The 72,089-nt window shown below is 41.8% G+C and overlaps 2 long non-coding RNA genes across 3 annotated transcripts; one reads left to right on the plus strand and one right to left on the minus strand.

Moving 5' to 3' along the window:
* Positions 1–11,190: 11,190 nt before the first annotated feature.
* LOC307042761 lies at positions 11,191–60,128 on the minus strand. 2 transcript variants are annotated; one of them, XR_013809233.1, is made up of 3 exons: positions 59,033–60,128; positions 13,514–13,637; positions 11,191–13,425 (listed from the first exon to the last, which is right to left on the minus strand). It is a non-coding gene; the product is annotated as an uncharacterized lncRNA (long non-coding RNA). The 2 variants fall into 2 exon arrangements; XR_013809234.1 differs by having other exon boundaries at positions 11,191–11,814; positions 13,149–13,637.
* On the plus strand, positions 29,043–37,480 carry LOC307042582. The gene is made up of 2 exons (XR_013809171.1): positions 29,043–30,562; positions 30,765–37,480. It is a non-coding gene; the product is annotated as an uncharacterized lncRNA (long non-coding RNA).
* Positions 60,129–72,089: the final 11,961 nt, after the last annotated feature.

Raw genomic sequence — 72,089 nt, forward strand, 5'->3', positions numbered from 1 at the left:
GTGGGAAAGCGTACAGTAACACCTTGGGCCAAGGTCTGTGTGCGAACGCGTCCACCCCCAGAGGGGGGTGATCCTGCCTTCTCAGGGAGAACCAGAGAGCACATTGCGCGTTCCCGCGTGCAGCGAACAGATCTACCTCCGCTCTTCCGAACCTGCTCCATACCTGGGAGACCAGCTCGGGGTGGAGGCTCCAGTCCCCTTGTCGAGGACCTCCTCTGGACATGAGGTCTGCCCCTCTGTTCAGCTCGCCGGGAATATATACTGCTCTGACAGAGAGTACGTGTGTGCGCGCCCAGCACAACAGCCTCCTGGCTGTGTCCAGCAGCTGCGCTGATCGTACACCTCCCTGACGATTTATATATGCTGCTGCTGCCTTGTTGTCCGTTCGAATCAACACATGATGATTCCACAGCAACGGGGCGAAGTGCCGGATTACTTTCCATATGGCGAGTAATTCCAGCGCGTTTATATGAAGGGACATGTGAGGCGGCCACTGTCCCCCCACTGCCTGCGACATGCATGTTCCTCCCCACCCTGAGAGCGATGCGTCTGTGAACACCGAGGTGTGTGACGTCACTCTGCCGAGGGGAACCCCCACTGACAGGACGTGGGGATTTTTCCAGTAGGTCAGATCTAAACCTACGGACAGAGGAATGTACACCATGCGTCTCTTCTGACGCACGGGGTCGATGCGCAGGCGAATAAACCATCTCTGAAGTCTCCTCATGTAAAGGAGACCCAGGGGGATCACCACGTGACCAGCTGACATCATGCCCAAGAGCTGCATCACGGAGAGGGCTGTCACCACCCTGCCGGGTGTGACGCGCCCGAGGAGAGCTGTCAGATCCTCCACTCTCCGCTGTGAGAGTCGTGCTCTCATGCGGGCTGAGTTGAATTCCACCCCCAGATATATGATAACCTGGGAGGGAAGAGGACAGCTCTTCTCCCAATTGATTATGAAACCCAGGCTTGACAGGTGAGATACAAGTTGTACCGTCTGTAAAGCAGCTTCCTCTCTGGAGCGGGCCAGCAATAGCAGGTCGTCCAGATAAAATAACACTCTCATCCCTCTTCTGCGTAGCGGCTCCAGCGCCGTCTCTACACACTTTGAAAAAGTGCGTGGAGCCAGAGAATATCCGAACGGCAGTCGATTGAACTGGTACGCTATTCCCTGGAATGAAAAACGCAGGAATTTCCTGTGTTTTGGGATGATGGTTATGTGGAAGTAAGCATCCTTCAGGTCTATGGAGGTGCACCAATCTCCCTGGTGAACACACTCCATTACCTGTTTGATTGTCAGCATATGAAACGGTCTTTTCATTATCACCCTGTTGAATGCTGACAGATCTAGGATGGGTCTCATCCCCCCGGTCTTTTTCGGGATAAGAAAATAACGGGAGAAAGACCCCCGATTTTATTTCCCCTGAGGAACCCTGGAAATTGCTTTCTTTAACAGGAGTTTCCGCAGCTCTGACTGGAGCGCAAGACACTGTTCTTGGGATGACAGGAGCGTTTCCTGAATCCCCTCGAACTGCGGGGGGGGTAAGGCAAATTGCAGAGAGTACCCTCTGCTGATCAGCCTGCTCCTCCATCCGTCCATTAAACATAGCCGCCTCCACTCTGAGCACCGCTCTGAGAGCGGGCGTACCTGTTTTTGTTGTGTTGTAGTCATGGTGACAAGCCATGCCAGAGCCCTTGCCGCCGTTGCCCGTGAAGCAACCCAAGGGGGGCCCCGCCCTAAAGGGCTTTGAAGGGGTCTCCACACGCTGCATCACATACCGGCTCTCAACCTGTCTATGTTTAGGAGAAGACTCATCAACAGGACCCTGAGGCGGGTTTATGCTCCAACTCGTGGAGGTGTGTGCAGTGCTATTCACCTCGTGCGTAATAGCCGCGCTAGGCTTAATACGACTGTGTGTAGGCACAACTGGAACAGAGAAAAAACTGCGCTGCTTGTTACCCGAAAGGATAGAAGTAGCCGGTTTAAATGTCAAGCCCTGTTGTCTTTTAACCGACTGGTTAAATACCGCAGGCTTATACAGTGAGCCTTGCTGTTTTCTAACCGACAGATTAGAAACAGCTGGCTCAAACGGCGAGTCCTTCTGTCTTTTACCCGAAAAGGAAAAAACAGATGGAATATGCAACAAGTCCCGCTGCCTTTTAACCAATAGATTAATGGCAGCCGGCCTGACTAGTGTGGGGGACATGTGAGACACAGTTGCTACAGACACACTGTTGAGATTTGAATCGTTTTTATTCAAAATTCTCTCTTCCCACATAACCCCCCCAAAGAGTCATCTTCGGTTCTGTTTCCTCGGAGGTTCCCTCGGAGGAGCAGACCAGGAGCGGGGGTTCCTTTTTCCCCTCCGACTCGACGCCTGCAGATCCTGTCTCTGTGGCGGAGGAGCGGAGACCTGGGACGGAGCCCCTGCAGCTGCCGAAGGGCGATTCTGACGCCGTTGCTGTTCTCGCCGTTGCCCGCGCTGCCCTCGCTGAGACTGTTGCGGGGGCTGCGGGTGCTGTCGTTGCTGTCGCTGCTGTTGCTGAGGACGTTTGTCCTGAAGCCAGCTAGCGTGACGCCTTATGTCTTCTGCCTGCTCCGCGGCAGATTTCATAGACTCCACCATGGTGTGGAACTGTGGCCCAAACAGTCCGTCCGGACTGACTGGCGCCTCCAGCAGCTCCTTTCCTGCACCCTCCGGTATATTCCCCTGCTGTAGCCAGAGGTACCGTTGAACCTGTGTCGCCCATGTCGCAATCCGCGCCTGCGAGACTGCGACTGCTGCGCACAGGGTAAGTGCAGTACTAGCCGCCTTACCTATCTCCTCAGCCTCCACTGAGGACATGGTTTTAGACTGCTCTGACATTTCCACCATGGAATTTGACAGCAACGCTATATTGTTTGCCGCCGCCGACGCCTGGAACGCACACTGATGCATGCGGTCAGTCTGTCGGGCGACAAACCGATCTTTGGCGGCAGCCAACATGGGTTGCCGTCCGGAAACCGTGTTGGCCTGCCTAGCCCCAAAGAATGCCGTGAGGTTCGGCTCTAGAGGAGGCACGGTCGGGAAATTCACGTCCGTGAATCCCTCCACTCTCGTGAGGGGCACGTATGTCCCTATCGGAGCTTTCATTGCTCCAGGGTCCCTCGCTGCCCCCTCCTGGTACTTCCTTATGGCCGGGAAGCGTGGCCAGATCGGGTCAGTCCTAACCCTGTGCACCCGGGAGAACACCCCGGACATATCATCCGGCGGTGAGCTCTCCTGAGCTAGGGGAACAGGGAGATTTCTCCAGGCGGCCGCCTTAGATATAATCTCCGGAAGTTCTAGGAGGATCCCACCGATCGATGGCAACGCCGTGGCGCCGGAGATAGGGATCACTGGGACGTACACCGGCCCTACACCGGGCCCCATACCTGTCTCCTCCGTCCGGAGGGGAGAGATGATGGGGGAATCACCCGGTGATCCCTGAATGGAGGGGACGTAGTCGTCCGACTCGTGCCCTCCACTCGGATCCAGGAAATCAAGGGCTTTGTCCCCGGAGTACTCCTCCTGGACGTGCCAATCGTCCTCGGCGGCCGCAGCAGCGAGAGCGTCCGCTCTCTGCTGTCTGAGGGCCAGCGGGAGACGGGCACAATGCGAGCAAGACACCCCGGGATTGAGAGCAGCGTTCGCATGCTCTAATCCCAGGCAGGACTCACACTGTGAGTGCCTGTCAAAACTCATAATGTAGCCCGTTCCGCATACGAGGCAATCCCTGACACAGCCTTGACTTTCCGGTCCAGTCTCCATTTTACCGGAAAACAGAAGCTTTTTAGGAGGAATGCTTGTGTTACGGTAAGTAGCTCTTAACAGAACTGTTTTTGCCTGACAATGCTTCTGCAACGGAGTGCTGAAGAAAAGTGGGAGTAGATAGTAGGGCCTACTTCCTATTTATACGGAAGTGAGCCCGGAGGTGGGGCCCACGTCATAGGTGGGCGTGGATTAAATCTGTCAGTGCTGCACACGTGCAGGAGGGATTACCCAATAGCGATAGCCTTAGAGGGCGAAGCCTTATACGATATAGAACCCGCCTCCGACTCCCATCTCTTGGCACCACACTATGCCACAATTTTAGATGCGGATTTTGTTAAACTAATACGTTTGCGCTGTGGACCAACACAATACATTGACGGGGTAGCAATAAAGATAACACAATTGTACACAACATAACAGAAATAATATCGATAGCAGCGTCCCTAGCAACCACCATGGTAGCAATGAAAACGTTGTATAGACACCATTTCCTGAAGTAATCTTCGTAATAACTAGCAAACAAAAGATCATGTACATCCACTGCACACATAATCTGAAATAACAACTCATATTTCTCGCATCAAATGACATCAAAACGGATTTTAATGGCCAAACTAACTTTAAAATAGGCATTTTACACCGAGAATAAAACGAAGTTCGGCCATGTTTTTTTTTCCTGCGGGGAGAAATGTGAAGATCACGTGACATAGACGCCAGCTATTGGAATGAATGGTGAAAAAAACGTAGGGATCTTACAATTTCAGAGGCGTTTTTGTAGAAATACTACGTCCTACGTTGTGGACCAACGTAGTTATTACACGTTTTTTTGTGAGACAGGGTGGAGAGCTATCATTAAGCAATGTCATTGGAATATTCAGATGACTGTTTTAATTGAAGAGAACAAGTGTTCACACATGGTGGGTCTGGCGGTGTTGTGGAACGCCTGAGGCCGGGTCCCCAAGCGGCCCAGACCCATCTGATCCCGGCTCAGTGGAGACCGCGAGCCCACCAACACTACAGCAAAACCCTGGCTGCTTTTAATGCCCTCAGGCTTTACTGCATCACACACACACACACACACACACACACACACACACACACACACACACACACACACACACACACACACACACACACACACACACACACACACACACACACACACACACACACACACATACATACACACACACACACACACACACACACACAGTGAAGAGGAAGAGGAAGGAAGGACAGCAGGAGAGAATGGAGAGATAGCATCATTTCAAACAGCGAGTATGTTTACATGCACAAGAGTTACGGATTACATGTGATGAGATTACGTAATCAGAATATTGAAAAAAGCTATCTGTATTGGATTACAATTACATAAAAAAACGAAGTAATCAGTTAATTTGAACATTTAAAAATATAGAGATTACTAGCAGGATTAAAATGTTCCAATACATTTTGAAATAAAGATCGATATATTATAGGTAGACGAACTGAATGAATTTTCTTAATGGTTTATATTTAGCTATACTTTAATTATTCTTTATTTTAAATACATTTCTTATTTAATGCAGTAGGTGGACGCCTGATTTATTAAACAAAAATACAGTCTATTCTTCTGATTAATGTATTACTGAAATTAACTACTGTTTCTACATTTGTTTATATGAAATATCTTGGTTTATTCTCTTCTAAAGTTGGATTGTTACATACACTTAAGTTAAAAAAATATCTTATTGTTATGTATTTTCTCTTGTTTATATTTGCTTTGCACTTGATATTGAGGTAATCCAAAAGTAATGGAAAGTAATCAGATTTCATTTATATTTTGATATTAAGAAATACTGATAATTTTGTTGGCATTTAACTAGTTATTGTAACAGATTACATTTGGAGATGAACCAATCCCTGGTAACCACATTACACTCTCATCTGACGGGCAACATGAGTCAGGAAATGAGCTCAGGCTCAATGTGAATCTTACATTTCATTTTCAAAATACAGATTTTTCAGTACTTCTTTATTGACTTTATAATTAAATTACAAAAGGAAAAAGTACTATTTATTTATGTTAGAAGTTAGCCACCTGATATTATGATGAAATGTGGTCAATGTGACGTCCATAAACTGACAAGAAGAATTAGAAATGCTTTCTACATTTCTGAGATGCACATCATTCATGACTATTTATGATATTAGACTTGGCCTTTATTTATATCATTAACCAGAAATGACACACAGCAAACAAAAGATGAAATTAAATAAATAATTTAAAATGTGAAGACTTACTGATAGTTACCACAATTGTTTTCTTTTTACAAAATGTACATTATATGTATATTGCTCTGAGCGTAACATAGCAATATTACAATTATACAGTAAAAATGTTTGCAATTTAAAGCATCTTCCATCTTTATGAACTCAGCTTATTTGGATCATGATAACTGGACATAAAGTGGACACTGTATGAAAGATGTAACCCTGAAGGAACAAAACCCTTATGTTGCCCCTCTTATGCAGGTTGAAATTATGCTGCAGCAGATTTATAAAATGCAACTTTACAAAATCAAATGAAAACATTAGATTGAAAAACTATGTCATATACAATTCAGTCAGAAAATAAGTAAACCGATTAAGTACAATGTTCATGTTCCAACATCTTCAGACAGGTGGATTAAGATCTGAGTCACCACATATTGCAATGTAGCTTTACATTTGTATTTGGGTTGTAAGAGAATGAGTGTATTGGGATGCATTATGTATGTCTCTATCTCCTGTAGGCATGTGACTATAATTTGCTGATACCTAATGATTTGTAAAAATAGCAGATACTGTAAATGGAGTCAATAGTTGTGTCATATTATATATTTACACTTCTATTGGCCCAATATATATCTGCTGGTCAATGGAAGTTGCTAGAAGAGGGTTTGACTCTTTTCTTTCAATATGTAATAATTACATGCCTTTATTTTTTTCTGTTTCTCTGATAGCTTATGATATTGCTTTAATTATTACAATAGCAATGATATTTTAATGAGAATCATTCCTTTGAAGACTTTCATGCAAATGATTTCCAATGATTGCATTGTCATATGCGTGTTAATACAGATACAGAGGGAAACCTGTATCCAGAGTGAGACTCCACACAGAGAGATATTACCTCCCTGCTATCTTGAAGTTTTCACTGAAAGACAACTCTAATGTTAAATTGACAAATGTAGCATGAAAGATGTTGGCAGCGCTGCACTCTGCTTTATCTGAGCGCTGTCTCATCGTCTCCTAGAAGGATTAGGAGAATAAATATTTGAGCCTGTGCAGGGAATTATTGTACACTGGTTGCCAGGAACACTACGGAGAATGAAATGGTTGAGTGATGCTGGGGTCCGCTAGCCCTTCACCCCCTCACGCCTGGTCCTCTTACCGTGCTCAGGCACCTCCTGTCCTGCCCAGATCACCCACTCCTCATCCGCATTAATTGGCTGTCAAAAATGTGCTGAATTAACGGATTAATGAGCATGGATTTGAATCCTAAATTTGGCAAAGGGGGGATGTTTCCCTGCCGTGGCGCAGCTCCCCCTGCCTCCCCTCTCGTGTGCGCAGGCCTGTTACAGATATGCATCCAGGACATTTGAGTGGATTGCATTTCATTAGTTTGATTTGAGCGGACAGCACTAAGCTGCTGAGGGCTCTGCGCTGACAGCTAATTACAGGAATCAGCCTTGTCCACTGATAGAGAACAATGGGCTGGGATGAGCCCGCCTTGCCAGGGGGACCGGCCCTGCATACAGGCCCAGCATTGGCTCCATACAGTCCCCAGTATGGAGAACCATTACTTGTGTTGAAGGATATGGAAAGCCTAATTGAGTGCTACCTTCTTCCCTTGCTCCCAACTCTATTTTGAGAAAGAAACTGAAAGAATGATAGAGAGATAGGAAAAATGGCCTTCCTAGCAAGCTGAAGTATCCCCCCCAACCACCACACACACCTCCCCACCAACTGCCCCCCCTCCCCGCCAATCCCTGCTTCCCTCTGACCCACAGGCTCCTCCATCCCCTGGCCGGCTGACCGGCTGCGTGCATGGGTCTGTCCATAACTCTGTCCATCTTTAAATCGTCAACATTAAAACATGCCGCTCACTCATGTGAACACTTTCCCCCTTAAAAGAGAATTAAATGGATTAGCGCAAACGTCAGTAAATGTAGCGGTGCATTACCCTTGCAACATTCCAAATGGCAGATCACAGTCAGACAACAGGATTAGCTGAGTTCCTGCTCCCTGTCTGCTTTTGTCGGGAATCATGTTGTCTCTCTCCCTCTATTCTTCCGCCGACCATGCACAGAATAAGTTTTCTTTTATTCCACCTCTAATTATCAACTTTGTTAGTAAAGCTGAGCAAAACTACTTTGGATCTTCTGCGTTCCTTACAGCCACAGTACTGAGGGTAGAGGCACTTTTAGACAGGATCTCTGTCCGTCCTCTGCCTCGTTTGGGAGGCATTGATATGGCCAGTGGCTAGTGGCCAGGTGCGCTGACACAGACTATTATTTTGGGAGCATCATCTCAGCTTTTTGTGCCATTTTCAGGTCAGGCCTTTAGGTCATTTTACGCTACAGATTCTACCAGTCTATTTTCTGGTCGGCTGATGGAAGGTAATGACTGAGAGGCTGATGGTGTTGCTGGCTGTGCTGCATGTGACCATGTCATCTCAGCTCAGTGACAGGCCAGCGTCTGCCAGGGGAGCACCGAGGAGGAGGCAAGAGCCTAACGCGTGGTCCGGGGGGTCAATGTGAGGTGGCCCCTGCTCTGACAGACAGGAAACCGGGGTTTGTTAGCGAGATTTTTCCCTGCCGTGGATCTCCTGTCGGCCCGGTTGTGGCACTCGTGTCAATTTGCACCCCACGCATGTCGCCAGTCTCGCTGACAGGTGAGCGGTGGTATGGCGTCCTGTCCGCCTAATTGTACCCCGCAGTCCTGCATGTGTGTGGGTGCGCCGAGGATGGCTGGGGCCCGGGCCTGTTAGCGCCCTGCCCGCCCTGGCGGCCAGGCCCAGAGCAGCCTCCTCAGCATGGGAGTAATCCAAGGTGAGGGCCTGTCGTTGTGTCAGCTGGTTGTCTACCATCTGCAGAGAATGATGGACAAACCACCCTTGTACAAGGTATGGGGGACCAATGATGGACAAACCCCCAACACCCAGATATGTATTCTGAGACTAACCCTGCACATGGGGGTGTGCACAGCAAGCATGCTCATGCAAACATACACAAACACCCGCACACAACACATGCAAACAATAAATCAAACCACATTTACATGAAATCCAGGGAGAGGAAAATAGATACACATGCATTTATGTCATGCATGCATGCTGTATTCTTTAGGGAATCTAAGGCTTTCAGTGGTGGGGGGAAGGGGAGGGGTAAGTTGTAATTGTCAAATTGTCCATCTTTGAATTCCCCAAAGAACTTTGTATGTAAATATGTTGAACCAAATTCTTAATCAATTGTTTCCCAGCTACGATACTTGATAAATGGGAAACATATAATTTCAGATGACTCAAACTGCAGCCATCGCTCACAGAACATCATGTAAGCTGTCTCCCTAAATATTAAAAAAGAATGCGACAGACAAAATGAAATCTCTTTGTAATAGAGCATTTTATTAAATTTTTCCTAAAGGCATCAATGATTTTAGCTTGTTTGATGAACAGTGTGCAGAGGGTGTGTGAGGCGTGTGTCTGATTGAGGGGGTGGGGGAGTGTGGGGGATAATCGGGGAGGTGTGCCATTTCCTGGCTCATGAAGGCCTCAGTGCCAGCTGCGCGGGGCTGGTGCTGCTTCCTGGGGGCAGATGCCTGCAGTGCTGCCTCCATGATCCCAGCTCTGTTCCTGTACCAGCCCCTGCAGTCTGCTTCAGCCCCCAGGGGTAAGGGGGGGGGGGGGGTAACACACACGCATAAACAGATACACCCCTCTAAAGCTTGTGCGTGCACAGTCACACAGTGACATACGACTGGAAGTGCAAATATACACAATTTCTCACTCTACCACACACACACACACACACACACACACACACACACACACACACACACACACACACACACACACACACACACACACACACACACACACACACACACACACACACACACACACACACACACACACACACACACACACACACACACACACACACACACACACACACACACACACACACACACACACACACACCCCCCTCCTAGGCTCTGGACCATTAATTAGGCAGCCTACAAGTCTGCCACACCATGGTATACCTCCATCACACACTGGAAAACAGGCTGGACCTGGACAACAGAGAGAGGAAGAAAAGAAAAGATTCCAGTCGCTTTTACGCCTCTGAACATCAGTTCCTCCTCGCCTTCAGCCAGCTCAGTCGCTTTCATCACCAACCCCCCTCCTCTCCAGGCACACAGTTACTGACACCACACTGGCATCTAGAGGCCCCGCCTGGTACTGCAGACCCCCCCACCACACCACCACAAGGCTATAAATAGGCTCTAATTAACCACAGCAATATAACTTTGGAGATGTTGTTTGGAGCGGGGGAATGTTTATTGTCTTTTATCTACAGAATTGGATCCTCCCTGGGACTGAAAGAGGGTTGCAGGTCTTTTTCCATTTTTAACATGATATGCACACACAGGCCAGGGTGTGAAAACGAGACTCTGATCAAACCAGACCAGACTCTGCAATAATATGATGAAAGTGAACATGACACAAAACATCGGCAATCAGCCAATTTTAAAATGCCAGTATTTCCTATGCCAGGTCTATTTTGGTCACATGATATTAATAGTGATATTAATGCTTGATTGTCACTGGCCTCCCACTGGTCCGATGTTAATAAGAAGCGAACAAGACTGTTAAAGGACATGACCCATGTTTACATCCTTTTTTGTGAATCCAACATGTTAGTCTAAAGTCCCTCCCTACATAAAATCATCAACTGAATAACAGCAAATCAGACTGAATAGAATCATGGGCTCACCCCCTTGTATTGTACTACTGTATGTGCAATGATTAAAAAGTGGAATCTAATCTTTTAGTTTTTCTTCTTAAAATTGATTCATTGAGAGGTTGAGATTGTAAAACAACATAAGATTAAGTCTGCACCGCAATATTGAACTCTTTAAACTACAATAAAATCACATATGATGTTTTATTCAATCATATATCTTCGGATTTAAGCTTGTTTTTCCTGTCTGCTTGTTAATTATCATCGCTTCAAAAATGTATCATCAGTTCAACGACTAATAATAATACAGAGCATTTATATACGGCTTTTCCCAGTGCTCGGACTTGCAGAAAGGGAAAGAAATGAAATGGTATTATGATCTTAGATTTGAATACAGTCAGTCCTGCACAACCCTCCGAATTGTTATACATTGTACACAAAAGCTACCTCTTATATCTTCACGGCTTTCCACTTGTCATTACAATACTGCATATATTTGATTTTATTATATTTAACACATACAAAGACACAGAAACGAGAATACGTAGCAACATTTATTTGACTAGTACTATTATAAAAGCTATACTGTATTAGAAACGATTTTAAGGCTATTGCACAAAGACAAAATTAAGACAATATTTACACAAAATATAATTATGTGAGGAACTGAGTACAGTCAAATATAATAAAATAGGACAAAATAATATATATTCAAAGTGTAGAGCTGTGCAGGTTTAAAAAGAGAAAGTGTGGAGCAGAAACATGCAACATGTTGAGCAGGATTTACAATATGAAATAGAACAAGATACCGTTGGCATGATGTCCAATGTAATGCACCAAGGCAAATTCCTTGTGTGTGTTAACCTTCTTGGCAATAAACCTGCTTCTGATTTGGTGTGAGGAATGGTCTGCAGCCATGTAAAGGTGTCAGCTGGGTCTGCGTCTTATTGATGGCTTAGGACAGGGGTTGGCAACCCGCGGCCCACGGGCCGCATGCGGCCCTTTAAGCCCTCTGCTCTGGCTCCCTTGAGCTTAGACAAAAATAGGAAGGAAATAAAATAAAAGTATTTGTAGGACTATTTATATTTTGTTGCATGGTTGAAAATGTTTCGTATCTTGTATTTTGAGGTGATACTGTGACACATAAATAAAAAACAAAACGGTTTTAATGAGGTCAACTAAAATATGCGTCACATCCTGCTATAGGTCCCGCACGAGCGCCTTTTCCTGCGGGTGAATAACCTTACCCCCGGCTCGATGAGCGAATGGATAAATCAAAGAACAGTACAGGAGAAACACAGGATTTAATTCTGTGTGGACAGAGTTATATGCTTTCACAGCAAACGATGCTGGTTTACCGGTATGTTTGATATGTAGAGAGAAGTTTTCAAAGGTGCTGCACTGCAGCCTTTACGTATCGAGGAACAACGGGAACAACACGGAGAGGAAGACAGCTGACGATCTTCAGTCATAATCATAGGTCATAATTCAATGGGGTATGTAATTTATTTGAGAAAACACTTTTTGTTATATTCCATGGAATGCTCTTAACATCCCGATAGCAATGAATATATCAAATGCTTTGACAATAAATACATACAAAAATGTATCTCTGGAAGCCGTAGCGCTGTAAAAAGCACGACCAATCATCTGAGCCGGCCCGGCTAAAATAACTGGATGGCCTACCTGCCTGTCAGCCTTCCATCTGTGCACAAATTTATCTCGTGGCCTCATTGGTCATGCGCGCGTTCGTGTGTTGGAGGAGGGGCTCTGTGAGGAAGTCTGAAGGAAGAGGCATATTTTTTCCGGTTGTGTATTTTCAAATTCTAGCGCACTCGAGCTGGTTTCTCCATTCTTACCTAACCTACCTTTAACTATTTTTAGGGTGCAGCTATATGTTTTATTTTTTTCAAAGTGGGCCCATTTTAATAATATTTTTTTTCCTTCAAATGTGCAGAGGACTCCCCAAGTGCTGTGTTTAATTTATTTTAAAGTAGGCCTGTGTATTAATTTTAATTCTCCTTATAGGAGTTCTTTGTCTCTTATTAGAGGTTAACAGTTTTATATAATTTAATAAATAGCCTAATAAATGCAAAAAAAAATGTAGTTTTTGTCTGATATAACAATAAATACAACTTTATAAGCTATCAAGCTATGAAATATGTTTTGCGGCTCCAGACACATTTTTTTTTGGGAAAAAGCAGCAAAATGGCTCTTTTGGTCAAAAAGGTTGCAGACCCCTGGCTTAGGAGAAGGCAGAGTGAGTCTGACAGTGTGGAGCTCACTGTGGCTGCTGTCTGAGCGTGTGTTTCGCCCATGTGGGGCAGAAATGCTCACGGTGCACTGATTTCCAATAGGTCTTCACCTCCTCTGCTGCTCATGGCCTGCGGCTCCTTCCTCCTTCTCCTCCTCCTCCTCTGTGCTCAATCAATTGACTGACGCCGCTGACCAGCTCCCACAGCACACTGCCGTGGGGGGGAGTTATTAGAGACGTGTGTGTGTGGGGTGTGTGTCTGCATCCTCCAGATACCTCCAGTGGAGTTGTACATGCCGTAATGTTTGAATCATCTACGAATAATCTGCAAAATACAAAGACTTCCAGGATAATAACCTGTACAGCGGACTCTCGGCAGCAGAGTTACCTGTGTTGAACAAAAATGTATTTCTTAATATTTTGCTGACATTTATTGTTTAAATTAAAACTCCTCTGATTATTCTAAGAGTACCAACCTGGTTACCAGCACAGAGACAGAATGTGCTGTACATGAGAGGCACCTTCTGTGTGAGGCTTCTCAACGTTGAGAGAGTCCACAAGCTTACATGTTTGCCCTGTAGACGAGAAGATTTGAAGTCCCTGGGGAATACATTTGGTTAAGGTTAAGTCACTAGAAGGGATAATAATGACAGTTGGTTCATCCACAACACAGTGCATACATCGATTAAATCATTGATGTTTAAGTGTGTCATACCATTTCATTGTGCACAGAAGAGAGGGGTCTTAATGTATACTACACAGTGATTTCAAGGAATAAGGATGTTGCAATATCGTGAAAACATCATACATGGTTCCCAATTGTCGCAGAATGAACACATTGCATGAAAAATGTGATGTAAAAAAAAGGTAAATACATAATTACAAGCAAAACGTATATAAATTGACATGAAATCAATTAGATAATAGAAATAACATGTAATAACCAGTACCATTTAAACTGTAAATACATTGAAAATAAAATAGACATTTAAGGGATAATATTTATTAAAATGTAAAATATAAGGCTAACATAATCATAATATTAGTTAAGTTATAAATACTACAATTTCAACACACCACATTAAAGGATACATACAGGAACAAACTAGCATGCTCATATCCAACATTTTTTTAATTCAAGAATTTCATTATATGGAAAATTCGATGTAAGTTGATAACAATACATCATATTTTGTCCGCTCATCATTGGATATTATTATTTAAGTATGCACACTGTGGATAAAAGATAAATGAAGAGAAGAAGCAGGATTCTCTCTGAAATGTAGAGATTTGAATAGTAACAGACAACAACCTCACAGATTGACCTGAGTACAGCACCGCCTGCAGGACATGGATTCAATTACTCTCCACAGCTGGATACTGTCCTCAATACAACAGAGCCTTAAAGAAGTGCACAGGTTTTTTAGAGCATTATATAGTGTGCACAGCATTTAGCAGGCCATATTCCAGCAGAGGTTGCTTACGAACACACACATACACAACTACAGGTGGGTACAGATTGTTAACTACTCCACTATTGAGTGAAAAAACACACAAAATTGACACATTTCTGAGGATAAGTGCAAAGATTAATGTCAAATATGTCCAGATCAATTTGGTGATCTATTTTCCCACACTCACAGCTGTGATTCCAAAACCTTCTGAGGAACAAAACACACGGCGGGTTTGTTCAACTGCTTTTCTGTAGAGAGGCTTCACCTCTGAGACAGGGAGGTGTATGTACCAGGTGTGTGAGGGAGAGGACCTCCTCTGGGACCGAAGGTGCCTGCTGTCATGGCCACAGCACAGGTGTGTGTGTGTGTGTGTGTGTGTGTGTGTGTGTGTGAGTGTGTGTGTGTGTGTGTGTGTGTGGCCCCAACCCAGGGGAGCTGGTCAGCTGTTATTTCATGCAGGAGATTACACAGCTTAATCAGGCAGCCGTATAAGGTGCAGCTGATGCTGTAGAGGCTCAATACACACGTACACACACACACACACACACACACACACACACACACACACACACACACACACACACACACACACACACACACACACACACACACACACATCCCTTTACACCCAATTAGCCCTGTTACTAGGCCCTCTATGCCTAGGGACCACAGAAATATACAGGTAAGCACAGCCGGTAGCATACAGGTAGCATAATTGTCACACAAACACACACACACACAAACATTTTTTAAGCAATAAAAACAGATTCCATCCAGTTTGGTAAATTCCAGATGTCATGCAGGCTATATATATATATATATATATATATTAATGCTGTCAAAATTATCGCGTTAACGGCGGTATTTAATTTTTTTGAATTAATTGCGTTAAAATATTCAACGCATTTAACGCATGTGCAGAATGGCTCACCCCATACATCCCACCAGTGGCAACGCCAGGGTATGGCTGGGGTAGGCTACACCCATACCAAGAAATGGCTTAGCCCCACCATGAAAAATGATGTTAAAGTAAGCAAAATAAAGTCCGCCAACTCGCGCCGAGAATTGCACAGACAGCAGTTAGTAAGATTGATTTCAGTTGCCACTTGTCTCGAAATACCGAAGACCAGAAACGGTTTTGAAAACTTTTGTCACGTAGTGATCGTCTTCTCAATAGAACATCTTTGATAATGACTTCTGGCCAATCAGAATCAAGATAACGGCGTGGTGTTGTTGCAGGAAGTCCCGACGGAGAGTACTTTTGCTGTAGTGCAGGTTAACTAGTAAGTCGTTGTGTTGAACTAGTGAGAAGAAAACCACAACTAGTGGGCTCAAAATATTCACTAGTTTTGGAAAAAGCCATACATGTTAAATCAATAGCTAACTAGTTGCATACAGTTGCTCACTAGTGCGAAAAAAGCCAAACTAGTTGAAGGAAAGGCCTTACATGTAAGAAAAATGTGTAACATGAAAGGTCAAAGTCTAACATGTTTATAACAGAACCTGACAAGTGAGAAAAAATACCCTCCACTAGTTAACTAGTAAGAAAAACATCTGTGTCACTAGTTTACTAGTGACTCCTCTAAGGCTTCACTAGTTAACTAGTGAAATAAAGTGTGTGTAACTAGTTAACTAGTAAGGTAAAAACAATTATACTAGTGCATCTAGTGGACAATTTGGCCCTCACTAGTTAACTAGTGCACATTGTGAGCCTCACTCACTAGTCAGCTTGTAAGACCAAAACAGGCTTCAACTAGTTGACTAGTGAACATCTTGCCTTCACTAGTTAACGTGTAAGCTGCAATATGTATCCACAGGGACGGACTGGGACTACAAATCAGCCCGGGACTCTCGACCGGCCCACTTCGGTACCGCCGGCCCACCGCGGTACCGCAAGTAAATACCGCTAGTAAATTGTCGACGGGGCCGGTGGAATTGTATTTTCACTGGCCCCACCATTGTAACCACTGGCCCGGAGTATTCGTCCAAAAAAAAAAATCGACTAATAATGAATAAAATGAACACATTTGTTGCAATAGTAATTTATGCACTAACTACATTACTACTTGTAGCCTACTACAACATTTGAATCATCAGTTCTTCCTAATTTTCCTCAATTGTTCATATTTGGTTTATTAAAATAATGATATTGTGGTCATTGTTTAAAAATGTCTGCTATTATTATGAGTATTATTTGTATAATGCACTTTCTGCCTTCCTGTCATTAGGAGTTAGACATGTAATGGCTATGTAATTGATTTGATTAGAACCTTCATTATCCTAAACTGCTGGCACATTTCACCAATACCTTTATATTGTCTACTCTTCACTTACTTGTCAGCATAGATCGGCATTGATGTACAGAGCCGACAGAAGACCTTGTTTATATTGGCATCAGAGAGGTGCAGCCAGTGACGCGTCCTAAAACCAGGAAGTAAGCTGCTGGTTCCCTCGACAAAAAGCAATGGGATTTCTCCTCACGGTTTTGGAAAATAGCTGGAAATAAGGTCTGTTGAAAACAAACCTGTTTGATAAATGCACGTTTTGTTCAGCCAGCCGGATAATCTCCACATGACATGTCTACCCTACTTTTATAATTTTCTAATCATAAATCTAATCGATAGATTATAAAAGGGTTTTAGGACGCGTCACTGCACCACTAGAAGCCAACTCCCTCGATCAAGCTGGCTGAAACTTTCTCTCCCTCTTCTTCTCATGCTCCCTGTCACTGTCCTTTAACTCCTCCGGTGACTTTTTTTTTATTTGAAGATTTTTGGGCCGGTTACCGCTGGTATTAAAAAAATGTTGGCGAATGGTAAGGTGGCGCGATAGTCTGTAGTGAAGGAGCGCGCTCCTGTTCACGGGAGTCTGCTCGCGCTGTGCTCCGCAGCAAACAGCTGTTTGCTTTTCACCCAACAACGACAACCGACTTACGGAACGCTATGTTCTAGCGTTAATAAACGAAACAATTTAACAAAATTGCTAGTCAAAATACCAATACTACAGGACAATTTTTTTTTTTAAAGCAATATTTTTAGTGGCCCGAGCGGGCAAGTGGAAAGTACGTTATGCTGGCCCGGGGTGTCTAAATAGTGCTTCCGGGCCAGCGGGCCATTTATAATGTCGAGCCCTTACCGGCCTGCCCACATCGTCCGACCGGCCTACTTAAGTACCGGCCAATCGGGATTCGTCCCGAACGTCCCGATGGCCAGTCCGCCCCTGTGTATCCACTAGTTAACTAGTTGCCGTTCATATGGTTCACTAGTGAACGTGAAGGCCATACACGTTCACCAGTGAGCCAAATGCAAATGAAGCAGGCGGGACACAGACTCTGATTGGTCAGTTCAGCTCTGTGAGGGAGAGCCTGAGGGGGCGTTCTCCTGCGATGTGGTGCATCAGTCGGGTATTTAGTGCCTACTGTTAACATATTGTCCGTGGGAAGACAGTCAGTGTGTGTTTTGCCTAGAAAAATACATGTTTCTGCTTCTGCTTTGCTCCGCTTTGTGTGTGTGTGTGTGTGTGTGTGTGTGTGTTGTGTGTGTGTGTGTGTGTGTGTGTGTGTGTGTGTGTGTGTGTGTGTGTGTGTGTGTGTGTGTTGGTTCGAGTGTGCGTATGCTTGAGTGTGAGAACACCAGCACTCGAGACACAAAAGTAGAGGAAGTGATCGTGGGACATTTTATAAGCGGTGCTCATGAAATGAATAACGCAGAAACACTGGACACTGCGGTCAACTCAGTCGTCTGTTGCATTTGCTTGGTCAAATGAGCAGCGCTTCATTTTTGAGTGCGCGATTAATAGCGTCTTTACGGTAATCGCCGAGAAGCGGCGCTGACGGTAGTAGGATACAAGAGTTTATGCTATATTTGATCAATCGATCAATGATATTTGATGTAGGATAACATCATTTGTTGCCATAAGTTCTTAATAAAATTGGTACTGTTGGATTCAGTACTACTTGGACTACTACCAAGTACAATCAAGTACTTTTATTGTGTACCCTTTGAGTAATACCCTGTCAAACTCCCCTCCAGAGTACAATAATTAATGTATTCTGCTATAGACCTGGTACAGGGACAACCACTTGGAGTACAAAAACAATCCTGTTATCATTAGAAAGCTAGGAGTCTCTTCTTTCCAACAGTGTATCTCAAAATGTGTCTTCAGGTCAATGCGACTGATGTCGATGGAGCAGGTCATATATGTTTCAAACTTCACATAATAGGAATTCTGGATGTACTGTATAATGGGTTGGGTGGGGGGGCATTGGCTTAATGTTGTATTCAAATGAATAACCTGAAACATACATTTTGAATATGATAAATGTTCTTGAGGCTCAAAATGCTGGGGTCAAATGACCCTAAAGAATAAAGGGTTTCAAGTTAATCTCAGGACAACAGGAGGTTTAAGAATACATGATATCGTCAAATGTTTGCTCCACTATTGAGTTTGCTTTTTCCTTAAATGTATAAAATAAATGTAACTAAAATACTACTGACTTAGCAGGGTATACATAATTACCCATTATGCCATTAAAGGAGCTTTTTTTCCCAAACATATCTGTCCAAACTGGATACAAGTATAAAATGCAAACCATAACAAAAATTAGTTTGGGAGTGAAGGTCATGGGAAAATTAAAGATGATTTGATTGTGTTATTAAAAGAGAAGAGAGAGAAAATTAACTTGTTCATGTTATTCTTATATATACTTGTATAGAACATGTGCATGTTGAACAACAGGCTGGATATATTTCCAAGGCATCAAGGAAGTAGAACAGTCAAGATCGGTTCAAAAGTAAATAATGTTGTGTGCAAACATTTAAAAACAACATTTTTTCAAGTTTTACCTTTTCAATGATTTCTCCAAAAAACTAAATCAAAGCAAATCATAAAAAATTGTTTAGTCAGTCTAAGATTTTTGCCCAAAATAGCTGAAATTGAACGTAAACAGTATCAAACATCAGGTGCATGGCAATTAACACATTTGTGCACGCTATTAAAATGTACTTTAGTTGAAGTTAATAATAATGTTGATTTTAAGATCTTTATATATCATTGATTTAATCTTTCTGAAAACTTTTGAAATAAAACACAGCAGAATGAAGATGTATTTGATCATGCTCATTACAGATAATCCCTTAATTTCATTTTGAAAACATGTCAACTGTATTAATACAGATGAAAAGCTTTTACTAGGAGGATCAATTTGTATTGGGCTTCAATGACTCTTGATGAAGGCAGTATTATGATTGCTTGTATTTATCCTCTGACATTTTATATTTTAAATAAGAAGTGACCTTTGAATAAATATTGCAAAACAAAGCCTATATAACCTGGAAGGCTAAGCCAATTAGTATGTTGTCATGCACTACAAGATTTCAAGTTTCTATAGTACAAATCTGGGCCATTTGTTGTGTCATTTCTCCAAACACATACACTATAATGCCTGTTTTGGAGTCTTCAAAAGGTACAGTAGAAGGACTTTACATTTTGTTAAAGACAGGACTATTGTAATTCAGTCAAGAGAAGAGACAAGAGAATAAAGGAAAGACTATTGTTATAATGGGTGATGTAACTTTAATGAGAGACATAATATGAGGTCATTGGTACTCAGACTATACAGGGATCGTTTTTTGATCATGGGGAATGAGCATTGTACAGGGAAAGTGTGCTGGAGGCTGAAGACAGTGACTGGTCCTGATGGAGAGCGGTTCTGGTCCTGATGGAGAGAGGTGTTGGTCCTGATGGAGAGAGGTTCTGTTCCTGATGGAGAGAGGTCCTGGTCCTGATGGAGAGAGGTCCTGGTCCTGATGGAGAGAGGTTCTGGTCCTGATGGAGAGAGGTCCTGGTCCTGATGGAGAGAGGTTTTGGTCCTGATGGAGAGAGGTTCTGTTCCTGATGGAGAGAGGTCCTGGTCCTGATGGAGAGAGGTTTTGGTCCTGATGGAGAGAGGTTTTTGTCCTGATGGAGAGAGGTTCTGGTCCTGATGGAGAGAGGTTTTGGTCCTGATGGAGAGAGGTTTTTGTCCTGATGGAGAGAGGTTCTGGTCCTGATGGAGAGAGGTTTTGGTCCTGATGGAGCGCAGCCTCCTGCCAGAGGGGAGGGGGGTGAACAGTTTGTGTCCAGGGTGGGAGGGGTCGGCCACTATCTTCCAGCCTCAGGGTCCTGGAGGCGTGCAGGTCATGGAGGGATGGCAGACACCCTCTCTGCAGAGCTGATGACACGCTGTAGCCTGCCCTTATCCTTGGCTGTGGCTGCAGCGTACCAGATGGTGATGGAGGAGGTGAGGATTGACTCAATGATGGAGGAATAGAAGTTCATCATCATCATCATCATCGTCTGTGGCAGGTTGAATTTCTTCAGCTGCCTCAGGAAGAACATCCTCTGCTGGGCTTTTTGGATGAGGGAGCTGATGTTCTGCTCCCACTTGAGTTCCTGGGCGATGATGGTGCCCAGGAAGCGGAAAGACTGCACAGCAGTGACTGGGGAGTCACAAATGCCCCTTTCACACCAACGCGTTTTCAGCTCCGGCTCGGAGCTGGAGCCTGAAAAGTACCGTTTTTTCCTGTTCACACCGCAGCGGCGCTGCCTCTTAGCTCCGGAATCCGGTTCACTTCCAGCTCCAAAAAATCGTCGGTCTAGAGGCAAGAGCTTCAGAGCTAAGAGGCGGCGTCGCTTACGTCGTCGAGGCGTGCAGGAAACTAAACCCGCCTCCCCTGAACATGGGTCCACTGAAGAGTCTCGTTATGCCTGCCTACAAGCAGTAGTGCTGAGCAAAGTGACTAGAAGGCAACCACACTATGCTTGGGCGGTATCATTTTTTTCATACCGTCACACCTTGCTGACATCATACCGTGGTATACGGTATATGACGATATGACTTGGGTCGACTTGAGCGAGGTGGCGTTCGGCGTCAAATAGATGTTTCGAACGGTATATTATATGTTCGGTGTAAAATGCAGCCCGAGCCGGTCGACGCTCGCAAAGTGCCGCGAGGTGCGCGCAAGTGCAAAACAAGGGCTGCATACATGACACATTGTGCAAATGGCACATTTTGAGATCGGATACAGGACGCGTTTGTCGATGTCCGACGTTGTTTCCATTGTGAGCTAAGTTAACAATATATCATCATACATACACATTTTCCGGGAGTAAATACTTGACTGATTGAATAACGTTTGCTATATTCACTAACTAGTTTGGCAATATTATTCCGTGCATGTGTTAAAAACCTTATTTCCATTTGATTCATTGGATTACTCGCGTGAATGTTTAGCACGTAAATGCTTTCGTTTTTAAAACCGTCCGACCTCGACTACAAAACCATCAACCAGTTGCATAGGATTAAAAAATGTCAACACTCACTCACCCCGTCTTAAACATTCCCAAAGAAGTGGTACACCGAACCCTGGTATACCGTAATACCGTCATACCGCCCAAGCCTAAACCACACATTTATAAAAAGAAACACACTTTATAAAGTCAGGCAACACTAACCAGGCTTCTTGTGATTCTGTTTATTTGCACCTTACTTTGACCATCCGTTCACTGTTATCAATCATTGTGGAGAGCAGGCAGACATTTTGTTTTGTATTATAGCAGCTATCGGATGGAATCAATACATGGGCTGCACTGCAGGTTGTCGTGTCCGACTATCACAACTAGAATCATAATGAAAAATACGCCGGTAAAATGTGCCTGTAGAAAACGGCTTATGCCACAATAGGATAGCAATAGCAAGTAGTCAGTTTACCTTCGGTTGCTATGCTAACATCACCCGTTTTATACCAGAGACACTTTAATAACAGCGTTGTGATGCCAAACAGCGTCAATTCAGACTGACACACATTCACTTAAGGGGAATTGGGGATATGTATCAGCTGCTTGTGTGACAGTCAGACAGTGAATACTTTAGAGAGGCCGCTCTAAAGTATTAGCTAACCCGGAGCTAACGGGAGAATACACTCCCGTGGAAGAGCAGCCAGCACTGCAGCGGTCGGTAAATGCCGCTGAAACACATGAATAAACAATGAACCACGGCACTCTGGAGAAAAGCATAAGGTTGGAGAAGTCGTTATTTTATTTAATCTGACTTCGTATGATTAAAAGCAACACGATCATCGACCCGACGCAGTCCCCCGTTGTTGTTGTGAGCGCCGTTGGGGAGCAAATCAGCGATGTAAACGGTGACGTCATGACGCAGCAGCGGCTGCACCAGTCGGGCTCTGGGTGGTGTGAACAGAGCGGGAGCAGAAAAGGGAAACCAAAGCTGAACCAGAAAAGCTCTAGCTCGGAACTAGAAAGGGAAAAGCGCTGGTGTGAAAGCCGTAACAGAGTGATGGGGATGGGTGGGGCTGCGTTCTTCCTGAAGTCCACAACAGCCTCCACTGTCTTGAGAGCACTAAGCTCCAAGTGGTTGTCCCTGTACCAGGTCTCAGAATACATTCATTATTGAACTCAGGAGGGGAGTTTGACAGAGTATTACTTAAAAAGTACAGGATAAAAGAACTTGATTGTACTTGTAGTCCAAGTAGTACTCTGTCCAGCAGTACGACTTTCACTGAGAACTCATGGCAAAAAATAATTCTATCTCTCATCAAAGATGGCAGAAAACATGCATTATTGTACTCTGGAGGGGAGTTTGACAGGGGATTACTAAAAAAGTACACGATAAAAGTACTTGATTGTACTTGTGGTAGTAGTCTAACAAGTACTGATTCCAACAGTACCAATTTTATTAAGAAGTTATAGTAAAACATATTTGTATAGAAAAATATAGCACAAAAACATGCATTATTTTATTCTTGTACCAGCGTCAGTGCCGCTTCTCGGTGATAACCGTAAATACGCCATTAATCACGCACTCAATAATGAAGAGACGCTCATTTGACCAAACAAATTTGAGAGACGGCTGAGTTGACCGCAGTCACTGGACATATCTTAAAATCAGGATAACAATAGATCTGTATGATAAACAACCTCTCCATATTTGCCAAAACTAATATTTACGGAAGTCACGGCGATCTCTCAAAGCTGTGATCCGCAGAGGGTTACTTCCTCTTTCTATCTAGAGACATTTGTGGAATCAGCTTCCAGTTTGTGTTTGGGCGGCAGACAGCCTATCCGTTTTTAAGAGTACGCTTAAGACCTTCCTTTTTGATAAAGCTTATAGTGATAAAATAAAATAATCTAATAAGAGTGCATTGAAGTAGATACGTTGTGTCTCTTCGCCTATACATTTTAGTTCTTACTCTTTTACTTAAATCCTAAAAACTTAGATCTTATATTTAAAACTTTATCCAAACCTTTCCCCTCTATGACCTCTCGAGGTTTATTAGAGGTAACAGGTTGCAGAGAACGCCTAGCCCGGCCGGGGATTGTGGAACGTAGTCACTGACCCACTCCTACCTCTGACAAATTCAGGTTCAAATGGAGACCTTATTCCCTGTGTGTGCCTCTCCACCTCTGTTTCCTACTTCTTACTTGCTACCCTTTTCCCTCAACCTATCCTAAGGGAGTGCATGTATGTAGACACGTTAGTTTAGCTGCTATAGGCTTGGACTGTCGGGGGGGGGGGGGCACCTTACTCCGTCTTTCTGGCTGTTTGTACCTGTGTACTCTCATGTTCCGATTAACCCAGTTTCCCCCAAATCTCTTTTTTGTGTCCATATATATGCCGGGATTCTGAGTCGAGGCTAATCCTGTTGCTGTGGTCGTGTGTCCTGGATCCTCTATCCTGAGCACTGAATCTGAGTCCTGGACTTCGAGTCGTGGCTGAACCTGTCTCTGCGGTCCTGCCTGACTCTCATCACACTACTTCCCTGATGGCTCCCACAAGATTACTGACATTCTCGTGGATTCATCTTCTTATTATAGACACATGCATTTCCAAACATTTGGACTACCTTTGTTGTAAATGTGTTACTTTTCGATTTACACACGGCATCTATTTGCACGTCTGTCCGTCCTAGGAGAGGGATCCCTCCTCTGTTGCTCTCCCTGAGGTTTCTCACATTTTTCCCTTTAAACTGTGGGGTTTTCTCTGGAAGTTTTTCCTTGTACGATGTGAGGGTCAAAGGACAGAGGGTGTCCTATTGTCATACTGATATTCTGTACACACTGTGAAGACCACTGAGACAAATGTAACATTTGTGATATTCGGCTATATAAATAAACATTGATTGATTGATTGATTGATTGATTGATTGATTGATTGATATCCATCAATAATGTCACTCTGTTATCACAATGCAATTCTAATCCAAGCACCTTTCAAATTTTAAGAAAGTCTTCAATGTTCTTACCTAATTTGATATACAGTCATATGATCATAATAACAAAAATACTTTTGTTTTATATTTTTGTGTATTTAAGCTCTTAAATATTCTAATTGGGCTGGGTGGCGCTCTATAGCTTAGGGCCAATAGGAGACCTTGATGCATTATTTCCCCTCCTCCTCATTAGCATTTATGTGCGACTAGTGCGACTAGTGCACATTAGGGATCAACAAGTACTACTAGTGAACTTTGTAAGCCTCACTAGTTCACTAGTGGAATTTCAATTTATCTCACTAGTTAACTAGTAAAGGGTTCACTAGGTACCTTGTAGACATTTTGAGCCCCACTAGTTAACTAGTAAGGTCAAAAGAGGCGTTAACTAGTGAACCTTTTGCCTTTACTGGTTAACAAGTGAGTGATTATGGGTGCTACTTGTTAACTAGTGCAGACAAATGTATGCCACCAGTTAACTAGTTGTGCTTCTTTTGTGTAACTAGTTAACATGTCAGAGCTTTTGCAGCGCACTAGTTAACTTGTAAGACTTTTAGCGTCACTAGTACGGTCAGAGGGCCACTAGTTCATCAAAAAGCTTACAAGTTGGGAATTTGTTGTTACTAGTGCTGTTCCTGGCGTCACTAGTAAGGCATACGTGGTAACCAGTCGGAAAAAAGTGCCACTAGTTGCTGAAAAAGAGCGACTAGTGTAATATTTTATTTAAATAGTAAAGCAGAGTGCCTAACTAGTTTGACCATATATCTAACAAGTGAAATCAAAGAGCCAACTAGTGTCGGCCACTGCCGTCTGATGTCAAGGAAATTGAATAAATACTCAAATGGCTTGCCATAGCTGTCTGATATCAAGGATATGGAATACATACTCAAATGGCTTGCCATAGGTAATGGAATAAATACTCAAATGGCTTGCCATACTACAAGTGCTGCTCCTGGCATCACTAGTGAGGCTTACTAGTCGGACAAAAGTGCCACTAGTTGCTGAAAAAGAGTGACAAGTATAATGTTTTATTTAGCTAGTAAAGCAGAGTGCCAAACTAGTTTGACCATATACAGGACTGTCTCAGAAAATTAGAATATTGTGATAAAGTTCTTTATTTTCTGTAATGCAATTAAAAAAACAAAAATGTCATACATTCTGGATTCATTACAAATCAACTGAAATATTGCAAGCCTTTTATTATTTTAATATTGCTGATTATGGCATACAGCTTAAGAAAACTCAAAAATCCTATCTCAAAAAATTAGAATAGTTCCTCAGACCAAGTAAAAAAAAAAGATTTATAACAGCAAAACAGAATCAAACATTTGAAAATGTCCATTAATGCACTCAGTACTTGGTTGGGAATCCTTTTGCACGGATTACTGCATCAATGCGGCGTGGCATGGAGGCAATCAGCCTGTGGCATTGCTGAGGTGTTATGGATGCCCAGGATGCTTCAATAGCGGCCTTTAGCTCATTAGCATTGTTGGGTCTGGTGTCTTTCAGCTTCTTCTTCACAATACCCCACATATTCTCTATGGGGTTCAGGTCAGGGGAATTTGCAGGCCAATCGAGGACAGTAATGCCATGGTCAGTACACCAGTTACTGGTGGTTTTGGCACTGTGGGCAGGTGCCAGATCATGCTGGAAAATGAATTCCTCATCTCCATAGAGCTTTTCAGCAGACGGAAGCATGTAGTGCTCTAAAATCTCTTGGTACACAGCTGCATTTACTCTGGGCTTGATGAAACACAGTGGACCAACACCAGCAGCTGACATGGCTCCCCAAACCATCGCTGACTGTGGGAACTTCACACTGGATTTCAAGCAACTTGGATTTTGCTCCTCTCCAGCCTTTCTCCAGACTCTGGCGCCTTGACTTCCAAATGAAATACAAACCTTGCTTTCGTCTGAAAAGAGGACTTTGGACCACTGTGCAACTGTCCAGTGCTTCTTTTCCTTAGCCCAAGTCAGACGCCTCTTCCGTTGTCTTGAGTTCAGAAGTGGCTTGACCATGGGAATACGGCTATTGTAGCCCATTTCCCGGACACGTCTGTGAACAGTGACTTTTGATACCTGGACTCCAGCTTCAGTCCACTGTCTTTGAAGCTCCCCCAAATTCTGGAAGCGACTCTTCTTCACAATGCTGTTAAGGCTGCGGTCATCTCTCTTGGTTGTGCAGCGTTTCCTGCCACATTTCCCCCTTCCAACAGACTTTTTGTGGATGTGCTTTGAAACTGCACTCTGTGAACAGCTTGCTCTTTGAGAAATTTCTTTTTGTGTCTTACCCTCCTGATGGAGGGTGTCAATGACGGTCCTCTGGACAGCAGTCAGATCAGCAGTCTTCCCCATACTTGTGATTTAGTTTACTGAACCAAGCTGAGTGTTTTTCAAGGCTCAGGAAACCCTTGCAGGTGTTTCGAGTTAATTAGACGATTCAAGTGATTCGTTGAACACCCTACTAGTATACTTTTTCATGATATTCTAATATTTAGAGATAGGATATTTGAGTTTTCTTAAGCTGTATGCCATAATCAGCAATATTAAAATAATAAAAGGCTTGCAATATTTCAGTTGATTTGTAATGAATCCAGAATGTATGACATTTTTGTTTTTTTAATTGCATTACAGAAAATAAAGAACTTTATCACAATATTCTAATTTTCTGAGACAGTCCTGTATATGGGGCATTCTACCGAATTGGACCAAAGTCAGGTTGGAAATATTTTGAAATGTTGTATGTTTTTTCCCCAAAACTTTGTCCATATATATTTTGTACCATATCTAAATGACACATATCTAGTAAAAGAACCATACATTTTTACATCGTATTTTCAGACTGTATTGGAATGTTCTTCCTCTACCAAAAATGCTCACTACCGAAACATAGTACATACACTGTAGTAAAAAAGTATTATATTAACCCGTTAAGATTGTTTTATCTTCCCTTATCTAAATAGTATTTTAACAAATATTTATTGAGGGTTTTCACAATTAAATGAATAAAAGTGAATTTTTAATCAAATTTAAAAGTTCAATTTATACAATTCATAAAAATCATAATGCAAACTTTTTTTGTAAAATGCATAATAATGATCATATTGATTCCAGAGTTGATGATTGTTGAAATTGAACATACATGATTAAACCAATTAGTATCATATCATTTTAGATGATAACTCAATATACTTATTTTTTTACAAAACATCCAGTGTTTCGGTAGTGACCACAGTATTTTGTTCTCAAGGTTGTATCATATTCCCTCAACCTTATTGCTTAATCTGAACTCATAACATGCCTTATGTTGAAGTGTGAATGTTTGAAGCTACTGACCCAGAATCAGCACGAAGTAATAGGCTGAAATAGAGGGGAATGAGGCTAGAATGGGTGATCTGTTTGGTATTTTGAGCAAAACACTTCATAGACATGTTTTTTTTATATATCTGAGACCTATAATATATGCCTATAAATAGTAAAATAAGAGAGCTTTAAAGTAACACACTGACTTTCAGACTTTAAAACACATTTATTTCAAAATGGTGGGATTTACCTTCTACCATTCCATTTTGTCACTACCGAAACGATCATGTCAATTACCGAAACTTAACCATATGCTTCGGTAGTGACTGTTTCGTTAGTGATGATTCTAGCAAAAATTGAGCATAACTAAAGAATGCTAGCAAGTACATGTCTAGCATACACGTTTTTGAAGAGGTTTACACACATAAAAACCTAATACTTTGCATAAAACCCCGAAAAAGTTTACTTAATTGAAGATAATGATGTGTTCGGTAGAGACAATTCTTAAGATTACATGCCGATTTTCAGATTTTGGAACAGATTTATATCAAAAGTATGGGATATAGCTACCCATTCAGCCATGAGGGACAGGGATACAGTGTCAGTGCCTAGTCAAAAATGCAGGGGTGTGGCTAAAACCAGGCACAGCCATTGGACTAAAACCCCTTGTGGTTATTTTTTGAGTATAGTAGTTTTATTAAAAAATGATACCCACAATAAATCTAAATATTCCAACTTCTGTTTGAATGTAATCATAAATATCTTTTAAATACACTATTGAAACATTTAAAAAAAAAATGTTTTAAGTGTTATTTACAGAAATTGAAATGTAGATGTCAGGGTTGGGAACAGCTACTTCCCAATAGAAAGTACCCTATAAATGATGTTTTTGTATTTAAGCGTTTCACTATCTAATGTTATGCCTTGTGTTTAAATAGACCATAACCTATTCTTAGTAAATATATATGTCTGAATACTGAAGGATTATTTGAATTATTTGAAGGATTAAAGTAACGGGGTATGACAGGAAAGTAAAATCTGGTATATTCATTTTGGTGTCACCTTATATATGTTCATGTGTGTTAAATTTGAAGGGACAAAGTATCTTTTCCTCTCCCAATATATTGAGGTGAATTCTGTGTGTTTAAGAGAAGGATGGGAGCAGGAGATCTCCATATTTGGGAATAGTGCCAGACGCTGGAATGCTTCCCTCGTAAAAGAAGGATGGGTGCGTGGCACAATCTTGTAGCAGATGTGTATGTGTTTTCATTGAAGTAAATATAAATGCTACATGATTACTGGTCAACTATACCTCTGTTCTTATTCTTTCATGTGTGGGTACTAAATGGCTACAAACATTGTGGAGAAATTAGCTTAAACATCTTTTATTACTCTATATGAAATGGAAGCAGTTTTATGATAGGGACGAGAGAGCTGGAGGAGGGTAGCACATTCCAGGAGGTTTCAGCATGTCAATTGTCAGGGGAATCGACTTGTTTTCAATAGAGGTGTGTGGTTAGTTACTTTGTGTTAATAATAGCAGTATGTGTAAAGGAAGCTGGAAATATACAATGTGAAACCTTTTATTTGAAGTAAAGATGTGAACAATAGCTCAAACAAATGGAAGGGCCATAGGTAAGCCTGTGAGAAGTTTGACTATTTGAAAAGCATCTCTAATACCGCTTAAGAGCATAGGTAATGTGTTCCTCGTTGTTATTGATATGAAAGTAATTAATATGTGTTACGTATATTTAGCCAACTATAACAACTATATCTTAAAACATACTTTTAACTTGTGTGTGGCAGTCAGGAGGCGGGAAGAGGGACTCAGGGACCAAGGGCCATAAAGGAGATGTGTGTGTGCTGGCTGCAAGATGTGAAATAAGATAAGGAAACTTGTTGTTTAGAGCAGGTTCGTACCAGACACCAAAAGGTGTCTGGTCTTCGTCAAACTGAATGAGACTTTTTGTTTCCGGGTTTCTTCTGCTGTGTCGCACTGATTGGGTACGACAGGCCATGTCTGGGTCTCTGCCAATAAGATGACCTCTGGGGGAAAGCACGTACACCTCCTCCTCCTGTGTTTTAGTATGAAAGACTGTGTTTTCCTTTGGTTCGCGCTCTTGTTTTTCACCAGCCGTTCCTGAGACCTGTCTCACACTGGGGGTAGAACCTGAGCCCGGAGTACTCTGCAGAGTGCTTCGTGATTTCTTTGTATTTGTATTTTGTATCGTTACCTTGTATCATTAAAGCCGGATTATTGTTTCACTTGCATTCTGGTGTTTCTTAATCCCTTTATTTTCCCGAACTCACCCAGCTTGTCAAACGACACGCGGAGACGAGGTTGGTTTGCAACATCCTCCAAATCTCCAACAAATGGTGAACCCGACGTTTCTGAGTGGGGTGTTTTCGGGGAAGGGACCACCAGCGGCAAGCGGACGAATGGTCCGGAGAAGAGGCCTAGAATAATCTCTGACAACTAAAACGAGGATCCTTCAATTGAAAGGTGAGCAGACAAGCCTGTTTCTATCGAAGGTCTGTAATTGGCTAAACTAGATTTTAGAGTTGTCAGAGACATATTCCGGTGTCATAGTTGTTGCGGTGGAATATACAAATACATATTTTAGATAGGTAGGAAAGTTATATAACATAAAAGTGAATCAACGAGGTATGTAAGACGAAGGTGAAAGGCCCCGTACTTTTTTCAGAAAGGAGACGGCTGAAGACTCGTTGGGGGACGTCCAGTGACCGTTTTCAGACGGCATCCAGGAGACGAATCTGAATAACAATTCTTAGGTTCATAGGAATCGAAGTTGAGTTATAAGTAAAATCCAAAGGAGAGTAACGCAACCTTCAAAAAGCAATTTTGAAGTGACCGGACCTCATTAATCCTTTGTTCTGTGGGGGTTGAGTCTGTGAATATTTACTGGTAACAAGGACAGTAAGTCAGATCAATAGATATGAAGTCTGTGAATATTGACTGGTAACAGAAACAGCCTAAGTCAGATGAATAGATACGAAGTCATAATGAAGGGAAAAGTTTAACGAGAGGAGCGTGAGTTAAGAGCTTACGAGGACAGTGGGTTCAAGCAAAAAAAAAAAAATGAATAAGAGGATAGCAGAAGTGTTAATTGTTGAAAGAAGCCCCCCCTTTTCCAAAGGAGAGGCTGAGAGCTACAGCAGGGGAGAGAGAAGGGGGTGTCAGTATTTGTCTGTGAGAGTTTCCCCCACCCTTTTTCCTCTCGAGAGCAGCAGCGGCCCGGAGGGTGTCTGCTTGCTTTTGTCTCTAGTGATCTGAAGTTGGACTGAAATACATAGAAAATTAACAGATCAAGGTGTGATTTGAAGTGGTAGATATATTGAAATTAATAAACAATGATTTGCTGTTATTTAAATATAGTCTTTGACAACTGATTGATACCGTTGCATTGCGTTGTGAATTTCATAGTATTTGTCATTAACTAAGGATTGTACTTAATTATACTTCAAGGAAAATTATGTTACATACAGTAACCTTAGGGGAAAGTAAAAAGAGATTTACTGAGAATATGAAGTACATTAAAGTTAAGGTTTTATTCAAATTAAATATGATAGGTGGATTTCTCCATCTAGAATACGACATGGAAAGAGGAACATTTGTTAGACATGAAATAACGAACTCATTGGAAGAAATATATATATTGAGAGGTTATATAGAGTTACTGCTATTCTGGAAAATGTCATATTGTTTTGTGAGTAACATGAAATAAGAATATATTTACTAGATATAAGAACAACAGGCTTATCTAGGTTAACAGAACATTGCTATTAACCAGTTTCAGCTGCAACTATCCTGTCTTTGTTCTAAAGAGAACGTACGTTGCATTTACAATTAATATTAAGAAATGTTCACAATTGATACCATTAAAGACCGTTTGGGATTAATAGGACGAGTTTGTCATAAACATTCGTGCTTAGATGGAATAAAAGTGTTGAGAGATGTTCTCAAAAATGGGAGTTTTCACAATGCTTTTAGTTTTTATTGAAACAATTAAGTAATAAGGACAGAAAAATGTTCCGTGATGATTTATTTAGGTTTCAGCTTTAGTAATAATGAAGATTACATTTTGTAAGAATTCCTTTAAGTGTTCCAAAATATATTCATGAACTGTAGTCAGATTACTTGTTTTAAATATATAGCGCTGGATACAGTTAGTTTTGTATTCTGTTACAAATCTAACCATGCTTGTAACACACAACTTAGATAAACAATTTGAAAAGAATAGAATAAGCAAGAAGATAAAAGATGAATCTATAGTGGTTAAGAAAAGTTTTTGTTTTGCCTATTAACTTAGAACTGAAGTAATGAAGAATAGGGAGACTGTTACCATTAATGGGTTTCACATTCACATGTTTCAGCATTCCTGACCATATAGACACTCAGCTGTTTTATTTTGTAACCCGCTGGGGGAGAGATTTACATTGAGTTTTTCTCAGTAGCTGATTTGCTGTGATTACAGCAGCATTGGATAGTTGTGCGCCACCTTTGGGTTGTACTCTGAATCAGGGTGTTGGTGAAAAGTTGCTCATTGCAAACAGAAGAACGGTGCAAAGAACACATCTCAGAGGAGGGTTTCAAAGTTTGCTTGTGCCTCGTTGTCAAGGCAACCGTGGTGTGAAGAGGTACTGCAGTTTTGGGGGATTTCTGCGGCACAGAGGACAACGTGTGTCTGCTGATTGTATCACATTGATCCAGAGGTCCCTTCCCCCTCAGGACATCACAATGCCAGAGAGAGTTTCCTTGGAGCCCACTGACCAGGGCCGGTTCTAGCTTTTTGGGGGCCCTGCCACTGACTAAAGCTGAAGAGGACAATGAATCATTGACTGTTCTCAATATGACAAGATCTTGAGACAGGCTGGTCTCAGTCTGTTCAGACTCTGAAGAAATCATGCAATGATTTTACAGCATAACTGTGCAAGAGTTTATCAGAAGGTGGTGTAGAACGATATGCTTAGTGTTTAGGAAAGGAGGCTGATTGTTTAATGATGGTCTGGAATGCTGAAAGGGTTAAGGTTTAATATCCTTGTTTGGCAAACAAGACATCTGATTATTATGTCACACATGATAATCTTGACATAGTGACTAGCTATGGGTAAACGTGTGGACGTTATACCATTATTATCATGAACTAAAAATAAATAGGGAAATAGTATCTGGTTAAAGATGAATGGATTTCATATCCTAGAGAGGATTAGTTATATTGTGAATACTTCACAAGGTATTTACTAATGTATTTTGAAGAACACACAAGAACACAGGTCCAGTTTTGTTTTTTTCTAGATTACATTTTCCATTACCAAAACTGTTCAGCTTAGGTCTAGCTTTAGACTTTGATAGTAAAAGAGTATTTAGGCTTATTTTTGTATATCTGACATTTTTTAAATATGTTGGCTATTCACTAGATAGAGAGGTGGCATTACTCTCTATTTGTTAAGAACATTTCTGAAGATTAAATATTTGTTTCATTCCTAATATTCCTATTTAGGATGTAATTTGAGAGTAACAAGGCTGATGCTGAAATTGGGAAATATGTTAGTGGTTTACATGATGTAAACAAAACAAAAAAAAAAGATTTTGTTTGTTCAACCTCCAGTTAGATCTGAAACAGTAATAATGATTGATTTGGCCAAAGCTTAGTTTAACATCCTGATGTAACATTATGAGGTATGTTCACTTCTAAGGGTAAACAAATTGATAAAATAGATTATTATTATTATTGATTAATTTGGAATATTAATTCAAAAGGCCGTTTTCTGCAGGTTCACTTAAGAATGCCTTGCATGAACATTTGTCAGAACATTTGTTATTGTGTTTCCTAGGGGCGGTATATTAATAAAGTGTATTGATCATTTGTTTGTTAGACATCTGAAGAAAATGGTGCTGCGAACACGAGAAAAACTTTGTTGCATTGGTTGACATCAACACAATGATGTCACTAGTACAACTCCAGCTAGTAGAATATTAAAGTCTCTGCAGAGCACGACACATGGCCAATGAAACTGAGACCAAATGACCTTTGACCCTGACTGACAGTGTGACTTGAGAAAAGCACTATCAATGACTGACTCTGGGGCTGACCGAACTTGACTTTACAACCTGACAGAGTGAGTGTGAATGTATTTCTGCATGTGATCAGTGTAACTGCATGATTCTAAAACAATAACTAACCGAGCATGTCTTTGGACTAATACATTATTTTGGAGCTCCAAGGGAAACACAGGTTTCCTAAAAATTCTGCAAAAGGGGGAAACCACATGTGACCCGTTTCTAATTCCCACAGGAGTTGGCGGTTTGCAAATGTAAAACTCAAACTAAAATCTAAAGATTCTGTTTCTTTTAGGACTGCCAGCTGGAAATTAACACTTATTTTCCCTGGAGTGTTTACTGTGAAAAATGATGGATGTACTTTTGTGAATGATGTTTGGTATTTTCTTATAACCACTGGTTACCTGAAGGTTTTCTTCCCATACAGGATTTTATTACACATGTTTACATGTGTAAAAAGGGGGAGTGTGGGATATTTTCATTTAGGGACTGGAAGAAACCTGCCGCCCCAACTCAGATGTTCAATCTGACCATTGATTGACAGTTTTAGATTTAACCTGCTCCATATCTGGGGATAAGATACTGTTTGATGAATGTTGACATGTTTCTAATATTGATTGAGTTATAACAGGTAACACAGATGCAGAATCAGTGGCCAAGGGGCTACTGAGAGAGGTAATTCCAGAATGAGAATACCAGAGAAGGTGAACTGTGATAATGAAAACAATTTTGTAATATTTCAACAGGTATTAAAGTAACTGAGGTTTGAAATGTAGAAAGAACATATTACAGCTAAGTTAAAACATAGTAATGTAATGAGATAGAATTTAATTTAGACAACATCTTGTAACTAGCCTGGTAAAGAAGTAAAAGCCATAGACTGTTTAGATCATTATGGGGATGTACATTTAATTTAAAGTCATAATAGAAAGACATTTGATGACAGTATGTTGAATTTCTGTATTCATTTTTCAGCTTGATAATATCCAAGCAGTGACAGGTAGAAGCAGTCTCGCCTGGAAATTATTCACTTTGTCAGTATCATGATTTTAGTTGTTTTTAATCCATAACATTAGTGTGTTCCATTACCAGAGACATTAGCAGTTCATATTATATTTAGATTTTAAATGGGATCTCAAAGATTTCATTTATAATAACACAGATGCTTGTCAGGAATTCAGAGCTATTGAGATATGTTATTTAGTTCACCTGAAGATGTTGGGGTTTAGTTTGTTGACACAGGCCAAGTATTCGAATTCTGAAGCGGCCTACCAGTGGTGGGTCAAACACCTGAGGGCCCAGAAGCACTGAGCGTAGACTGGAGGGGTGGGTATCAGATTTCTCCACACAGGTTGCTGACGCCAAAAGGGGGACCCGAGGAGCAGGAGGCCGACACAGCGGAGTTCGTCTGGCTGGAGTTCGTCAGGCCTACGTGACTCAACCCCAGGCTCTCCGGCCTCTACAGAGTGACCCAGAGGACATCTCATGCCGTCCGCCGAGGAGCAAAGGGGGACATCTGGTACTACTGGAGCCAGTGTGCGGCGAGGAACACTCCGGCTAGGACCTTGGAGGACATCAGGATGGACCTGGCTATCGTCAACGCGGACATCCCTACAGCAGACGACTTGGAAGCAGGCATCAGCGGACTGGAGGAGAAGGACCTCGCGGACATCCCTACAGCAGACGACTTGGAAGGAGGCGTCAGCGGGCTGGGGGACTTCTCGAGGCAGCAGAGGAGTCTACTTCTCTCTGATCAGATTAATCAGTTCCACCTTTGAAGGAAAGGCCGCATCTCCCCCTCCCTATCAGCTGCCCTTGTTGGCGTATTCCGCTGAGGGGGGGGGGCCTGATGATTCAACAACACGCAAGGATGCTGCTGTCTGGCACTCAGGCTCTCACTCTGATAGTTTCTTAACTGTCATTGGAGGTTGTTTTCTGTTCTCAAAGGTTTAAGGAAGGGGGACAGACACAGTATTAAAGAAGGACAGTAGTTTTGTTTCAAATGTCTTATGTGTGTTGGTCTCGTTAATGCGAGACCAAAAGGGGGAAATTGAAGGATTATTTGAATTATTTGAAGGATTAAAGTAACGGGGTATGACAGGAAAGTAAAATCTGGTATATTCATTTTGGTGTCACCTTATATATGTTCATGTGTGTTAAATTTGAAGGGACAAAGTATCTTTTCCTCTCCCAATATATTGAGGTGAATTCTGTGTGTTTAAGAGAAGGATGGGAGCAGGAGATCTCCATATTTGGGAATAGTGCCAGACGCTGGAATGCTTCCCTCGTAAAAGAAGGATGGGTGCGTGGCACAATCTTGTAGCAGATGTGTATGTGTTTTCATTGAAGTAAATATAAATGCTACATGATTACTGGTCAACTATACCTCTGTTCTTATTCTTTCATGTGTGGGTACTAAATGGCTACAAACATTGTGGAGAAATTAGCTTAAACATCTTTTATTACTCTATATGAAATGGAAGCAGTTTTATGATAGGGACGAGAGAGCTGGAGGAGGGTAGCACATTCCAGGAGGTTTCAGCATGTCAATTGTCAGGGGAATCGACTTGTTTTCAATAGAGGTGTGTGGTTAGTTACTTTGTGTTAATAATAGCAGTATGTGTAAAGGAAGCTGGAAATATACAATGTGAAACCTTTTATTTGAAGTAAAGATGTGAACAATAGCTCAAACAAATGGAAGGGCCATAGGTAAGCCTGTGAGAAGTTTGACTATTTGAAAAGCATCTCTAATACCGCTTAAGAGCATAGGTAATGTGTTCCTCGTTGTTATTGATATGAAAGTAATTAATATGTGTTACGTATATTTAGCCAACTATAACAACTATATCTTAAAACATACTTTTAACTTGTGTGTGGCAGTCAGGAGGCGGGAAGAGGGACTCAGGGACCAAGGGCCATAAAGGAGATGTGTGTGTGCTGGCTGCAAGATGTGAAATAAGATAAGGAAACTTGTTGTTTAGAGCAGGTTCGTACCAGACACCAAAAGGTGTCTGGTCTTCGTCAAACTGAATGAGACTTTTTGTTTCCGGGTTTCTTCTGCTGTGTCGCACTGATTGGGTACGACAGGCCATGTCTGGGTCTCTGCCAATAAGATGACCTCTGGGGGAAAGCACGTACACCTCCTCCTCCTGTGTTTTAGTATGAAAGACTGTGTTTTCCTTTGGTTCGCGCTCTTGTTTTTCACCAGCCGTTCCTGAGACCTGTCTCACACTGGGGGTAGAACCTGAGCCCGGAGTACTCTGCAGAGTGCTTCGTGATTTCTTTGTATTTGTATTTTGTATCGTTACCTTGTATCATTAAAGCCGGATTATTGTTTCACTTGCATTCTGGTGTTTCTTAATCCCTTTATTTTCCCGAACTCACCCAGCTTGTCAAACGACACGCGGAGACGAGGTTGGTTTGCAACATCCTCCAAATCTCCAACAATACTTAATTGTTTTGTTAAATAGTTTTTCTTGTTGTGGGAGCGCACTTTGCACTAATTCGGTAGAATGCCCCATCTAACAAGTGAAATCAAAGAGCAAAATATTGTGGGCAGCTGCCGTCTGATATCAAGGATATGGAATAAATACTCAAATGGCTTGCCATAACAGACACAGCTTTCAGCTCTATCTTTATTTTCCGAATACATCGTCTCTCCCTCTCCTCCTCTGAAGCCTCTCTGTCTGGAGATTAATTAATCTGTTTGTGTGTGTGTGTGTGCGTGTGTGTGCGTGCGCGTGTGTGTGTGTGTGTGTGTGTGTGCGTGTGTGTGTGTGTGTGTGTGTGTGTGTGTGTGTGCAGAGAAGCAGCGTCTGTGTTGATATGTGTTTACCTATTTGTGACCTAATACAATGTGTCTGTCCAATTATAATTAAACTTATACTGTACACTGTCCATGTGTGTGTCCAAAGGCTGTTAATGTGTGCAGAATGTGTGTATTATGTGTGTGTTTATGTAGGATCAACCACACTCTAGTTAGTAGATAGTGTGCCACGGCTGTGTGTGTGTGTATGTGTGTATGTGTGTGTGTGTGTGTGTTTGTGTGTGTGTGTGTGTGTGTGTGTGTGTGCATGTGTGTGTTTTTGTGAGCGTGTGTGTGAGCGTGTGTGTGTGTGCACGCGTGTGTGTGTTTGTGTGTGTTTTGGAGGTGTCTGATCTGAGTGTCTATTGTTTGCCATTATTGTTGTCATTATGGTTGGTACAGTGGTGTGTGTGCTCCAGCCGGTCTCATCACCCCCCCCCCCCCTTTCCGTGCTTCTCCAGTTGTCAATTTAGCGTACAGACTCCTCTCAAGAATTTCCCCCGCTGTCACACCGCTGAAGGCTTCCTCTATCCTCTTCTTTAGCTTTCCCTCTTTCTTCTTTGTCCTTTCCAGTTTTTCGCTAAGCTTTAAGGCAGTGTGTGGACATTATGGGTGCCTGTGTGTGTAGGGGGTGGGGGGTCAGTGGAGCTGGCAGCTCAGACTCGACTTTTCAGGCCTTAATTGAGACATACTGTCTGACTGACAAACACATTTGCATGCGGTGTGTTTTTCAGGATGTGCATTTCTTTTTCAGTTGCTAGCCCCTCCGTTAATCAGCTCTCCGACACTCACATGAAGAAATGTGCACACACAAACAAACACACATACACACATACACACATACAAACACACACACACACGCACACGCACATACGCACACACACACACACACACACACACACACACACACACACACACACACACACACACACACACACACACACACACACACACACACACACACACACACACACACACACACACACACACACACAAACTAAATGCATTGTCTCAATTTCTCTATAAACAGTATGCACACACATACAGCACATACTGTACAACTGCATTAGAAGCTTTTGGGGATACCTGTCCGCCGTAACCTTTGTTCCCTCTCCCCCTCTACCCTTACCTCATTGGTGCTCTCAGCCCTCCCTTCCTCTGACTCGTTCCAACTCCTGCCTCCAAACTCTGCTGCAGATACTCTCCTCTCTACTCTCTCATCCTCTCTGGACTCTCTCTGTCCTCTCACATCTCGGCAGCCTCGTCAGTCCCCTCCTGCTCCCTGGCTAAATGACGCACTGCGTGCTAATAGAACCATCCTTTGGGCAGCAGAGCGGAAACGGTGGAAATCCAAACACCATGACGACCTCCTAACCCAGGGGTCTGCAACCTTTTTGACCAAAAGAGCCATTTTGCTGCTTTTTCCAAAACATTTTTTTGTCTGGAGCCGCAAAACATATTTCATAGCTTGATAGCTAATAAAGTTGTATTTATTGTTATATCAGACAAAAACTACATTTTTTTTGCATTTATTAGGCTATTTATTACATTATATAAAACTGTTAACCTCTAATAAGAAACAAAGAACTCCTATAAGGAGAATTAAAAATAATTCACTGGCCTACTTTAAAATAAATTAAACACAGCACTTGGGGAGTCCTCTGCACATTTGAAGGAAAAAAAATATTATTAAAATGGGCCCACTTTGAAATAAATAAAACATATAGCTGCACCCTAAAAATAGTTAAAGATAGGGTAGTTAAGAATGGAGAAACCAGCTCGAGTGCGCTAGAATTTGAAAATACACAACCGGAAAAAATATGCCTCTTCCTTCAGACTTCCTCACAGAGCCCCTCCTCCAACACAGACGAACGCGCACATGACCAATGAGGCCACGAGATAAATTTGTCCACAGATGGAAGGCTGACAGGCTGACAGGCTGACAGGCAGGTAGGCCATCCAGTTATTTTAGCCGGGCCGGCTCAGATGATTCGTCGTGCTTTTAACAGCGCTACGGCTTCCAGAGATTAATTTTTGTATGTGTTTATTGTCAAAGCATGTAATATATTCATTGCTATCGGGATGTTAAGAGCATTCCATGGAATATAATAAAAAGTGTTTTCTGAAATAAATTACATACCCCATTGAATTATGACCTATGATTATGACTGAAGATCGTCAGCTGTCTTCCTCTCCGTGCTGTTCCTGTTGTTCCTCGATACGTAAAGGCTGCAGTGCAGCACCTTTGACAACTTCTCTCCACATATCAAACATACCGGTAAACCAGCATCGTTTGCTGTGAAAGCATATAACTCTGTCCACACAGAATTAAATCCTGTGTTTCTCCTGTACTGTTTTTTGTTTTATCCATTCGCTCATCGAGCCGGGGGTAAGGTTATTCACCCGCAGGAAAAGGCGCTTGCGCGGGACCGTAGCAGGATGTGACGCATGTTTTAGTTGACCTAATTAAAACCGTTTTGTTTTTTATTTATGTGTCACAGTATCACCTCAAAATACAAGATACGAAACATTTTTAACCATGCAACAAAATATAAATAGTCCTACAAATACTTTTATTTTATTTCCTTCTTACTTTTGTCTAAGTTCAAGGAAGCCAGACAGAGGGCTTAAAGGGCCGCATGCGGCCCGTGGGCCGCGGGTTGCCGACCCCTGTCCTAACCTATCAGGCTCTCCTCTCCTCTTTCTCTGCTTCGATCTCTCAGGCAAAAAGCAATTTCTTTCAAGATAAGATACATTCTTCATATTCCAACCCCGAAAAACTATTTTCCATCTTCTCCACCCTCTTAGACCCCCCCCAAAGCCCCTTCCCCCTCCTTCCTTCTGTCAAGCGACTTTGTTAACTACTTTGAAAAAAAGGCTGATGATATTCGCTATTCTTTTTCTGACTCACCTTTACTCACCGCTGGGCCACCAGACCCTCCTTTCACCCACACACTAACCTCCTTTTCCCCTCTCTCTCCAAGTGAGGTTCTTACCCTCATTACCTCTGCCTGTCCTACCACCTGTCCTCTGGATCCCCTCAAACCTCCTTCAGACTATTGCTCCTGATATTCTACCATTTCTCACCCATTTCATCAACACTTCTCTAAATTCTGGTCACTTTCCAAACACTCTCAAGGAGGCAAAAGTAAACCCTCTCCTAAAGAAACCCACTCTCAACTCGTCTGGTGTTATAAACTACAGGCCTGTCTCTCTCCTCCCGTTCCTGTCTAAAACACTTGAACGCGCTGTCTTTAAACAACTCTCGTGTTATCTCCATCAGAACAACCTTCTAGGTCTGCACCAGTCTGGTTTCAAGGCAGGTCACTCAACAGAAACTGCCCTCCTTGCTGTCTCTGAGGAACTGCACACGGCTAAAGCAGCCTCCCTCTCCTCTGTCATCATCCTTCTGGACCTGTCTGCTGCATTCGACACGGTGAACCATCAGATCCTCCTTCGCACTCTCCAAGAACTTGGAGTTTCAGGCTCTGCACTTTCCCTCCTCACCTCCTACCTCAAAGACCTACAGGGTAACTTGGAGAGGGTCCGAGTCTGACCCTTGTCAATTATCTACAGGGGTCCCTCAGGGCTCTGTCCTTGGTCCCCTCCTCTTCTCTCTGTACACAAACTTGCTCGGATCTGTCATTAGCCCGCATGGTTTTTCATACCACTGCTACGCTGACGACACCCAATTAATTCTGTCTTTTCCCCGCTCAGAGACCCAGGTCGTCGCACGCATCTCTGCTTGTCTAGCGGACATCTCTCAGTGGATGTCTGCTCACCACCTCAAGCTCAACCTTGACAAGACTGAACTGCTTTTTCTTCCGGGAAAAGATTGTCCCACTCTTGGCCTAACAATCAACATCGGCCCCTCTGTTGTTTCCCGGACTCAGACTGCAAGGAATCTGGGTGTGACCCTAGATAACAAACTGTCCTTCACTGCAAACATTGCTGCTACAACCCGCTGCTGCAGATACACTCTTTACAACATCTGGAGGATACGTCCCCTCCTGACCCAGAAAGCGACACAACTTCTGGCCCAGGCTCTCGTTATCTCATGCCTAGACTACTGCAACTCCCTCCTGGCTGGTCTACCTGCATGTGCCATCCGACCTCTGCAGCTCATCCAGAATGCAACAGCTCGTCTGGTCTTTAACCTTCCAAAATGTTCCCACATCACGCCGCTCCTCCGCTCCCTTCACTGGCTTCCGGTAACTGCTCGAATCCACTTCAAGACACTGGTACTTGCGTACCATGCTGCGAATTGATCTGGCCCTTCCTACATCCAGGACATGGTTAAACCATACACCCCAACTCCGCTCTGCATCAGCCAAACAGCTCGCTGCACCCGCATTGCGAGGGGGACCCAAGTTCCCATAAGCAAAAACACGTGGGTTTGCTATCCTGGCTGGAATGAGCTCCCCATTGAAATCAGGACAGCAGATGGCTTACACATCTTCCGGCGCAGACTGAAAACGTATCTCTTTCGACTCCACTTCGAGCGATAGAATTTCTAACAAAGGATTGCTAACAAAGCACTTATATACTAATAAAGGACTTGCTTATCTAAAGCCAGTTGAGTAGCACTTGCAATGTTGTGGCTCTATGAATCCTGATGTACTTATATGATTCTGTTTTCTTCAAGTTTGCATCTTCCTGGTCGAATGCACTTATTGTAAGTCGCTTTGGATAAAAGCGTCAACTAAATGCAATGTAATGTAATGTAATTATTAGGGATGGGTACCGAGCCCCGGTATTAAACGGGCCCCGGGGCTGAATTATTAAAGACCGTGGTACCGTTAAGCTCCGACGTTATCGGTCTTTTTATCGGTAGGCTACTGGAGACATGTAAAAAATATATATGTCGTATCTATTATTGCTACACAAACATTATATTGCAGTCTTAGTGTCGCCAACTCCGTTTCTAATACGCAAAAATACTGCAAAATGCGTCGATGATTATTTTTAGTAGCCTATTTTCGATCTTTCCAATCCAGTCGAGAGATCTCTCTCCCCCGCCTGCTTGCTAGGGGGCGGGGCAGTTTGCACACACGCGGCTGCTACATGCAGCAACACACACACACACGGAGGAGATGGCCGAGAGAACGCGCTCCAAGGTGTGGTTAAACTTTACCCGTCTCAATGTGGACAATGGTCGTTACCAAAAGCGCAATAACAGTTTAGCATGTAAGGGCGGTAACACGAGCAATTTGTCTAAACATTTAGCAAAAGTGCTCCACATTCAGACAGAGGAATGCACCGGGTTCGACTGTCTTTCTAGTAGCTCTGTAGCCCCATCCACGAGTAACGTTTCCACATAAGGCATTATGTATGCTAGCAGCAACACACAGAGTTAACTACATTATACAAACATGGGTTAATGATTAAAGGTAACTGAGTTATTTATTTTGTTAAAGTTTCAGCTATTCTGTTTCAGTTCTGTCATCAGATTATTTAATACGATTTGTTAAAGCATTGTTGTTTCTTTTGATGTGAAATATTATTTATTTAATTTAAATAAAAAGCAATGTTAGTTTTGTTCACAATTTGTTTAGTTAGTTTACCTTGTTTTTTTCTCCAAAAGAACCGATAAGAGTACCGTTAAAAGACCGGACCGATAAGCGGTATCGATAAAAGTAATAGTACTGTTAAAACCTTAACGATACCCATCCCTAGTAATTATGTTTCTCTCCACTCTCTTCCACACTGGACCTTTATCTGACTAAAACTAGAACTGAAACTGAAACTAAGACAAATACTTTTTGAACTAGAGCAGCTTTGTAAGGCTAGACTAAATGCTATCAATGTCAACATGCAAAAGACAATGCTTCATGAACTCTGGGTCAAATCTCTGGCATATAGAATTAGACAGTTATGGAGAGCAACATATCGTTTCTACTTTTTTGCTGAGTTTGATTCGTTGTGCCTTTCATTTTAAATGCATCTAATAGGGGAGAGTGGGATAGGATGGGCCAGTGGGTAAGTTGACCCATCCCCCTTATCTAGGGAACTGTGCAGATTTGATGTCATTTGACCAAGCACCTATCATTTATATTTGGCTGTGATGGAGAGAAGCACATTGTACAGTGGTAAATGTGTTTTATCGTAATAAACCATGTATTGCTTGTCAAAGTACATTTTGAAGATGTCAGGTATAATTACTGCAAATGTATTCAGGCCTGAAATATGTATCATACATGTTGGTTATTTAGCAAGGTGTAAAGCCTTGTGAATCATTTAGCTAAATATTAGCATGAATGATTAAGGTCACTTTGTTTCCCAAAAAGTGGCTGTGGGGTATAGTGAGCCAGTGGTTCAACTTAACCCCCCATGAGGCACTGAGGTTGAAGTTAAGTCTCTGTGGTATATAATCGTATTTCAGTGTAGTTTTACAACTGATCTGTTTTGGATGTTTTAAACATGTAGAAAGAACAACAATCCTGTACCAAACAGCTGGAGAGCAGGTCCAAGGTGCAAGAGATCACATGATTCAGTAGGTCAGCTAAGGTTAACTGGTGTAGCTACAGTAAATATAGTATCTTGATAGAAAGAATTATATTAGTTTAGGTTCAATCATTTTAAACCTTGCCAAGACAGGGGCAAGGCAAGGCAAGTTTATTTATATAGCACCTTTCAACACAAAATATAAAATGAAAGACATTAAGAAAATGGCATTTAAAAACAGTCATTAAAAAGCAAAGATAATAAAAGAAACATTAAAAGAAAAAATACATGAATAAAAGCTACAGTGCAGTTTAAGATATGAATACTTCAATTAAAAGCAGCGGCAAAAAGAAAAGTCTTTAGTCGTGATTTAAAAGTAGTCGCAGCGGAGCGGACCTGCAGGTTTCTGGGAGTTTGTTACAGATATTTGGAGCATAATAAACTGAACGCTGCTTTTCCATGTTTAGTTCTGACTCTGGGGACAGAAAGCTGACCAGTCCCTGAAGACCTGAGAGTTCTGGATGGTTCATCATTTAGCAGTAGGTCAGAAATGTATTTTGGGCCTAAACCATTCAGTGCTTTATAAACAGCAGCAGTATTTTGAAATCTGTTCTTTGACACACAGGAAGCCAGTGTAAAGACTTCAGAACAGGAGTGAAGTGATCCACTTTCTTAGTGTTCGTGAGGACTCGAGCAGCAGCGTTCTGAATTAGCTGCAGCTTTCTAATAGATTTTTTAGTGAGACCTGTAAAGACACCATTACAGTAGTCCATTCTTCTGAAGATAAAAGCATTGACAAGTTTTTCCAAATCCTGCTGTGACATTAGTCTTTTAATCCTTGATATATTCTTAAGGTGATGGTAGGCTGATTTAGTACCGTAATTTTCGGACTATAAGGCGCACCTGAATATAAGCCGCAGCAGCTAAATGGAATGATTTGTACATATATAAGCCGCACTGGACTATAAGCCGCAGGTGTTTTAATGTTTAATTACCATATGTAAGGGTTCGTGCACAGAGGGGATTGTCGGGAAAGAGATGGCTGTTTGAGGAAGCTCCCATTTATTAACATTTCAACTAACAAGTTGCATATTTGCATAACGTATTCAAGTGTTACCATTTAGTGCAATAGTAGCTACAGAACATGTACTGTGCTGTGTAAACTGTACTGTATCACATAGCGTTTCAGACACACAAACTTTTCAACTTTCAAACTTAAACGGTGCGCTCCCAGCGCACGTACCGGCAGTGATCTACAGCAGTGGTTTTCAACCAGTGGTACGGGGACCACCAGTGGTCCTTGAGGGAGTGCTAGGGGTTCCCCAGAAAAATTAGTTAATAGCGTCAAAATCATTTAACCACTTAGCTTTGGCTATTTTTGAAGCTCTAGCAAGCTCAACAAGCTCATAGCACCGAGTGCCGCGCTATGAGCTTGAAGATCTGTTATTTTTTAAAAACCTTGAAAAAGTGTGCACATCTTTGAATATTTATATTTTTTAAAGCAAAAATTAACTGATATATTTTCTTCTGGGGGTCCCTGGCACAACATATTTTCAATTGGGGGTCCGCGGCCAAATGTGTATCAATTTAGGGGTCCTTGGCATGAAAAAGGTTGAAAACCACTGATCTACATTATAGCCTACAGTAGTACCATAACAAAAAACTAAGCTTACAGCGCTTGACGAGGCAATATCAATGGCTAAATTAAATGTGTTTTTTTAAAAGTGCAAAATAAAGTGCCTGTAACACGACAGTAAGCGCGTAAGCCTAAAGTTGCAGTAACACGGCTGCTTAAAATATACGGTAATCAGCCTACCAAAAAAGTCATTAATCCTCATCTTCATCTTTTAGGCTAAGGTGCAGTAAACGGCTGTAACCAGAAAAGTCAAGTCATTAATCCTCATCTTCGTCTTCTTCCTGCGTACTAAAACCACTAAAGTCCTCATCTTCAGTGTCGGAAACGAACAGGCTCAGGGTGGCTTCGTCAGCTACTCTCCTCTCTCCTTCGTTGTCGCTCTCAAAACCAACAACTCCTCTTCGTCACTGTCGGAATCGAACAGCCTCTGAAGGGCCTCAGCTGTGGCGGCGTCCTCCTCTTCATCACGCAGCAGTCCAGCCTTTCGGAACCCGTTGGTGATCGTGGATGTTTTGGCACTCCTCCACGCTGTCAGGATCCACTCGCAAACTTGAGCGAAAGTTGCTTTTCGCATGCGACCAGTTTTGGCGAATGATTTATCGCCGCTAGTCATTCACGCCTCCCACTGAACGCGTAGTGCCACTTTGAACGCACGATTGACACTGATGTCGAGTGGCTGCAGATGCTTCGTTGTGCCCCCAGGAATCACAGCTGGAATTGAGTTTGTGCTCTTGATGGCTGCTTTCACAGAATCTGTTATATGGGCCTTCATGCTGTCCAAAACGAGCAAAGCTTTTTTTTGGCGAAAGATTCCTCCAGGGCGCTTGACGTAGCACTCATTCAGCCACTCATTCATTACGCTTTCCATCATCCACCCTTTCTTGTTGACTTTAAAGGAGATGCCGTTCGGGATCTTTTCTTTTGGCATTGTAATCCGCTTAAAAATCACCATTGGCGGAAGCTTTAATCCAGATGCTGTGCAGCCAAGAACACAAGTGAAATTCGTTCTCTTGTGGCCAGTGGTTCTCAACGTGATGGACGATTCACCTTTCTTGTTAACAGTCCTAGTGAGAAGCAGGTCAAACGTCAAAGGCACTTCATCCATATTTATGATCTGGTCCGGTCCGATGGAATATTCCTCTATCTTTCTTTGTGTGAATTCGCCGAAGTTTGTTATTTTTTCCTGGTAGTCGGGAGGGAGTTGCTGACACACAGTCGTCCGCGCCCTGATGGACAGTCCCTTTCGTCTCATAAATCTGAAACACCAGGATGGTCCACCTCTAAAATTTTCAATTTTCATTTCGGTGGCGACTGTTTTGGCCTTCAGTCGGATCTGCACAGTGGAAACACCTCGGTCGTCTGCTCTCTGTGTGTTCACCCAATCTTCAAGAAAGTCTTCAAGTTCGGGCCATCTGCTTTTATTACCTCTGAAAGCTTTTTTTGACTTTTTGCATTGAGACAGTTCTTCCCGCTGGCGTCTCCAACGTCTCACCATTGACTCATTGATGCCAAGGGTACGTGCAGCAGCTCTATTTCCTTCTTTTAATGCCAGATTGACTGCCTTTAACTTAAAAGCTGCATCATATGCATTTCTACGTTTGTTTTCCATAATGAGGGTTTGTGCATGAAAACTTCCTTTGCACAAACTGTCTCGCTCTCGTAATATCTGTCTGTCTTGCTCTCGCTCTGTCTCTCGTACCACTCTCGGTTCCACTTTTACTTTTGCGCGCTACCTGTCTCACTCTTTTCCGGCCTCCAGCTTTTCCTGCTGGAGCCCGTCGCTTAAAGGTGGGGGGCGCGGACCGGCCATAGAGCCCATAGAGTTAAAGGTGGTGGACTGTAACCTGTAAAATCCATAGATTTAGGAGGTCCCCTAGTGGCCGTTAGCTGTAAAAATCCATAGATTAGCCGCACCGTTATATAAGTCGCAGGGTCGAAAAATGGAAAAAAAGGCGCGGCTTATAGTCAGAAAATGACGGTAATTGTTTTGATGTGACTGTTGAAAGTCAGGTAAGAGTCAATAGCCGCGTTAACACCGAGTACTTTTCACCCGTACTTTTCGCGTTTAGTTCCGTTAGTACCCCTGATGTCGCGTTCACATCAAAATAATAACTAAGTGCCGGGAACTTTTCACCCCATTTTTAGCGCCTGCTGAGAGCAGGTACTTTCCTGGGGGAAAAAAGTACCACAGTTCTGATTGGCTGGGCGATTGCAAACCACGCCCCGTAAAACTCTGAAATGTTTTGTAGAGCCGCCATTTTTTTTGCTCGCTATATTAGCCCAGCTTACCAACAGAGAGAGTAGTTTGTTGTGAAAAGCAGTTATGGCAAGCATCAATAAAGCATCGGAGCGGTGAGGATGTGTCGGCGCTTCTGGCAATTTACTCCGAGGACACGACCCAAGTTGTTGCGGAATTGTTGTGAGTACCCTTTTCAAGACGACAATTCAGTGAAAAGACGCGATTATAATGCCGCGGAGGGGGGACGGCGGCGGGGGGTGTGTGTGTGTCTACAGAAGGTCCAGTTGTGATAGACATGGTTCGCCACTGCCATCAGCTGATTATTTCTATTTGCCTCGCTTTATGAGCTTCACATCACTTGTGCCTTGTGCCGCAGAGTTTGCAACGTCACAAATAAATGGAGCCAATCTTCAGTAAGATGTGAATGTGTAATCTAACATTCTCAGTAAGAATAATGGACAAAAGCAGTGCAAATACAAATACAATTTATTGAAATGTGAACCAAAAGTTTATCAAATGTTTTAAATAAAAAGCACATATAGACAGAAGGTGTAAACCCATTAAATGTATAAGTAAACACATTTAGTCAAATAAAGTGACAGACTAGGCCTGTGCAGTTGGTATCAGCTTCGCCCAGCATGGTTCTCCTCACTGATGAAAGACCCTCAGTCCTCTCCAAACCAACAGACAGGACGTCAATCACACGGAGGTTTCTCCCTGAAGTCTCAGCAGCTCTCTGGACACCACGCTGTCTCAATCCGTCGACACTGAATATGAGAGGGGAAAAATGAAAATAATAAATGCTTTAGACAATAAGAAATATATAGTTGACAGTTGAGTTGCTCATTTTTTTTTAGATTGTCAATACTATTACTGTATAACTAATATATCAGGTTAAGACGCACATTCAAATAAAGATTGGTCTTTCAATACATTTTGTCTTTTGAATTGTTTGTCTAAAGTCAAGGATCTAGAACTGGTACTTAGTTTTAATGATACAGTCTGGTTATTATGCTGTTTGGAGGAGGCCTCAGGTAAGAGCACTAACTAGCTACCATCACATGTACCTTAGCTTAACTTAAATATATTAAACTTATAGTTCAGTGATATCAAAATATAAATAACTAATGTCATGCAAACATATTAATATTTGCTTGATTCCAGTGTTGAATTTAGCACAATTGCTTACAAACGTTAAGGGATTTTAAGATTCTGAAGTATTATGCTAAAAACTCAATAACTTAGATTATTATTTATAGTTTTGCTGAATAGTTTCATGTCCGTTTACCTTAGAAACATAAAATGCGACGGCAGTTTGCAGATGGGGAGCATGTTAGCTTAGCTTGGTAGCTTCAGCTAGCTCTGGAACTTTCAGCTCGGTGGCAGCAGGTCCAGCCTCTTTGCCCTTATTTGGATCAGGCTGGAGTAGGCGGGAGTTGAACTCTGATGTCACTGTCGAGCCGTTAGTGGCCGACTCCGCCTACTAAGGGCAAAAACCATTACCTCAGTTCCAGTGGCGAGCCGTGACTTTTATACCTAGGCCCTCTGACCCCCACCCCTTCCCTCGAAAAAAAAAAAAAAAAAGAGTTATTACGTCACAGTGTATACTTCAGCGGATTATCAATACAACGGCCCGGGGTAAAAAACGCATCAATGAAAGCGACCCTCTACCACACAAAACAACACCTGTAAATTACCCAATGTATGTTCTTTGAAATTGAAAAGGTCATTGCATTGTGTTTGTTACTTTCGTTGCCGTTGTATGTCTTAAGTGTAATTTGGCATGCTTTTATTTTGAAGGCGAGTTTACACTGTTGACAGGAAGTTGTTTTTCTATGGAAACAATAAAAGCTTCACAGCAGGCGGAACTTATTATAAAGTTTGCGATAATAAAACCCACCCATTTAGAGGGAATATATGATTGGTCAATTGTACTGTCATTTGACATTACTCTCTGATTCAGTTACTACGTGTGAATTCATACCTGGACCACCAATCAGCTCCTATCTTGACAGTAACGGTACGTCCACACAGCAGCGAAAAAAAATCTTGGAGGTGGGCGTATCTGAAGCTTGGCGATTATTTGCGAGCAACGTGACCAACAACCAATCACATGATTCTCCCGCCCCCGACATACAAAGCAATAGCAATGTTAAAACAAAGTAAACTGGATATAAACTCCCCAAACAGGCGAAAAACTACCAGTTTCACCCACTGTCTCTGCCACCTCCTTCCATGCCTGGTTCCTCCGGTTTGTATCCCGGTAAGTTAATAGGGACTGGTCATAAAGAACCGGGTGATTTGCTACCGCAATAACTAATTTCTCCTCCATTTGGTTAGGAATATAGAAAATGAACTGCGGTATGTCCATCCCAGCTTACACGCGGTTTGATTGGCTAGCGCTTGTACTGTCAGATTTGCATAAACAAGATTTGATTGGCTGACGCTTCCACCTCAGCTTCAAAAGTTGAACATTGCTCAACTTTTGAATCCTGAAAATCATGGAAATCATGGAAATCTTCGCTTTGCTTCCCCACAATGCAGTTTGGCGAAAAGCGAGGCAACGTGACGTCACCCCATTCAAAGTGAATGGGCAGAAGCGTTGGAAGATTTTTTAACGCTGCTGTGTAGACGGGCTGTAACTTACAGAGACGGCTAAGGGAGCTTCTTTCATTTAACCCTTCACGTTCTAACAGAAACTGAATAGGCAGATTCAAAGGATTTATTTATTTGTAAATGTCATTTTAAATAAAATTAAATCAAGTTACTTTTGGTAAAACTAATTAAATATATAACAAAAATAATATTTAAAAAATATATATTTTAAAATATATACATTTTTTAATGTTTTTAAATATTATTTTGTAGAATATCTTAGGCCCGCAGAGAGGGCCTACAGGGCCCTGACGGCTCGCCACTGCTCAGTTTTGTCTGTCTTTAATTGGAGAAACTTCTGACAGTGTCTGAATTGGAGCATAGTCTCCTGTTGAAATGGTTATGTAAATGTGTGTGTCATCGCATAGCTATGGTAACTTATTTTGTTGCTTTTCATTATCTGAGCCAGTGGTAGCATGTAGATGTTAAAGAGAAGAGGCCCCAGGATGGGCCTTGAGAAACCCCACATGTCATATTTGTCAACTCAGATGTGTATTTACCTACACAATCCTTTTTCTTTTTCAAACCAATTTATAACTGCTGCCGAAAGTCCCACCCAGTTTTCTAGTCGGTCTAGTAATATGTTGTGGTCAACAGTGTCAAATGCAGCGCTGAGCTCTAATAATACTAACACTGAAGTTCTGCCACTGTCTGTGTTTAAGTAGATTGAAGACCTTTACAAGAGCAGTCTCAGTGCTGTGGTTTGGACGAAAGCCTGACATCGAAACAGTTATTTAAATGTGTAATTGTTCATTACTGAAGCATGTCGATTATTCTTTTTTAAGAGCGGTTTAATGACTGCAGTTTTCAGGGCCTCTGGAAAAACACCTAAGTCAAGAGACTTGTTTACTCTGTGAAGTAGATCTGAAGCCATGCAATGAAAAACATTTTTGAAAAATACTGTTGGTATAATATCAAGGCAGCAGGAGGAGGATTTCAGATGTTGTATAATGTCCTCTAGGTTTTTATCATTAATCTGATGGAATTGTGTCATGATGTTTGAATTGATTTTAGGTGGACACAGGGACAACACATTTGCTGTACCTGATGCAGAGGCACTGACTACTTGTCTGATTTTCTGAATTTAGTTTTGAAGAAGGAGGCAAATTCATTGCATGCCCTGGTGGATAGAAATTCAGAGTTCACTGACACTGGGGGGTTTGTTAGTCTGTCGACAGTAGCAAATAAGGCACGTGCATTGTTTTTGTTTTTGGTAATGATGTCAGAGAAGAAAGACTGTCGTGCATTTTTTGATTCCAAATTAGAAAGGCCAATTCTCTCTTTATAGATTTTAAAATGAACCTGGAGATTTGTTTTTCGCCACCTACGTTCAGCCTTTCGACACTCTTTTTTTTCTGTGTTCACGGTCATGGCCTTTCTCCATGGAGATATTTTCTTGCCAGTCACTTCCTTTATCTGAGATGTTAGCAAGGGCAAGTGTGGAAGAAAACATTTCCCTAGTATTTTCAGTTAAATATCGCTTTGTTGTTACCTCTTTTTGGACATTTTTCTGTTCAGAAATAGAGCTCTCAAAGAAAAACAGGAATGATCAGAGAGTGCAACGTCACCACAACTTTAGAGACATTCAGATCCTTTGAGATAATTAAGTCCAGAGTGTGCCCCTTATTGTGCGTCGGACCCGTCACATGCTGAGTCAGTCCATAGTTATCAAGAACACAAAACAGTTCTTTAGCCCCTCTGTCCTGGGGGTTGTCAACATGGATATTAAAATCACCAACAATGACTAGACGGTCAAGTCAATACACACTATAGACAGCAGTTCAGTAAAGTCATCAAAAAAGCTTGCACAGTATTTGGGTGGTCTATAAATATTTAAGAACAGAGCTCGAGAGGAGCATTTCAGCTGAAAGGCCACATATTCAAAAGAAGCAAAGTTCCCATAAGATGTCTTCCTGCATTGAAGGGAGTCATTTAACAAAATAGCAACTCCACCTCCTTTCTTATGCATTCTTTCCTGACTCATAAAACTAAAGTTGGGAGGGGTTGATGCGCTGTTTTTTGTGCTCAGTGATTCCAAATATTTTTCCTGCCAAAGACCTGACATTTAATAAAGCTAGTTTAAGTTTGTTAAATATACTATCAGTCAGATATTTTGTGACAGGCTGTGGCTGACATGGAATCACTGCTAAATTTGATAAATTCACACAAACATTTGAGTGCTTCCTGTTTCTAAGCTGATTCACTGCTCTTAATCTATTACTATCAACACATATATCGGCAAAGCTACTGAAGGACAGGATCCTGGCTTGTCCTGAAAAGAATTGACAGTGCCATAAGCCCTTAAGCCTGGACTCAGCACATAGGAGGTGGTGCACGTTTTGGTTTTGATGATTGTGGTAGGCATGGTGATGGAGACGGGGGAAATGGTGCACATGTCGGCTTCGGTGATTATGGTGGTTGCCGTTGAGGGGCGGGGGTCAAGGACTTTCTGCCAACCCTGTACATCTCCTTCATGCGGTCACTGAACTCCAGGAAGGGGGACGAGGGTGAAAGGGTGAGCGGAGAGAAGAGAAAGCTGGGGGATGAAGGAAGAGTATCCTCAAAGGTGTTGATAGGGGGAGTGAAGGGCGGTGGAGACTACTCCATTTGTCTCATAGGTCTCCCATAATCAAGACATTCCTCAGGCGGGTGCAGTGATACTTCTTCAAGCTTTTCTGCGTGATGTGTTGTGTCTTTCTCCTGTTTTGATTCCTCTAGTTCAGGGGTCTGCAACCTTTTTGACCAAAAGAGCTATTTTGCTCCTTTTTCCCAAACATTTTTTTGTCTGGAGTCGCAAAACATATTTCATAGCTTGATAGTTAATAAAGTTGTATTTATTGTTATATCAGACAAAAACTACAGTTTTTTTGCATTTTTTAGGCTATTTATTACATTATATAAAACTGTTAACCTCTAATAAGAAACACATAACTCCTATAAGGAAAATTACAAATAATACACAGGCCTACTTTAAAATAAATTAAACACAGCACTTGGGGAGTCCTCTGCACATTTGAAGGAAAAAAAAATTATTAAAATGGGCCCACTTTGAAATAAATAAAACATATAGCTGCACCCTAAAAAGAGTTAAAGGTAGGGTAGGTAAGAATGGAGAAACCAGCTCGAGTGCGCTAGAATTTGAAAATACACAACCGGAAAAAATAGGCCTCTTCCTTCAGACTTTCTTACAGAGTCCCTCCTCCAACACACACGAACGCGCATCATCAATGAGGCCACGAGATAAATTTGTGCACAGATGGAAGGCTGACAGGCAGGTAGGCCATCCATCGGAGAATGGCACATGTCGTGTTTCTGCTGTGCCTGTTTGCTGTTTTGGACTGTGGGAAGATCTCTAGTAATCCTAAGAGGTCTACTGGATTCGGGTATGTTCTGCTACCCGCGGTGGGCATCCCCTGCGGAGGTTCAGATGTGCTGCACAAACAATTGCCGGTTGCCTTGTCGCGGACAATCTGCTCGACAAAATATGTTGTCTTTTTTGTTTGCTTGCTATGATGGTTCTCCAGGACTGTTTCTTAAGCTCTAATCACACTTTCACAGACTTTGCTGGTGATTCTAGAGTAGATGACGGTGTATGTGTGTCGTTTAAGAGGAAAAGATGCCTGTTTTTGTTGTTGTTATTACTGTCAGGAAATGTACAACCTAACCCTGGTCCGCCCAGTAGTAGTAGTCAGATCGCTACTCCTGCTGATTTTAAAGCTAGGTCTGGGTTGGGTTTCATCCACTTGAATGTGCGCAGTCTGTTAGGTAAACTAGATTTTGTCCGCATTTGGGCAAGCTCGACTGACGCTGACGTCATTGTTTTATCAGAAACATGGCTAAACAAATCTATTTTGGCCTCTGACATTGCCTTAAATGGTTATAATGTGTATCGTACCGACCGGCCTAATAAAGGTGGTGGCGTTGCCATTTATGTTAAGAATAAGTTCAGTGTAACCACATTACTTTCCAAATCCATCAGTAAGCAATTTCAATTTTTAGCCATAAATATAGAAGTGGCAAAGGGGCAACAGGTCATGGTGGTGGGCTGTTACAGACCCCCCTCAGCTGTCAAAGACTCCTTGTCTTCACTAGCAAATCTTTTATCACAACTAGACTACAAGGAAATAGTGCTACTTGGAGATTTTAACTGGGACTGGTTAACTGCAGTGTCAGAGGATTTTAAAAACCTTTGTATGTCTTTAAATGTTACTCAGATTGTTGACAGTCCTACTCGCTCTAACATTAAGTCCCCTAATAAATCCTACCTAATTGATCTCATTCTAACTAATGTTCCCCATAAATACTCATCTGTGGGAGTATTTGCAAATGATCTGAGTGATCACTGTGTTGTAGCCACAATTAGGGACACTAAGGTCCAAAAGGTTAAACCTCGCATTATCATTAAGAGAGACAAAAAACATTTTGTGGAGCAGGGTTTTGTACATGATCTGTTTGATTTTGATTGGGGAAAAGTCGATCTGTGTGCTGATGTAGAAACTGCATGGTCTTATTTTTATCTTGGTTTTATGGAGATCATCGATAGACATGCACCCCTGCGTAAATTTAGAGTAAAGGGACGAGAAAATCCTTGGTTTTCTGCTGAGCTGTCCAGTCTCCTTCATGAGAGAAACAAGGCCTGGGCAAAGGCTAGGAAATCAGGCTCAGAGGTAGAATTGCTGCGTTTTAGGCAGCTAAGAAATAGCTTCACTTCACGTATCAAAAATGCTAAATCAAAGTACTATCTGTCAGTAACCACAAAGAATCTGAATAATCCTGGAAAATGTTGGAAAGCCATTAAATCGTTATCCACCGGTGATATCCGTAATGAGCTACCTCCGTGCATTACCACAGCATCTGGCTCTATATCAGACAGGGCTACTATGCTAAATTGCTTTAATGAGCATTTTGTGTCCTGTGGTTCTCTATTTGATTCTGTCACTAACTCTGCTTCTGTGAACACTACAGTCTGTGACTCGTGTGAAAAACGTGTGTTGGAAAACCCTTTTAGTTTTACTCCTTTTACTGTTGATGTTGTTCGTGAAGCTTTCACCAAGTTAGATCCTAAGAAACCGGCTGGCCCGGACGACGTAGAACCTTTCTTTTTAAAGATAGCTGCAGATTTTATTGCTTCACTACTCTTTTTAACCTCTCCCTCAGCACAAACACAATTCCAAAATTGTGGAAGTCAGCGTATGTCCTGCCTTTGCTAAAACAAGGGGAGGCCACCTTATTAAATAACTATAGGCCAATCTCTAAGTTGTCAGTTCTGGCTAAGGTTCTTGAACGCTTAGTGAGTGAACAGGTAAAGGTGTTTTTATGTACAAATGACATCCTGTCTAAACATCAGTCAGGCTTCAGAAAGCAACACAGCACCATCACTGCAACAGTGAAAGTGGTGAATGATGTGGCAAGTATTTTAGATAATAAGCAGAGTTGTGCAGCTCTATTTATTGACCTTTCCAAAGCATTTGACACCGTCGATCATCGCAGTATAGGCATGTCCAGCCATGCAGTAGGGTGGTTTGTGAACTATCTCTCTGAAAGGTCCCAATGTGTTCATTTTGATGGGCTGTCTTCTGAGTGGTTGAACATTGCAAATGGTGTTCCCCAAGGTTCTGTTTTAGGTCCACTTTTATTCTCCATCTACATCAACAGTTTAGGTGAAAATGTCGATGAAGCTACTTTACATTTTTATGCGGACGATACCGTGATGTACTGTGCAGGTCCGTCCATTATGGAGGCTGGTGTTAAATTACAGGCTGTTTTTAACATTATTCAGACTCAGCTCTCTGAACTAAAGCTTCTTTTAAATGTTAAGAAAACCAAGGTAATGCTCTTTTATAAAGCTAAAAAGACACCAGAGCCTGTTTTAGATATTGTAACTTCGCAAGGAATAAAACTTGAAGTGGTTACCTGTTACAAATACCTTGGTATCTGGCTTGATGATTGTCTCACTTTTAAACTTCATGTCAATAACCTGCTTAAAAACTGAGGGTTAGGCTAGGTTTCTTCTACAGGAACAAGTCCTGTTTCTCGCTTGAGGCCAGGAAAAGGCTAGTCACTGTGACCTTTTTAGCTGTGCTGGACCATGGTGATTTGATGTATATGAATGCACCTGCCAATTGCCTGGTCAAGTTAGATGCTGCGTATCACAGTGCACTAAGATTTGTGACAAACTGTAAAGCATTAACACATCACTGTACCCTGTATGCAAGGGCTGGTTTGCTTTCACTAACTGTCCAGAGGCTCAGTCACTGCTACATTTTTATATACAAAGCCATGTTAGGGAAACTTCCATCTTATATGCTCCCTGATCTCACGGAAAATTGTAAGTGGCTACTGCCTGAGATCGAATGCTGTTGTTTTATTAAATGTGCCAACTGCTAGGACTGTCTTAGGGAAGACAGCTTTTAGATGCGCAGCTACACTGTCATGGAATAGTCTGCAAATTAAATGGAAACTGAACAATCTGGTGCCACTAAATGTTTTTAAAGCTTGGTTGGATGCTACTCAATCGGAAGCCATTGGTACCTGTTTATGTGGATAATTATGTAAATGATGCTGAATGATGTCCTTTTGTTGTTCTATTTATGTTTTTATGTTTCATGTGGAACTACTTGAGCAGGTCTCCCTTGAAAAAGAGATCAATGATCTCAATGGGATTCATCTATATAAATAAAGGTTTGAAATGAAATGAAAATCCAGTTATTTTAGCCGGGTCGGCTAAAATGATTGGTCGTGCTTTTTACAGCGCTACGGCTTCCAGAGATAAATTTTTGTATGTATTTATTGTCAAAGCATTTAATATATTCATTGCTATCGGGACGTTAAGAGCATTCCATGGAATATAAGAAAAAGTGTTTTCTGAAATAAATTACATACCCCATTGAATTATGACTGAAGATTGTCAGCTGTCTTCCTCTCCCTTGTTGTTCCTCGATACCTAAAGGCTGCAGCACCGTTGACAACTTCTCTCTACATATCAAACATACCGGTAAACCAACATCGTTTGCTGTGAAAGCATATAACTCTGTCCACACAGAATTAAATCCTGTGTTCCTCCAGTACTTTTCTTTGATTTATCCATAGTTCGCTCATCGAGCCGGGGGTCCCCGCGAGAGCGCCTCCAAGAAAAGGCACTCGCGCGGGACCGTAGCAGGATGTGACGCATATTTTAGTTGACCTAATTAAAACCGTTTTGTTTTTTATTTATGTGTCACAGTATCACCTCAAAATACAAGATACGAAACATTTTCAACCGTGTAACAAAATACTTTTATTTTATTTCCTTCTTATTTTTGTCTAAGCTCAAGGGAGCCAGAACAGAGGGCTTAAAGGGCCGCATGCGGCCCGTGGGCCGCGGGTTGCCGACCCCTGCTCTAGTTGCTTGTCTTTGGCAGAGGGAACAGATTGATGACGCAGGCAGTTGAATATGTTAGAGAAAAACAATTTCACTCCTGACTTGTTCAGGCAAAGTCCATCTGCCTTAAAAAGATGTCTGCGGTCCCAGAAAAAGTTAAAATTGTAAATAAAATGGACAGAATGGTCAGTACAGGCAGTTGAAAGCCAGGTGTTCAGTGCAAACAATCTGCTGAATCTCTCCACTCCTCTTCTGACTGCGTGTTAGCGAAGTACAACTGGGATTTCGAAGAGGAAGATATGCTTGGGCAATTCTTAATAAAAAAGAAAAACCAACAAATGGAGCACTTGAGTTTTCATTAGCAGCGCCTAGCTACAGCTGCGGAGCTTCTGTCAATACCACTAACAGTCTATTTCCTTAAAATGGTAGGCCTACATATCGCTGAATCTATATTTTCATCTTCAGGTGATTAAATCTGCATAATGTACAATAAGATTCAAGCATTTTGTAATCCAGTGATGAAATTCAAGACCAGCAAATATTGATTGATTAAACAACACTAAATAAAATGTTAGTGTTTTCTTCAAACTCAGACTCTCTGCTGCGGCTGTAGCTCAAAGACAAAACAATTGTCTGATGATCTTTGTTGAACAAGGTCTGATTGTCCTGTACATGTACAATGTGGGGTATTTTTAAATACTTTACTAAACCACATTCAATATTATGTTAGACACAAGTTAGTTATTACTCACATATCAAAGTCTTTTCATCTGCAAGATGGAAGAATAGCTGGGTGCTGCCTGGAGAGACTGATGAGGGACACAGGCTGGCGTCAGCAGCTTTCCACACAAAGCCATCATATTTTCTCTTTCATAGTCCTCACTGTCCACTGGTCAAAAGAGTGAACATCACAGCTGTCATGTTACACCTTTGTTACACAACATACAACCAACATGTGTCGAAAATGACCCGAATTAGTTTTAATTGTAAATAATAAATAAATTACTTTCACCATTCAGGATTCCAGGTATTCCTCAATTAACCTGTTTTGGATCAACACCAATTCCAATTTTAATTTTTCCCTTTCTTACTTTTTGAATAAAAATCATGTTTTTATCACTACACTTCTAAGGCACAACATGGGTCAAACATTACCTGTATTCTTTTGCTATGTTAATTCATGCATGGCTGAGTGTTTCTTTACTATACATTTTCAAAAATAATTAATTTTAGCAGTGATTTGGACCAAGCATGTATGATGTAGTAATACAACAATGATTTTAGTTCACACAGTGTGACATTAGCTAGTCATGTTAGCTTGTAATATATAGAGCAGAGCTAACTAGCAAGTTAGCCGAACATTAGCGGTTAGTTGTTTATGCTATGCTAGCTGTTGGCTACTGAACATTAACAAACTAGATTCCGCTGTAAGAAAGCTGTGAAACTTTACATTAAACTTGGCGACAACACTGTGACAAACCGCTGCATGTTTATGTGTAATTCTCCCGTGTTGGAGACGAGAGGGTGGGGGCAGCACAAGCCCCCAGGAAGTGCGCCGGACTCAGATGAAAATATTCGTGGTGGCCAAACGGCGGTACTACAATTCCGTTTGGTTGCCAGGCCCGGAAACACTTTTTCCCATTGACTTACATGGGGAAAGAGTGGTCTGTAATAATAATAATAATTTTTTTTAAACTAAATAAACTACCCAGTATGAACACTTGTATAGCCCTTATTAAAAACATTTGTTCCTCAAGTTGTAAAAATGTGCTAATAACGTTATTCTGAGAGTTATTTCCCTCTGCATTATGAACGCGCATCTAACCCACGGGACCGCGCCGCCCGGCACGTTCATGTGATGTGACGTGTTCAGCACTACATGAGTTTTACCTTTACCCATGGATGCACAAGAAAAAACGAACCCATATCGCCTCACTGCCAGCCCACGGAGCTGTAATAATGGATATATTGCACAAGTTTGCTGTAATTCATCATTTGTAAAATATTATACTTCATGGGCTGTATGATGTAAATCTTGTATTAAATAAAGTTAATATTACCGACGTAGATTAACGTCCCTGTAGTTTCTTATTGCACTTGCAATATACCATTAAAGGAGTTGAACGTTGCTGTTTGCTATTACTATAATACCACGCAGGGATAAACCAGAGTTTACAACCTTTGCATGTGGGCACAACACGTTTTGAACCAGATTAATTAGCTATACCATATGATATCGCCTGAGGAAGTCGTTATACATATATAAATAAAGATATATGTGTCAAAGCTCTAATCAAATTAACAGTTGTATTAATTATACTTGTATATGTACACTGTACAGTATATATATGTATATAGCCTATGTTGTATATTTATACACACAAATGAACAATCTTGTGTGTGTCAAATAACAAGTTGTAGGCTATTGTAGTGTTTATTTTAGTGTTGTTTTATGCTTATCCACATTTTGATTTCAGAGCACAGGAGAATGCTGGGCACAACATAAAGCTCAACAGTGAAGCTGGCAATGCTGAACAAAACCATCTATTATTCAGCTGTAAAAGTCAGAGCTCTACGAAAATGTAATTAAAAATACATAAGCATTTCAGGTAGAAATCAGCATTTTATATAGAAATTCACAAACATAAGAAATGAAAATTGATTGCAATTATTATATTAAAAAATCCACCAAACATGATCAACAGGAAAGCCCTATGAAGACATTTTATGGTTTGAAAAAAAGTTGAGGATGGGGCCCGGACCATAGACTGTATGGTTCAGACATTTCAATCAGGAGAGACTTAATTTTGTTTCAAGAACATTTATTGACACATGTCATATGGAAAATGTTAAGTCTTTTGCGATTAGAACCCGATCTTGAAATCTTATATCTAAAGGGGGAAATGCAGCCGTGAGCATATGGGAACCTCCGCGGGGTCTAAACACTGGTGATGATGATGAAGATCTGGATTTGATGAGGTGATGGGATGAAGAGGAGGTGTGATGAGGTTTTTGGATCAGCTCTCCTGGCTCTGGATATGATGAACGGAGGTGGGTGGAGAGGAGGCAGGCGGCAGAATGAACACCTGAAATCACAGCTGACTGCAGGAGAGAGGAGAACCATTTTAAAGTTTGGCTGCAGCACGGTGATTGGCTGCTGGAGCAACCCAGTCTTATGGCATTGCGTGTTCACCAACATGATTTTTAATCTATTGATTCGTGTTCACCAACAGTAGTGTTTCCCCTCTATACAAATAGTGGCGGCGCAGCACCGCTGCTGAAATATGAGCGCCGCTGCTAGGGGGCACCAGCCAGGTTTTCTTTTATTTTTCTTTACTTTTTTTTTTCTTTCTTGAAATAATAATAAGTTGCGACCCTTTTTCATTTTTGATTGTTTGTTATGTGGATGTGTTACTGGCATAGGCAACACAAGCGGTCGCCTAGGGCGCCAGATCTGGGGGGCGCTGCGCTGGTAGCTGTGGGAGGGAAAAAACATTTTTTACCGTTGGCGCTCATCCAAATGTTCGGCCTTGATGTAACAACATTCATAATTAAGTAAATGTAACACCCTTTTCACCCCGGTTACACGTATAATTTGCCCTGTACGATGGGCACTGTAAGTGATGAAAGTGGGAGATGTTGGCTTATCAGGCGCCCATAGCTCACAGCCAAAGTGCGAGCGTGGTAGCGAGACAGCGAGCAAGGGAGAGGGCGCACCGGTACCGGAGCTGTTGTTATTAGAATCTGGTGCTGGCTGCGCTAACGGATATAAGAAGTAGATGTTTCTACAACCAGGGTGGAGGAGGGCTCTCCTGTCAGACTGAGAGGCTCAGCACACATTTGAAATCATTTCTAATTTTGGGAAAAACGAAAACGTCTTTTAAAACTACAATTCCCAGTAGAGACGTGCCATAGAGTTGCGAAACACAATAGCCAGCATGTGTAGTTCTGGGGGGGGGCGTTCGAGTCCAGTTTTGAATAGTCTGTTTCATTCCATTTCAAAGAGCTTGACGCTCAGCGTAACCTTGGCGCACTGCCCCTCCAACATCCAATCCCAGAGTTTGAAGATTAATCACGGGGTTTGTCAACGGGACTGTAGTCCCAAACGATAGCTGGGGATTATGGGTAGTGTAGTGTCTTCGGCCATCCTAAACTGATTTATTTTACGGATATCATAGCGCATTAACAACACCACATCTGGCGTCACAGAGATCTTCTGTTACTGTCCTTTCTTGTTAGAGGAAGTACAGAAACACGTAACTCTGGATTTGTTTTAATGTTTGAGGTGCAATAAACGACACAGCAGCTTTTTGGCATGTTAAAACTATTATTTTATGCCTCGCTCATGAGAGTAACAGCTGGCGAAATTACAGCCTCGCCTACTGATTTCAAATGTGTGCTCTGAAATGATATTTATAAATGACTATTATCATTATTATAAGCAAGACAATAAATGGAAAAGATATGTCGAAAATAAACGTATTTAAGATACGTTCATAAGAAACGTAACGTGGGAGAAAATATGTTTCTAGAAGATATGTAGAAAATAAACGTATTTGAGATACGTTCATAACGAACGTAACGTGGGAGAAAATACGTTTTTAGCTAAACGTAATTGAGAATGCAGTTTAGTTCTGTGGGAACGTAATTTTTAGGAGACAGGGTTGCTCAGTGAGGTAAAGGACTCTCTGAGTGTTTAGATAGTTCACTTTATTCTAAGTTATCTCAGTGGGTCTCAAACGTTTTGACCACAAATTATGTAAACACATATTTCAAAGGCACTCCTTTATGATTATTGGGATAAATAAAAACAGGTTTGAAATCATTCCAATGTATACTATAGGACAGTTAACCAAAAATATCCTTTAAAGTTGGAGAGATACAAAAATATGCATAAATAAATAAATGTTAACTAGTTAAAATAAGATATGAATGAACAACAAAAATAAAATAAGCTACATTTATTTGTTATTGGCTATGGTAGGTTATTGGTTATGTTCACATACTTATTTGATTATTAAAATGTAAACCGATCTTTTTCATATGGGCGTTTTAGAGTTGTGCCCCCTAGATCAGGTCTCTAGTAATTGTGTGCTCAAAGTGTACCAGATTGAAGCATTTTACTGTAAAATGTTAAAAAAAAAAAAATCTTATACCCCTGGACTCCCCTAGAGGATGTGACGTCCACCCCCCAATTCAAACATGTTCATACAATACTGAATACATTTGAAGCCATTTTGACGTTTATTGCCTATGTCAATAAGTTTCTGTTTTTGCAGTGTATTTGTCTTTTGTAGAGATTTTTCATGTATTCTTTACACATAAAATGTCGCCTAAAATCTCACCTAGGGCAGCAAATTGTCTAGAACCGGCCCTGGTACTAGGCCTCAAAAGCCTTTCTTGTGCTGACACATATAAGCACATTTGCGGTGCATAATTCCATCCTCTCTGATCCCAATCCTACTCCACTCTCTGACTAGAGCTTTAAATTATGGGCCCTCGTGTTTCAGTTGTTGTACAGTAGGTTGCTTGTTTTTCTCTTTGTGTCCATACATTTTGCCCATCACCTGATCTTGTTGCTGTGCTGTCTTTATTTCTTCCCTGGAGAATGGCTGTATGGCACTGAGCATATTCTCTATGTCTATCTGTGTCTGTAGAGCATTACAAGAGATTGAGTGTAGGAATGGGCTGTTCTCTTCCTGATGCACCAAAATGCCCTGCCCTGTTGCACTTACTTCTTCCTGGCAAACAACCTGTGTGCATTGGTTCACATAACTTTGAAAATCAAGTGGCATTCTGGATAAGCCGTCTGCGTCTGCATTTGCTTTGCCTGGTCTGTACTTGATTTTGAAATTAAAATCTGCAAACTCTACTACCCATCTTTGTCCCACGGCATTTAACTTTGCTGTTGTCAGTATATATGTCAGTGGATTATTATCAGTATATACGACAAAAGAGGGAGCATGAAAAAAATGGCCCACTTCATTGGGAGAAACTCCAGCTTACCAGAGTGCAGGTTGTAGTTTCTCTCTGGAGGGGTGAGCGTTCTGGATCCATAAGCGATCACCTTCAGCTTGCCATGACTGCGTTGGTACAGCACTGCACCAAGTCCTGCCTGTGAAGCATCAGTGTGCAAAACAAACGGTTCATTCAGGTCTGGGAAGCCTAGGATTGGAGGGTTAGAGAGTTTGTTCGCTAGGTGGCTCAGAACCTGATGATGCTTTTCAGTCCATGTGACTGGTGATGATGAGGTCAACTGCCCGTGTTTTGTTTTCTTCACTTTTCCCTTTTTAGCCACATTGTGGTTTTGTGGTGAAGCAGGAACAGGGGATTGGGCTGCCAACAGTTCATACAGGGGCTTTGCTATGACAGAAAAGTTTTGCATGTATGTCCTGTAGTAGGACAGGAAGCCTAAAATCTGTCTAACTTCTCCCACTATGTTAGGGCGTCTTTCCTTCAGGGTCTGCACTGTAGCCACCTCTGCCGGGTCCATGCTATGCCCCTCTTTTGACACCATCCTTCCCAAGAACCTAACTTTGGAATTAAACAGTTCACATTTTTTTGGTGTGAGCTTCACTTCATGTTGCTGGTATAGGCGAAGGACTGTTCTTACATGCTCAACGTGGTCAATGAAGGACTTGCTGTGGAATAAATTATCATCAAGGTAAGGCAGGCAAATATCATCACGCAAACCCAACAAACACTCCTCCATACTTCTTTGAAATTCAGCTGGAGCTGAACTCAGGCCAAAGGGGATCCTCACCGACTGATAAAGGCCCCATGGTGTGATGAAGGCAGTGAGAGGCTGACTTTCTTCAGCCTTGGTGGTACGCCTTGCCTTGGTCAAGTACAGAAAACCATGAACTCCCAGTAAGACTGTCCAACATATCTTTTATTTGAGGAATAGGATGTCTATCTGGCACTGACTTCCTATTTAGCTCACGGTAGTCTACACACAGTCTCAGTTCCCATGATTTTTTTCTTACACACACTATAGGTGACGAATAGGGTGACCTTGATTTAGTGATCCAGCCCTTATTAATCAAGTCCTGTAAATATTCCTTTACCTCCTGATGTAATGGCTTGGGAACACTGATATAAGTCTTCTGGACAGGTGTCTGGTCATTTACGGTGATGTGCATACCCAGAAAGGGTTTGGAGCCTACATCATTTTCATCCCTAGCAAATGCTTTACACTCCTCCCTTAACACTTCTCTTGCTAAGGTTTGCTGGTCACTAGTCAAATTATCTAAAGTCACTGGGGGATCCCAGGTTTCATCACAGTCAGTAGTGGGGCAGTTTGTACCTGAGCAGTCTGTGTTTTGCTGTGCATTTTTGTCGGGACCTGGTTTGTCTGTCCTTGTGCCGCTGGTTCTGTAGCTGCTGGGTACACAGCCTTCACGCTCTCAATGTGTCCGAGGCTAACTCGGGGGCCTAGTGTGACACTGTAGTGTGACACACACTACACCTAGTGTGTACACACTACACACTACACACTACACACACTACACTACACACTACACTACTACACTACACTACACTACACACTACACACTACACCTATAGTGTCACACCTAGTCTGACACTGTAGTGTTAATAACTGAAACAGGGACAGTGGCAGAGTTACCTCTTCTCATAGTGAACAGTACTTCTTGGATGTGCAATCCCTCAGGTAAGCTGGTGTTCATAATTGGGCTGAACAACATGACAGTGTCCTCTTCAGTCTGCATGCGTGTGCGGCATTTCACTGTGGTAACTTCACCTGGGAGTAACACAACTTTATCCTTGCCTGTTTTTACTATGGTCTCCTCAGAAGTAGCTTGATGAGTGTGTATTAGCTGGATAAAAGTGTGTGCAGCATAAGAGTCAATTTCAAAAGCACCGCTCACAACTGCTGTAGTGCTGTCACTTCCTGCTGTGCCCTTCTGTTGCTTTAATTGTTCATTGATCACTTCCTCTATTACATTAAAGCCAACTATAGGGTCTTCTGCGACATTTTGATCACTGGAAACTAGAACTGGCACTAGCAGACTTGCACTAGAAGTCTCTAACCCGCTCAGTTGGAACTCTACTGGTATCCATCCCATAAATGGGATTTCTGTTCTATTTGCAGCAAGTCCATTTAGTGGTTCTGGCCCTAAGAGTTCAGCTATAGGTCTGATAGTGCTGTGTGGAAGGTGTTCAGCTCGCCATTGTTCATTTATTACTGTTGCCTGAGCACCCGTATCCCACAATGCTGTCACCGGTACGTTATCAAAAGTACATTTTAACATTTTCCGTTTGCCAATAAGTTTAATAAGTATTTTATCTTCTTTAGCTGAGAGGTAATTAACTTTGCATGTGTCTTGAAAGTTGTTCTTATGTCTCTTGGTTTCTGCTAAGTGTTCTGCAATTAAACTTACTGCTTTACACAGAGGTTTGTGTTCTGGTCAATCATGCTTCTGACAGGACCTGGAGCAATAAACTGTACTTGAACAACCTGCACATGTCACAAGTCTCCTGGTTGCATCCTCCTCCTGTAGACAGTTGTTGCAGCGGTGGGACCCTGACGGCTGTTGCTGGATTACTGCTGCAGCAACCCTCCGAAGTTTCCCTGCGCCTGGCGTGGAGCTCTGCATCCTCTGGATATGTGTCCCAGCTGTCCACACTTGAAGCAGTGGCTACAGTTGACTTCCTCTTCTTTGTCCTGGCAGTCCCTGCACGCTCTTCTCCGGATACTGTTGTTCCATGTAGCTTGCCTGTAGTTCTGTGGCCTGCCAGTGCTCATGCAAGCTAACACCATACGTTTCATTTCAGCAACCTCAGTTTGAAGCTCTCTTACCAGAGTGTGCATCACAAGCTCTTGTTGAGGTTGGGCTGTCTTTGTCTTCTCCTTGTGGGTTCCTGCAGTGTTTTCTGCATGGAGGGGTCAGGTGACTTGTCCAACTTATTGTTAGTTGTCTGTAGTTCAGTCATTCTGGGTGTTTTGGTGTTGTTACGTTTGAGCTTATTTATTCTTTCTGCCTCAAGGTTTCCTGCTTCATTTACTCTTTCAATCAGAGTTTCATCGGTCACCTCCATGTCATCAAGGTATGGCTTAATCTGGTATTTGATGTTGTCACTGAGCAGCCCTGTACCAACTGACCTTAGAAACTTCTTCTTGACCAGGTCTGCACTGTAGTGCTCCTCCGAGTCTCTGTCCTTGGATGTAAACAGCAGTCTATCTTTTAGTTAAATAGCTCTGAACAAAACCTCTTGTGCTGATTCTTTCGGCTCCTGGGACATGCTGATAAATTTTTGGTACAGATCTGAAGTGTCATCTTCGTTGTAATGCCCCTTTAATATGATCTTTAAATGAGGCAGAGTCAATTCAGTGTTTATTTCTAGCATGTCACGCAGCTTTAAGCCAGGGCTAATGGACCTTATCACAGCCTCGATTACTTCCGACTCACCATGACCCTTGCGAAGCCCGCTCTCTATCTGGTGTATTAGGTTGGTATATGACAGTTTGTCACGCTGCCCTCCTTCACCGATTTGGCCGCAGATGCGGAACTCTCACCTGATGGTTACCTCTGGCACCTTAGCTGTGAATAGTGGCCCGCTAGTGCTGCTGCTGACGCCATCTGATATGTTTAGTTTTTAACCCAGCATCTTTATTTCATCCTTTCAAACTGCTAGTCACATCCTCATGTAAATGTAAATGTATCGAGGTCAGAAAAGTTATGGAGTTCATTTTTAATTATCGTACGATAAGTCAATTATTTGCTTATCGCGACAGGCACACAATATAACTGGAAACAAACATGTGTTTGACTTTCATTAGTGAATGAAACTTTGTGCCCTTTATAGTCTGTATCCAATATTTTGCATTTGTAAATATTGTATATATATCCTATATATATGCTAAGGTCCCGCTACTGACACGATAGCAGTCATTTAGTGCACATATGTGCAATTAAACCCATGATATCAAAATCTCACTCCAGCCAGGTACCCAAAGTTGGCAACCCTTATATAAGAATGTAAATACTGAGTCTGAAATAGTATAGCAATATGCTGTAAAATTAGGTGAAAGCATGAATAAAACTACACATCTTCAGATGTTGTACATACATAAGTGTCCTACACTAATAATAAAAAGTTATTATGGCTGTGTGTACCTTGTGTGCCCCGCCTTGTGGTTAAAGCACGTTATTGAATTATTGTTTTTATGTGTTATATTTGATTAAAACAATATTAAGAGTACATACCTTCATAGGGGGAAATAGAAGGTCAATGATAGAAATATAGAATATAAAAAATCAAGAAGATACTGTAAGTGATCTCTACAATAAAACAGTTTAGTGCAGGATGTACAAAGACATTAATAGGAAGAGGTGCAACACAGAAAAATGAATTAACCTTTATTCAAACAAATTGAGGCTTAAAAATATGAGATAATCCATAATCTTCAGTGTGGTTAGCTATGAATCTTCCTGTGCAACAGTACAGTAGGCCCACGTAAACTGCAGAACACTGGTGCTTTGGGAACACTCAAATTATTTAATTCCCATTTGAAATCAGGAGACTAAATACGAACATTGTGTGTGTGTGTGTGTGTGTGTGTGTGTGTGTGTGTGTGTGTGTGTGTGTGTGTGTGTGTGTGTGTGTGTGTGTGTGTGTGTGTGTGTGTGTGTGTGTGTGTGTATGTGTGTGCGTGTCATACTTGCCAACCCTCCCGATTTTCGCGGGAGATTCCCGCATTTCTCCCGATTTATGACAAAATCAGATTTACTCACGACTGTATCCACTCGGACTTTAATACAGCTACACCATTGTTTGGTTTCCATGGTAGCGCGGCTCTTTAGCAGCGCGCGCAACTCAAAGTCTGAGAGGGTGAGGAAGATGAAAACTGAACAAGAATCGACAACTCGACCCTCTGATCACTCCTTTCCAGTAAAATACAGGTCCAGCCCACACATAGCTCCATGGTAATACAGGCATTGCCCTTACAACTACAATAAGCATGTAAATGTTTATCTACAGCTCCGGTGATCCACAAGCACCGGATTCTCCACCTGCAGACAACTACTGTAGCGTCACCTTGGATACGAGTCCAAACAACTCACAGACACACAGGCCAGGGCGCTGACAGGGCGCCCTTTGAGCATCAGATCTGACGACGCTGATTGGCTGAAATTATGTTTCGGCGGCATAGTTTACAGATAGCAACAGTCAGCTAGTTGGCTGCTGCTGCTCTGGCTGAGGGCTCCTTTCTACCGCCGGGACGAGAGAGGGTAATGATACACGCTGCGGCCAGGCAGGAAACATGTAACTTATCAGTAACTTTAGAGATCGTAAAACAATTTTAAACGAGATTTTATTGTAGATTATACATTTTACTGATACCAATTATATAATATTTACCTTGTTCTTTAAAAAAATAATAAAAAACTAAAACAATTTTGAAATATATTTTTTTATTTATTTTAAATCTTTAATGACAATCAAACATGTGGGAAGAGGGGGGGGCGGTGCCCCTAGCGCCCCTATGGGCCGGCCGCCACTGACTCTTATGTATGTAGATAGTATAAGAAATCTGCAGAATATGACAGTTTAATGGTGGTGGTACACACATATTGATAGATGTCTTGTAATGCGCTGTTGAGGAACCTGTGACCCAAGATTTTCATTCATTGCATAACTACACCGTAGTTGTGTATATGATATGTCAATAAACCTTTGAAAATCTTGAAATCTTGAAAGGGATGTGCAAAATAGCCATAATATACAGTCTTTAATTAACTATTAGTAGAGAATAACGAGTAATGAATATACTTTATTATTCGTTTCCATTGATGTCAATTGCAGATAAATGTTTAGTCTTCTCAAGCACCAACTATCAAATATCTCTCCTGATTGTTGGCACTTGACAATCACCTTCCCTGAATTTTACTCAGGTGTAACTAAAGTCTGATTTAAGGGTTGTTTATATTTCACTTCATTAATCAGAATCTGCAAAGTAACCAAACAAGTGTAGTGGAGTAAAAATACCAGGTTAACCTCTGAATTGTAGTGGAGTAGAATTACAAAGTAACAATGAGCTGTCATGTGGGTATATTAATGCTGCGCATTATGGACACAAGCGATTTTCACCCATTTATTAATTATATGTTTTACATTTGATAACACCAATGTCATGGCAACTTCTAATTGTGGGAGAAAACGAAAACGTTCAGTAGAGACGTCCCATAGAACATTTTGCGAAACACAATAGCCAGCATGTGTAGTTCTGTGGGGGCGTTCGATTCCAGTTTTGGATAGTCTGGCGTGGTTTCGTTCCATTTCAAACAGCTGTTTGACGCTCGGCGTAACCTTGGCGCACTGCCACTCCAACATACAATCACAGAGCTTGAAGATTACGGGGACTGTAGTCCTAAACGATAGCTGGGGATTATGGGTAGTGTAGTGTCTTCGGCCATCCTAAACTCCTAGCGGCCTACGTCTGTTTCCGGTTATTTTTATTTTGAAATTCAGTTCCTGACGGACGCCAAAAAATAAGCCAGAGATTATGGAAATAAACCAATAAATAAAAACAAGGATAATTGTGTGTTATTGTTGAGTAAATAACAGTGTGTTATTTTGAAAAGAATAACAAATTAGAAGGAAATAATAGTGTAGGACACTTATGTATGTACAACATCTGAAGATGTGTAGTTTTAGTCATGCTTTCACATAATTTTACAGCATATTGCTATACTATTTCAGACTCAGTATTTACATTCTTATATTCAAAGGAAATCAGTAATATCTTTAAAAACTACAAGTCCTTTTATATCAGCTGTGCACCATTATGTTGAAAATATAACCTATATGAATTAGATCAAATGTAAAAGTCAGCCGAATTAGTGTTGATACTGAAAGGAGACGTATTGTGTGAAGAGAAATTGAAGATAATGTTTAATTGTTGATATATTTATGATCCACGTCAACTATTCAGTTTCGGCGGCATTTCTTCCAGTTTTTCCAAAGGTCTTCTCATCAGGGCCCTATAAATAAAGAACTACGGCAGATCTGTAATATGTAATGCAGCCGAACCGTGTATTACAATGCCGTTATGTGACGACTTTCAAAGAGAAAAGCAAGAACACTCGGAATTAAGTATTATTTTATTATTTTAAAATGTTTTTCCAATTTCATATCATATAAACACCAAATCCCAACATGCATTACGGCTAAAACATCCAATCAGCAAGCTTAAACCATAGCTGAGGATCTTGGGTAATCGCTCGAAAGGCCTACGTCTGTTTCCGGTTATTTTTATTTTGAAATTCAGTTCCTGACGGACGCCAAAAAAGCCAGAGATTATGGATTTAAACAAATAAAAAAAAACAAGGATAATTGTGTGTTATTGGTGAGTAAATAACAGTGTGTTATTTTGAAAAGAATAACAAATTAGAAGGAAAAAAAGATTTAAAGAATACAGATTTCAGTATCCTGAGGCTCTCAGCCCCATTTATTTTCCACACAGACGGCAACAAAAGTCAGAAATTATACGATTTAAAATAAAAGCAATAATTGTGGCTTGATATTGAGTAAGAACATGCTTTTATGAACCATACAGCTTCCGGTCTTCCTATAACACGTAATGCCGTGCGACTACCAATAGAAATACATTGCTTTTAAAATCGTGCTGTGCAACACGAAAAAAAAGGGCAAAATCGTGTTGGTGAACACGAATCAATAGATTAAAAATCATGTTGGTGAACACGAAATGCCATGAGACTGGGTTGGCTGGAGAATGAGGTGAATGTAATAGGTTAAAGACAGCGCCCGGGATGAGCTGATTAT

The sequence above is a fragment of the Notothenia rossii genome, assembly GCF_949606895.1.
Source record: "Notothenia rossii genome assembly, chromosome: 6".
Taxonomy (NCBI): domain Eukaryota; kingdom Metazoa; phylum Chordata; class Actinopteri; order Perciformes; family Nototheniidae; genus Notothenia; species Notothenia rossii.